This window comes from Rhineura floridana, chromosome 5 (assembly GCF_030035675.1).
Source record: "Rhineura floridana isolate rRhiFlo1 chromosome 5, rRhiFlo1.hap2, whole genome shotgun sequence".
In the NCBI taxonomy this organism is placed as follows: domain Eukaryota; kingdom Metazoa; phylum Chordata; class Lepidosauria; order Squamata; family Rhineuridae; genus Rhineura; species Rhineura floridana.
Genome location: NC_084484.1, coordinates 74,976,950 through 75,049,038, shown reverse-complemented (window position 1 = coordinate 75,049,038; position 72,089 = coordinate 74,976,950). Strand labels below are relative to the sequence as shown.

General features: G+C 40.3%; 2 protein-coding genes across 9 annotated transcripts; one reads left to right on the top strand and one right to left on the bottom strand.

The window, feature by feature from the left end:
- Positions 1–14,764: 14,764 nt before the first annotated feature.
- MOSPD2 (motile sperm domain containing 2) lies at positions 14,765–50,846 on the bottom strand. 4 transcript variants are annotated; one of them, XM_061627165.1, is made up of 16 exons: positions 50,803–50,846; positions 49,380–49,443; positions 47,124–47,279; positions 46,328–46,414; positions 44,883–45,037; positions 44,051–44,111; positions 41,363–41,401; positions 40,965–41,089; positions 30,909–31,079; positions 28,605–28,717; positions 25,632–25,728; positions 24,512–24,608; positions 20,377–20,506; positions 19,158–19,260; positions 17,968–18,110; positions 14,765–15,212 (listed from the first exon to the last, which is right to left on the bottom strand). In XM_061627165.1, the coding sequence occupies exons 3-16, from the start codon at positions 47,272–47,274 to the stop codon at positions 15,059–15,061; spliced, it is 1,626 nt and encodes a 541-aa protein (XP_061483149.1). In that variant the 5' UTR covers positions 47,275–47,279; positions 49,380–49,443; positions 50,803–50,846; the 3' UTR covers positions 14,765–15,058. The 4 variants fall into 4 exon arrangements, with proteins under 4 accessions (XP_061483149.1, XP_061483146.1, XP_061483147.1 ...); XM_061627162.1 differs by having other exon boundaries at positions 50,339–50,807; XM_061627163.1 differs by having other exon boundaries at positions 49,380–49,440; positions 50,339–50,807.
- On the top strand, positions 50,378–67,833 carry FANCB (FA complementation group B). Of its 5 annotated transcripts, none has more exons than XM_061627160.1 (9): positions 50,378–50,468; positions 53,397–54,429; positions 55,323–55,475; positions 57,116–57,208; positions 60,279–60,407; positions 63,386–63,543; positions 64,062–64,495; positions 65,631–65,868; positions 67,225–67,833. In XM_061627160.1, the coding sequence occupies exons 2-9, from the start codon at positions 53,506–53,508 to the stop codon at positions 67,619–67,621; spliced, it is 2,526 nt and encodes an 841-aa protein (XP_061483144.1). In that variant the 5' UTR covers positions 50,378–50,468; positions 53,397–53,505; the 3' UTR covers positions 67,622–67,833. The 5 variants fall into 5 exon arrangements, with proteins under 5 accessions (XP_061483144.1, XP_061483145.1, XP_061483142.1 ...); XM_061627161.1 differs by lacking the exon at positions 50,378–50,468 and adding an exon at positions 50,682–51,020 and having other exon boundaries at positions 67,247–67,381; XM_061627158.1 differs by lacking the exon at positions 50,378–50,468 and adding an exon at positions 50,684–50,984.
- Positions 67,834–72,089: the final 4,256 nt, after the last annotated feature.

The window sequence follows — 72,089 nt, the reverse complement described above, 5'->3', positions numbered from 1 at the left end:
GATGGACCCCTGGCTCTGCAGGCAGGGTCCAAGCTCTGCTAGCAGAAGCTCCTCACCCCAGTTCTGTGGCTGAGCCAGGAACCTGCCAGCTCAGCTGTAGGTCCACTGGGGAAGCCCAGCCCAGCGGAAGGACGGTTGGCGGAAGGCCCCAAAATCTGGGAGCGTATTGGAGGAGGGGGTCAAGGGGGAGGACTTATGCAACATCCAACTCCTGTTTGGAGCACTCCTGTGGGTCCTAATCCTGGCTAAAGTTATGCCGAGAAAAAGGTCAGTCTAAGAAAGTAATTATAATGGAAGTCAACAGGCAGTGCTTCCTCACCCATAGGAATATTCATGAGAGCTGGCTTTTGAGATAGTTGAGAATTGTAGATGTCAAAGTAAAATGGATCTTTCATGAATTCAAAAACAATTCTGTATTTTTCAAAGTCAGAAAAGTGTAAATAGGACCCAAGGATAAATCTGATTGTTAAGGGCAGAAGGTGGACACTTTTTTGAACTGATACATGTATACAATAATTTTATTTAAATTTTTATTTTAAAAACTAGGCAGTAGAGTAACAACTTACCACAGGCCAATAGCCATTTTGCCATATGTGGTGAGTGGTGATTGTGTTGGACACCAAGGCTTTAAACATTCACAGGAAAGGATATTTCAAAGGTTTGTCTGCAAAAGCAAAAAGAAAACGTAATCCTGCTCGATAAAAGCAGACTGTTCTGATTGGGTTAAGTCAAGAAACATGGGCAGCGTACACACATTTTAGTCTAGAATCAATGGAGCCTTCTGAGTACTTGATTTTTCTATGTAGTCAACACACAATCTAGATCTATTGCATATTTTTGCTCCTAAAAAGTGCTTCTTGAGAAACTGGTTTCATTCTGAAAATAAAAGCTCATTGCAGATTGATTCTGTATTACTCTGCAGTGTGTCCATTTGAAAACAGATGTAGGGAGTCCTGGCAATGTATACCTGCCCAATGATGTTGTTGGAAGACTTGTACCAAGATTGCAATCACCTCTTCTCAATTTATCTGAGACATGTGCAGGAAGGAAAAGCCATGGGTAACCTAATCAAGGGGAGAGTTTTCAAATTTTGTTCTCAAGTAACCATATCCAACCTTGTGGACAGCAAGATGTAGAATCAATCTAGACCGAAAGCAGCATGTTCAGGACGAGCATGATGAATTCTGGATTGAGAAAAACATTTATCTGCTACAAGCAGATTAGTGTATACACAGCCATAGGATCTGGCTACTGAGTATAGAGAGATGGGAAAAAATAATATGAGACATCAACCAATTTCTGTATGATAGAAAACAAGGCAATTTCACATATCTATTAAAGCTTTGCTTGATCTTTAGGTGACCATCTCTAAGATCTTGGTTTGATTTCCCACACGTTGCTGTCTTGGATATACTTTTGCAGCTGAACTGTTGGTAGTTAATTGGTAGTAAAATAAAAGATCCTCTGTGGCGCAGAGTGGTAAGCGGCAGTAATGCAGCCGAAAGCTCTGCTCATGGCCGGAGTTCGATTCCAACGGAAGGAGGAAGTCGAATCTCCAGTAAAAGGGGTCGAGGTCCACTCAGACTTCCATCCATCTGTGATCGGTAAAATGAATACCCGGCCTATGCTGGGGGGTAAAGAAAGGCCAGGGGAGGAACTGGCAATCCCACCCCATATATACGGTCTGCCCAGTAAATGTCACAAGACGTCACCCTAAGAGTCGGAAATGACTCGCACTATAAGTGCAGGGACACCTTTACCTTTAAAATAAAAGAACTGAGCATCACTGTTATTGTTGATATTGTTTTAGGCAGAAACTGTTCCAGAATAGTCTTCTTGAAAATAGGCATGGTAGGAAATAAATGAATAAATCTCTTATTTACATTTGAGTATACTTTTAGAGCATATAGTTAAGCAACATTCCAATGAATGTTTAAACTGCCTCCACTGGAAACGGTAGAGCTTGAGGGGAGATGCATATCTTAACGTGGTGAGGGGGTTTGAGAGTGCTGAAGAATCTGAGAGCAATGCCATCAGAAGTCTAGACCAAGAGGCTACTAGAGGAGTACCCAAGGTGAAATGGTCAAAGCTGAGACACCAGACTAAGATGCATCCAGACTCGGAGGAAGTCAATGGTAAACCACCTCTGAATACCTCTTACCACAAAAGCCCTATGAACAGAGTATCCAAAATGCAACATGAGATAGTTCTGGAAGATGAGACCCCCAGAGAATATGAGGCCCCCAGCTGGAAGATGAGAAATCACCAGGAACAGGTGGCATACCAATAGAGTTGCTACAAGATTGAAGTTGAGACTGAATCTGTCCACATTGTCAAAACTTTGTCAACAAATATGGAAATTAAAACAATGGTCCACAGAATGGAAGCATTCAATATACATCCCAATTCCAAAGAAAGGGGATCCCAAGGAATTCAGTAATTATCGAACTATTGCCTTAATATCCCATGCAAGTAAAGTAATGCTCAAGATTCTACAACAAAGGCTCTTACCATATATGGAGTGAGAAATGCCAGATGTCCAAGCTGGATTTAGAAAGGGAAGAGGCACCAGAGATCATATCGCAAACATACACTGGATAATGGAATGGAGCAAGGAATTTCAGAAGAAAATCACCCTGTGCTTTATAGATTACAGCAAAGCCTTTGACTGTGTAGATCATGAAAAACTATGGAATGCTTTAAAAGAAATGGGGGTGCCACAGCATCTGATTGTCCTGATGCGCAATCTGTACTCTGGACAAGAGGCTACTGTAAGGAATATGAAGAAACGGATTGGTTCCCCATCAGAAAGGGTGTGAGACAGGACTGTATTTTATCACCCTATTTCTTTAATCCATACGCAGAACATATATGGAAAGCAGGATTGGACCAAGATAAAGGAGGTGTGAAAATTGGAGGGAAAATATCAATAATTTAAGATATGCAGACAATACCATACTACTAGCAGAAACCAGTAATGATTTGAAACGAATGCTGATGAAAGTTAAAGAGGAAAGCACAAAAGCAGGACTACAGCTGAATGTCAAAAAGACTGAAGTAATGACAACAGAAGATTTATGCAACTTTGCAGTTGACAATGAGGACATTGAACATGTCAAGGATTATCAATACCTTGGCACAGTCATTAACCAAAATGGAGACAATAATAAAGAAATCAGAAGGCTAGGACTGGGGAGGGCAGCTGTGAGAGAATGAGAAAAGGTCCTCAAATGCAAAGATGTATCAGTGAACACCAAAGTCAGGATCATTCAGACCATGGCATTCCCAATCTCTATGTATGGATGTGAAAGTTGGACAGTGAAAAAAGCAGATAAGAGAAAAATCAACGCATTTGAAATGTGGTGTTGGAGGAGAGCTTTGCAGACCGCGAAGAAGACAAGTAATTGGGTGTTAGAAGAAATTAGAACTATCACTAGAAGCTAAAATGATGAAACTGAGGTTATCATACTTTGGACACATAATGAAAAGACGTGACTCACTAGAAAAGACAGCAATGCTGGGAAAAACAGAAGGGAATAGAAAAAGAGGAAGGCCAAACAAGAGATGGATTGATTCCATAAAGGAAGCAACAGACTTGAACTTACAAGATGTGAACAGGGTGGTTTATAATAGATGCTATCAGAGGTCGCTGATTCATAGGGTCGCCATAAGTCAAAATTGACTTGAAGGCACATAACAACAAAGATGCAAAAGGAGTGTTTGTAAAAGTGATGTTGTAGGTACTGAGTGAATTTGCTCCTAACCAGGTAAGATTAATCTGATTAACTAAATGTGGTTGAGATAATGACTGCTGCGGTTATTTCTGGTTGGTTTATATTTAGGATACATAGGATATATATTTAGGATATATTTAGCAACTGTAGAATCCACAACAGTTATTCATAGTATGCACCGACACCTGGCAGGCACTTAAGAAAACAGATGCAGTTAGCCATTTCAGGGAAAATGTGTGATGTCTGGAACCTTTGGCCTTCCAGACGTTGTTGGATTCCAGCACCCATTAGCCCAGCCAGCATGGCCAGTAGTCAAGAGACGATGGTACTTGTAGTCCAGCAACATCTGGAGGGCCACATGCACCCCCAGTGGTGAAGCATGATGTTACCATGTGCCAGTGATATCCTCCGTTTAAACATAACTGTTGTGGGTTCTACAGTTGCTCCTACGTCAGTCTCTACATGCATCAAGTGTTCCATCTACGTAGATTCCTCTGACATTTTTTAGCAACCACATGTGCTGACACTTCCTCCACTTGCCCCCAAAATGCTTTGGGCACAAAATACTTGGTTCACTTCTAGTGTATACTTATTTTGATAAATGTAAATACTTTGTTTGGAGTACTGGCTAAGGACTTTCCATCATATCTCTCAGTGTATTTTTTGTTTCCTGAATAAAGACACAACAGTGATTACACGACTATAAAAACAAAAGGTAATGCACTTTAGCGTACAAAAACCATTTGGAAGTTGACCTGCTTGCAGTTTTCCAATTTTAAAAAATTGCCAAAACAGTATTCTGTAATGCACTTTGCAAAACTACAGACAGTTCAATGTTATGCTTTTCAAGGAGATCCCACTATTTGTAAAACGGGCATGACAGAACTAAAGAGTAGGAGGTTCTATCTTCATGCCAGCTGCTTGGAAAACACCTGATTGCCATCTTCTCATTCTTTTGATATACATAGTTTGGCATATGGTTTTGGTTACAGCTAACTAGCACACAATGTCTAAATCTAGGTTGCGGAAACTGACTTTCCAGATGTTGGAATACAAATCGCATCATCACTGTCACCAGAACCACTGGAGTCCAAGAACAGAAGGGTCCATAGGTTTCCCATCCCTGCCATAAACAAATATTCAGATAAGCCTTTTAATAATAGAATGTGTTGCCAGTTCTTAGATTCCTGTTAAGTAAAGCTAGACCATCATGGTTCAACCTTTCCAGGACTATGCATACCCAAAGGAATGGCAACAACCTTTTGCCTAGCATTATTTTTTTGTTTTTTATTTTTAACAATATGTTTTTAACCCTTTTAAAATTGTTTTTAAAGCTTTTTTAAAAAAAGGTTTTAAAGTTGTTTTGTTTTAATGTATTTTAAAGTCTGTTTTTATGATGTTATGTGTTTTTTTTTGTGTTTTTAGTGCTGGGCTCCTGCTGGAAGGGCGGGATATAAATCAAATAATAAATAAATAAAATAAATGGCATTGCAGTTAAGAATTTAGTTTTTCCCATTTAAGCAATGTGTTGATCATGACATCCATTTCAAGAAGTACCAGTCACATAAACTTGTTATACAGGAAACACAGATGCACAGGAGGTGACAACTGTTTACGGTATTTGTGTTTGAACTCCATGATAGCTATCAGCCACTACTTCACCCCGTACCAGACTCTCCTAATGAATTAGTGTAAGCTTGTCATTTCCATTCATGAAGGCAATGTACTGCACAGAAAAGATGATTCCCCCCCCCCCCCCCAATCACCTTGTGCTTTCTTGTTTCACAGCCCCTCTGCGTGTTCTGGTAAGTTTTAAAAACTGATGGATTACATTTGTGGTAATTTCCTTTTTCTTGGAGCAATCTGTCAATTGCACCATGCTAGCAAGATGAATGAAGGTCCTTTCATTCTGTTTGAGCTCTCTTTCGGTGCTCCTGCCAGGGAAATGACACTCCAAATTTCTTGCCTTTTCCCTCAGGGTTTGTAGAACAGGTGTTTCAATTTTTCTTCAAGCTGTGACTTGGATTTTTTTTTTAAAAAAAAAGCAAATTATTGATGTTGCAGAGCCACAAGCAGGTTATTAATATATTAAACATTTTTCATTAGTATTCCTCATAATTAAGAAGGCTTTTATTTAGCCGCTTGAGTTTTGCATGGGAGGCTTTCCAAAGATTAGGCTAGTTGGAGATCATTTTAACACCTTCTTGGTGGCCATCTACCATCTGACTATATGAGGCCACATGGTAGCTGTTTTGTTAGATGGTGCAAGCAAAAGGCAGAAGATCACCAAGGGGGCAGGTGTCAAGGACTTGCATTTTGCATTTTCTATGGGATGATTTCTCCCAGAGCCTCAAGCCCAACATCTCCAAAAAAAAACGATTTCTGCTCTTTTGTCCATTTTGCCTCAAAAAGGCCAGAGACTACCGAGTCTCACCACCCTCATATAAAGTGATTTATTCGGAGGGCATCTCTCATCAGTCTGCCAACTGTGCATTGTATTCCTTCTTGGTATCTGCTCAACTGTGCTTAAGTTGTTAATGAGAGGGATAGTCTGCTGGCAGAAGTGTAGGATTGAGAGAGGTCTCTTTCAAATCCTCAGGTGAATGTGGCTCTGCATACTTTTTGGCACTGTAGGACACCATGTCCTGCACTGCCAACCATGTGCTCTAATTCTTTTGCCTTTTAGGCCCCTGAAGTCTGGAAGAAAAAGAGGAATTGGACAAAACACAGGCTATTTTCACTTTGCGAGGATGTCTGGAGCACTTATCGGTGTCCAAATGTTTAGAAACTGAAAATAAGGATTGTAACTTTGATACGCTTATATAAGTTGTGGGAAGACAGAGAATGAGAGGCTTTGAGAATCTGCCTCAAGGGGTAGGAAGCCTGGAGCACTCCATCGTTCACCAGCTTATTAAGTGTCTGAAATGGGATCTCCAGTAGAAAGGGTAGGCGAAGAGAATGAATATCTGAAGCCACAACCCTGTTGCTGTCTGGACATTATAAAATGGTCCTTCATACAAAATGACTGGCATGCAACTGAAGGTCTGAATACACACACATCTGCAAGGCCTTCACCGCAAGCTATATCTCCTGGAAGAGTCTGCCATGTATGACTCTCTAGTCAGAAGGATCCCCAATGGCGGTAAAGCAGTTAACATATATGGGCTTTGGCGGGAATATAACATTTTCCCTATGAGTCCGGCCATCACAACGGGATTTAGCTCCACCTATCGTGCGAAGGCAAGAATGTCTTTGAAGTCAAGACTGGGGCGTCAGGCCCCTCCCACTCTCCAGTTCATTCTTGCCTTCGTACGAACAAGATTGGAATTTCACATAGCATTTAGCTAAGTCTCGTATTTGTTTGTGTATTTGTCTTAAAGTCCTTTTTCTGTTTTGTGTTTAGCCTACTGAGGGTCCCCTCAGAGACCGCGGCTGCGGCTTTCTTCATCCTTTCCTCAGAGCTATTCAATTTATTTTATTTCCTTGACTGGGGGCTCCCTCTGAGACCGCGGCTGCGGCTCTCAAGCCCCCCCCCCGGCTCTGTTGTATCCGTAGCCGGGGGACTCCCTCAGTGACCGCGGCTGCGGTTCTCTTTTTTGATCGCCTTTGATCGCTTTTGACCCTCCCTCCTCCCCCTGATCTGTTGCCGCGGCTGCGGCTTATCCGATCTCAGCGGGAGCTTGCAGCTGCGGCTCCCGCCGTTACCCCTTTGCCTCAGATCGCCCTCGCTACGTGGCTTAAATCCCACTGCGAAGGGCTTTACAGACCGCGACGGCGGCTCTCTCTGCGGCGGCTGCCGTTTTTCCCCTACCTGTTTCCTTCCGGGGATTTTCTAGAGCCGCTACTGCGGTTTTCGGTGAGACCGTGCTGGGCAGCCCTTCCCCCAGTTCGCCTCCGACGGCCGCCATTGCTTCTTCCCTCTCCGCCATTTTTTCCCGCTCTTTTTTTCCGGGCGCCATTTTTTCCTTTTGATTTTGAATTTCCCGCCTTTTTTGTTCCCCTTATTATCGGATACCTCCCCTGCAGGCTATCTATAAGTACGTTTGTGTATATGTGCTGCTGACAAATTTACACGGCTGATTTACACACATTACTGTGGCTGTAATCATAGTGGCTGAATTATATTATCAAGGCTGGAGCTCCAATCCTAGTGGGCTGGATTGTATTATCAAGGCTGGAGCTTTAATCCTAGTGGCTGGATTACATTATCAAGGCTGGAGCTTTAATATCAGTGGCTGACTTGTATTAAATCTGATTTACATTGTATATCCTGCCCCCTCTGGGGCCGTGAACAAGCCAATAACCCAGCCTACAGCACTAATCTGAGTGTGCCAACTCTAAAACAGCCTATATTATATTAACGCTGATACCTCAGTGCATTATTCTGCCCCCTCTGTGGCAGTGCATTTCGCCATCTGCCAGTGTATCCTACCCCCTCCGTGGTAGTACGCTGTGCCAGTTCGGGTCTTTACATCCTGCCCCCTCCGTGGCAGTGTACTGCACCCAGGTTTATATAAGATGGCAGAACAGCCAGGCATGTCACCATCAACACACATGGTGCCAGATCAGCCAGACATGCCACAATCAGCCAAGCCACAACATCCTAACACGTCTAAGACCAGACATGCCAAAGCACTGGCTAAGACAAAACATCTTTCTAGCCATAGTAAACCAAAGCGCCCTTGTTATGTCTCTGTGCCAACCACCACCACAGCACAGACACACATAAGTGATATTTTCCATTCTCCTGCTACTGCCTCTGACGAGGAAGAGTTTGTGGGCTTTCCCGCTCACTGTTCGCCTAACGAACCTACCCTCTGGCTTACCGCCTCAGACATCTGTTCCAATAGTTCACCAGGCACATACATCTGCCACATCTGGTCTGCAGCTGTCTCCTGATTTCCTCTCCCAACTCCAAGCCATGCTGGCTTTTTTCACACGAATGCAGTCACTACCACAAGTTCCTGCCATACCCCCACTCAACATGGACCAACGTGCGTGCCATGAAGCTCATCCTTCCTGCTCACCAGATCCCTTTGATGTAGCCAGAAGCAGATGTACGGACGAAGCCTCGTATGCGGAGGAGTCAACTTTCACTGACCATGTTGAAGGAGACGACTGGAGCGACTATTCAGATCATGAGGAGGATACATCGTATCGCTTGTTCAATACCTCAGATTATCAACCGCTAGCACGTAGGGTACTTCATACCCTTGGTCTCCAGACTGCGCCTTCAACTTCGTCCGCCCCAGCTATCAAAGGAGCCAAGGTCCTCAAATCCCCTGCACCTACTGAACACTACATCCCGGTGCCGGACCCAATTGCCAAATTAGCCTCCGAAGAATGGGCCCACCCACTCAAAGCTCGATGCTTCAAGAACCTGGCTGACAGACTTTACGCCCTAGCCCCAGACTTTGCCACCAAGTTAGATGTCCCTGGCATAGATGAACCAATCGCTCGCCTCGTTTCACGATCTCTTTTGCCCAGGGAAGGGGAATCCCACCTAAAAGATACTACTGAGCGTCGAATAGACTTCGCCCTCCGCAAGAATCACGAGGCCACTGCCCTAGCCATGCATGCCTCCGCTTCAGCCTCCATCTTCTCCAGAGCATCTATGATGTGGATGGATGACCTTCTAGAGGATGCTAACCCTGATCCTGTCGCCTTCAAAAGAGCACTATTGAAATTACGTAAGACAGCAGCTTTTGTGGCCGATGCCACTTTGGATGCCACCCAATTAGGGGCACGAGCCATGACGACTCAAATAGTCGCTCGTCGCACCCTCTGGCTTCGCCACTGGCAAGCTGATTCGGCGGCCAGACTGAACCTGTCCAAGGCTCCCTACTCCGGATCTCTACTCTTCGGCGAGGAAGCTCTAAAGGCAGTTCTGGTTGATCCAAAAGATGCCCACAAACCGGTTCTGGCCACAGTCAAGAACATCGACCACAGGCCCTTCAGGCGATTTTCCTCCTTTCGTTCCAACCAGTCCTTTCGAGGAACGCGGCCAGGAGGACGAGGCCGCGACTTCAGACCCTATGACCCCAACGTATTCAGGGGCTCCTGGAACCGACGCTCCCAAGGCAGAGGTCAGTACCAAGGGCGCAGGGGCAACTCATCGTCCTCATATAAGGGAGGCCCCCGCCTACTCAAGTAGTATTAACGTCCTCCCCATAGGCGGCAGATTACTTAATTTTGGAGATCGATGGCTGCGCCTTACTACGGTCTCCTGGATCAGGGACCTTTTCACTCATGGCTATAACATAGAGTTCTGGGCAACCCCACCAGACAGATTCCATCCTTCTCCTTGCCCAAGGACACCAGCCAGGCACAACATCATGCAGACAGCTATACATCACCTCTTGGACATAGCGGCGATAGAGCCAGTTCCCACAACTGAGAGGTCAGAAGGGGTATACTCCCTCCTATTTGCTGTGCCAAAATGAGATTTATCTTGGAGGGCGGTATTGGACCTCAAGTTTGTCAACCGTTTTGTAACATATCGCAGGTTCAAAATGGAATCTCTCCATTCCATTACCGAGAGTCTGCATGAAGGAGACTTCCTGGCTTCTATCGACCTTAAGGAAGCATATCTCCATGTGCCTATTCGCATAGCCCACAGAAAGTTTCTTCGGTTTGCCTTTGGCCACCAACACTTTCAATATAGAGCGATGCCATTTGGCCTCTCCTCTGCTCCAAGAGTGTTTACCAAGGTGCTACTCATCCTAGTGGCTTACCTTCGGACCCAAGGGGTTCATATCTACCCATATTTGGATGATCTGCTAATACGGGCCAAGTCTGAAGAGCTGGCTCAACATCATTTAATGATCACCCTTAATGTTTTGCAGACCTACGGCTGGCTTGTCAACTTCGACAAGAGCCAGCTCCAACCAACCCAACGCCTACTACATCTTGGGGCAATGTTGGACACCTTGCAGGCAATGGTCTTCCTGGCTCCAGATCGCATCACTGCCATCACAAGCATTGCAAGGTCCCTGATGCAACAAACATCCGCAGACGCCATGCTTCTCGCCAGAGCGCTCGGGATGTTTATCTCCACAATCCACATTGTGCCCTGGGCTCGAGCCCACACTCGGCCCCTTCAGTGGACTCTGTTGCCTTTTCAAAAAGACATTGCCAGCTCCAAACATCGCAAAGTTCGTTTGAGCCCCGCACTGCGCCTCTCCTTCCGCTGGTGGACCAAGGTGCAACACCTCTCCAAGGGCACGTCGTTCAGAGAACCCCACAGAACCGTTGTAACCACAGATGCCAGCCTCATAGGTTGGGGAGCCCACTGCAACTCCCAGTACGTTCAGGGGGTTTGGTCCAACGCAGAGCAATCTCAAAGCATCAACTGGCTGGAACTAAAGGCTGTCCAATTAGCTCTATGTCATTTTCAGTCTCTGTCCCCTTTGCATCATGTGCTCATTCGAACAGACAACACGTGTGTAAAATCACATTTGAACAGACAGGGGGGCACCAGGTCTCGCCCTCTGCAGGACTTAGCCTCCCTCATCTTTGTCTGGGCAGAACAACATCTACAATCCCTGAAAGCAGAACACCTCAGAGGGATTTGGAATGTGACAGCAGACTGGCTCAGCAGACAACAGGTCTTTCCGGGAGAATGGAAACTTCACCCAGCCATTTTCCATCGTCTCCAGTGTTGGTTCGGTGCCCTCTCAGTCGACTTGTTTGCTTCCAGTCGCAATTGCCAGCTTCCCAGGTACTTTGCCCGTTACCTGGACTCAACAGCAGAAGCAGTGGATGCTCTAACAACACCGTGGCCAGACGGTCTATTGTACGCCTTTCCTCCCATACCATTGTTAGCCAAGACCTTGAGGAAGGCGCGAACCGAGAGGGCACAGCTGGATCTGATAGCACCATTTTGGCCACGCCGACCGTGGTTCTCAGATCTTCTGGCAATGTCAATGATGGATCTTTGGACACTTCCAGTAACGCCAGACCTCCTATCCCAGGGTCCACTACTGCACCAGGACCCTACTTGGCTCAATCTAACAGCGTGGCGTTTGAACGGAGACATTTGAGGTCAGCTGGACTGTCTGACGCTGTGATTGATATTATTTTGGCCTCGAGAAGACCATCTACCACTCGCATTTATCAACATACCTGGGCGGCTTTCTCCAAGTGGTGTCAGTCCCACCACCACGATCCATCCCAGGCCAATGTACATCAGGTGCTCCAATTTCTCCATAGTGGCTTTATGATGGGACTTCGACCCAACACTGTACGTCGCCATGCGTCTACTCTGTCATCCATTCTCTCAGTGTCCTCTCCTGGAGATCATATTTCCTCACATCCGTTCATCAAACATTTTTTGAAGGGAGTCTCCCTACACTCTCCGGCTGTTGTCCATCGGTTCCCCTCATGGAGTTTGCCGAAAGTTCTGCAGGCTTTGCAACGCCCTCCATTTGAACCAATCAGGACTGTGCCCCTACGTATACTGTCCTTCAAGGTCCTGTTTCTGATCGCAATCACATCTGCCAGGCGCGTTTCGGAGTTGGGCGCATTGTCTTCGGCTCGACACCTCTGCGTCTTCCATAAGGACTCTGTTGTGCTGAAGACTGATCCTTCCTTTCGTCCCAAGGTTGATTCAGTTTTTCATTGCAACCAGGACATTGTGTTGCCTTCCTTTTGCCCGAATCCTACCCATCGTCTCGAAAAGGCTTGGCATTCGTTAGATGTCCGGAGGGCTCTCAAGACCTACTTGTCCAGGACCCAACAGATTCGACGGAGTCTCTGTTTGTATCCTTTCATCCAAGGTCTATGGGGCACAAGGTTTCCAATCCTACTTTATCCCGTTGGTTAAGGGCATGTATTACTTTAGCATATGAGTCTCTGAACATGTCAGTTCCAGCTAGTATAACGGCTCATTCTACCAGGTCAGCGGCCACTTCGGCTGCTTTTGCCACTAATGCTCCTGTTGCTGATATTTGTAGGGCTGCAGTCTGGTCTACCCCTCACTCGTTTATAAGGCATTATAAAATTGATCGCTATGCCTCTGCTGACGCATCTTTTGGCAGACGAGTGTTGCAACAGGTTCTTAATGAGGATTAACACGTGGGTGGTCCCTCCCTGTATGGGCTGCTGTGGTACATCCCGTTGTGATGGCCGGACTCATAGGGAAAATGGACCATTGGTCTCACCTGAAGGGTGATTTTCCTATGAGGACGGACATCACGACCCTCCCAGTTGGAAGATGACTATATATTTTCTAATATGTTATATATTACTGTTATGCTATTATGTTTACATTTAAAAGTGAAGTCAAGACTTCTAGTTCTGTTATACCGCTATGTTGGAGTCATGTTACTATGCATGGTACTATTGTGTTATTTTCCTGCTGCCAGGCCTGTTGGCCTTGTTCTTGTATTTTTAGATATCTCTCCTCAGACTCGCTGCGAATGAACTGGAGAGTGGGAGGGGCCTGACGCCCCTAGTCTTGACTTCAAAGACATTCTTGCCTTCGCACGATAGGTGGAGCTAAATCCCGTTGTGATGTCCGTCCTCATAGGAAAATCACCCTTCAGGTGAGACCAATGGTCCATTTGCTCCTGGTAAGGACTCTGCTGCCAACCAACACTGTGCTGTCTCGGGTAGAAACCTAAAGTGCTGGTAGTTGTAGTTCAAGAATTGGGTTTAGCCACTCTAATATGACTCATTTCATGTGTGTTTTCTGCAGCTCCAGACCTCTTCTCATTCAGCGCATGCCACGGAGCAAAGGGGGAGGGGAGAGGCAAGACCCCCCCCCCCAAAAAAACCCCTAAGAAGGTGAAAAGGAGATGGAAACAACTAAGGAGGTAGAAGGTTTAGGAAACAGTAAAAACAAAAAAGCTGATAAAAGCAGTTTCTAGGCAAGGAAGGGAAGAATATAAGTCACAGGAGCTGGATAATCTGTACTAGGGGTGTGCCTCAATTTTGCTGGACCTCAAATAATGAGGCAAATTGGGGTGATTCAGGTCATCATCTCACATTCTTGAGTTGGATCATGGCATTAACAAGGCTTCTGCAGGCAGCCAGGGACTCCCCTAAGCTTGAGTCACTCTGTGACTTCAGGTTTTCCAAAAAGTTAAATGAATAACCTCTCCTCCTTTTCTTTTCTGAGAAACGAAACCCAGAGCTTGAGGGGAAGGGGTGGAGAGGTGGGAGAATCATTCGTTTTGACAGACAGGCGTAGTTTTTTATCACAGTGAATTATTTTCTAAGGCCTTTCTAGTCACAGTGATTGGGGGGTGTGTGGCAGGGGAAAAATGTTGAAGTAAAGAGTTGGTCTTCATATGGGTTGTCATTTTCCTCTGGCTTTTGGCTACAAGAGCAGGGCAGAGTTAAATTGTTGCTTCTCTGTTATTCTTTTTCCTAATAATTAAAAAACAGCATTTTTCCCCCATGGAGGGTACTTGCAGGAAAGGGGGGCAGTGAGAAAGAGCTGACTTTTCCAGAGTTTTAAAAATATATATAACAAAGATGAAACTGCCTAGAACAATAACCTTTGGACCTATTCACAGAATCATAGAATTGTAAAGTTAGCCTATAAGGCCATCAAGTCCAACCTGCTGCACAATGCAGGAATCCAAATTAAAGCATATCTGACAGGTAGCTGTCCAGCTGCCTCTTGAATGCCTTTGTCTGACCTTTGGCTGGTGTCATAACCAGGGAGCAGTTCCCTTACGCCTCCTGTTCTCAAACCTATGAAAGGGAACATGATTTCTGTTTTCCCACCCCAAAATTGTAAAGTCTGCCTTTCTGGGAGAACCAGTTCACATACCTTTCTGAAATTTGCCATGCATTGTCCTCTCAGATGGGTCAACCCTGTACACAATTCTTGCAAGAAAACCAACTTTAATGGTTTCCCTATAATAGATCTGTTTGAAATTTGGCAGACTTAAACCATTCTGGAATGGCTCCATTGCCTGCAGATTTCATCCACTTCTGTGAAAAAGGAAAACTTATTTTTGGATTATGGAGGGTTACACAGAACTTCAAATTTAATATATTTTGATCTGAATAACAAATAGAATAGGAATGACAGAGCAGATCTGAGCCACTGGGTTGCTTCCAACCACTACAGATAGAAGGTAAATCTTGTGGTCGCTGTACATCCCTAAGTCTACACAAAACTCATAATGTCATTTTATGTCAGGTGTAGGGCAGGTCAGCCTGGCTTGGGAAACAGCCTCATAGGCCTGTGAGCTAGAGGTTTCTCACCACTAATATAGTGTAGACACTTTCCTCTCGTTTTTGCCAGATATTGACTGGTGCACTTCTGAGGTAAGGCACAATACTGATGCTGGAAAATTTGTTTGTGTTTTTCAAAAGACCCACAGGTACAAGTATGTTGAGTACACGCTAACACTTTGTAATATTCCTTCCCGTGGGCCATGCCAAGGACAAAAAAAAAACACAATCCCTATTTTTGATACTGCCACAGGTTGTGTTTTTGGATTCAAGGTGAAGTCTAAGAACCTGAAAGGCAAAAAAGAAGTTAGAACTCAAGTACAGAGATTCCAGTGTTATGCATATTTGCTCAGAAGGAAATTCTAATTTCATCTATACTTACGCTAGCTTCTGTTACCTGTACAGAAATAGCCAAGATGGGCTCCCTGCAGCCCTCTAATTCTATAAAAAGCAGGGAAGATGGCATGTGTTCAGTGTAGGAATCTGGCATACACAAACTAGTCTTTTGTGTGCTGGAGCTTAAATCTGATCATTCAAATTCTACTGAAGTCAGGACTTACTAAATAACTTGCAGGAGGACTTTCCTTATGCTACAGATGTGGCTACCATGAAGACAGTCTTTTAATGAAAAACAGTATCTAGGTAGAACAGAAGGGCAATGAAATATTTCATTATAAGTATAAGCACCTCTAAAGATCACCCAAGAAAAGTATATTATCCTTGAAAAACATGTCCAAATTGTGGTTATTTAAGAACTGCAATGAACACTATAGGTTTTCTTATTTATTTCACAAATGCAGTTATTAATTTATAACATATTAAAATAGAAGCATCTTATCAATTTTACATAGAAAATATGAATACAGTAATAAAATACTGAAAATATTTGAAGCACCAGAACATTAAGAGCATTTAATGGCATATATTTATTAATATATATTGATAATTCAACAGAGTGCAATTTAATCTAGTAAAACTCACTGAATTGTTTTTAGAAAATGCTTAAGAAAACCGAGACAAGAATTATTCTATATTTTGTACTTACAGATGGCTAGCTAAGAAACTAGAACTTTAGAAGAAATTAACTGAAAGCAACACATCTGATATGGGAGACAAATTATTCAAACAGCTTTGGCTTGTTTGTGAAAATGTGAAGTGACTTGTTTAAAAAAGATAAGCTGACTGGAATCCAGAACAACTGAGAACCCTGTGATTAACTGACTCCCATTCACAGTGCTCAAAACTTTTGGCTAGTGTTTCAATAAAATGAACAAGCTGAAAGAGACACACATGTCCCTAGGCTCTGGGACTTAGAAGCTGACACTAGGTAAGATGGCAGCAAACTAATATGTTTAAAACTGGGTCTAGCTAAATACACCTTTAATTTGAACCTTAGCATGAACACAGCCAAATTCTACACGTTAAGGTCATAGTCAAGCAGATAAGCATGCTTAACCAATAGCTTCAAACTTGCTTAACTTTGTGGGCAATGTGGTTGAATTTTGCAGCAGTCAATCCCAATTAAAAATAAAATAAAGAACCCAGAAGAGTGAGCAGCACTACCAAGGTGAGGCACACTGCAGTGGAAGAAGTAGCTTGTGATAGAAGTTACGTGCTCAATGATGAGTGCTTAGTGCCACTGCTGAAATTTGGGAACATCATTGCAGATACTAAACTTTAGCTCTTCAGGGACTTTTCTCCTCACAGACTACAACAAAAAGTGCCTGTGTGCACATAGAACTTCTCACTCATACACAGAAGGAAATAAGCTCCTGCATATGCTATGCTATGCAGTGGAACATAACCAATGTGTGCCCACTTACTAGTTTAGACAGTCTTTGATTTTACGCTTCTGATTATTCTACAGCAAGAAGAGGCACAGAAAACTGATCTTAGCTGCAAATACTTGTTACAACTTGACTGATTTACAAAAGATTCAGTGTTGACAAAAAAAACCTGACCAGGCTCCTGTTTTTAATTTTCATACAGTAGTTATCTCTAAGGAATGTTTTTATTCATCTTTTAAACTGCTGCTAAAGTACTTTCAAGAAGTGATAGATACCATTCTCATTGTAATTCCTCTGTATACCCACCTTTCTTCCACATCGCACATGATTTACAACACATACTTCAAAAAATTACACTAACAGTAATTATTCCAAACTTGATTATGAATCATGATTTATGATCTATTTGTTGCCTTAAAAGTGCAGAAGAATGCCTTCTATAACATCACACTAGTGGGAAATAACAGTAATATTTTAATGGAATAATATGGTTGCACTCCTAAACTAGCTACTGTAGTTCTATAGAACAAAGCACACTGAAGACTGGAAGGTGTGCTCCTGCACAACTATTCTTTTTTAAAGATCATGGTGTACAGTAATGAACTATGACAGTCTTCCAAAAACAAGCTTTTGTATCAGTTCTCTTTGGAACCATGGCAGGCATTTCTGGGCAACATGGCTGCAAGGTAGTGAATACAAAATAGTATAGTGTTAAATAATATAGTAGTAATTCTGAAAAATGTGAACAAGAACAAAGACCACCATCCGTAGGATGCAGTTCTTCAATTTCAAACTGCATGATCACATCTTTCATTTTCTGCTATGTACACCCATATACTTTATACAACAGCACAGATGAGACTCTCCTATATTATCATCAACTCTGCACTTTCATTTCAAAGGAAATACATGTTATGTACAAAATTAATTTTGATACATCTTGTATACTTCTGCATAACAGAAAGTAAAAATATGCGAATTCATAAACATCCTTTGCTCTGTAACAGTTATTAGATTGTCCAATGAAAATGACTCCTTAATATCCCATTTCTGCTTGTACTGTAATAAATATCAACAAAGTCACTCTACTTGTTGATTAAAGACATAGGTCACAACCTTGTGATTTATAACTTCTGGGCACCCCCATATAGATCTCCTTTTTGGCAGTTTCATATACTGTTTAATAGTACTGGTTGTTTGCTTTTTCCAAAACAATTATATAGAGGTGGAATGTTGTACAAAGCATTGCTATTTACCTCCTTGGAGCATACAGCAGGTAGAAACAAAAGGCAGTACTGGCAACTAATAGCAACATGAACAAAAGAGTCAATTGCTGGAACCAGACACAGCGATCAATCTGTTCTCGAAGTCTTTTATTAGCTTGCAATAATTGTGTTAGCTGGAAAAAGGAAAAGAGTAAATGGCATTAAAAAAACTTGGTGTATTTTTCTTACATATATTTTAACAGCAGTTAGCTGCAAATTTGCTGATGTTCTACTGTATAACTAAGGCATAAATATTTGAAAATATGATATGTGCTACCCATAATCTTAGTACATTCAACATCTGCTAAGTCTGAAAAGCCCATAGTACTTTCTTATCACTTTTATAAATCAAGAAAAGGGTGGATCCTAGACATATGTATTTCAAGGGTCATCCAGATGTCTTCAGCACATGATGAAAACTGTATAGTGAAGGTGGTAGACACATCTCTGTAGGTAGGGAGTCCTACAACTTAGGGACTGCCACAGAATGCCCTCTCTTGGGCTATCACCACCCTGAGTTTCTGAGGGTGGTGGAGCTACCAAGGGGGCCACTTCTGCTGATCAACACCTGAGAAAACTGATAGGGAGGGAAGAGGTCTTTCAGATATTTGAGACATAAGTTGTTTAGGGCTTTAAACACGAATATGAACACCCCGAACTGAGTCTCAAAACCAACTGGCAAAACAAGAATTATTTGAGATCTAAATGGAACCCCAGCCAGTAATCTGGCTGCTGCATTCTGGACCAGTTGAAGTTTTGAGTCATGTTCAAGAGTAGCCCCATGTACAGAACATTGCAATAATCTAGTCTGGAAGTTATCTGAGCATGCAGTACAGTGGCCAAATGTCATGACAATTGATCATGACATTGATACCTGATCCTCCATGAATTTGTCTAACCCCCTTTAAAAGTTATCGAACTTGGTGACCACCATCACACTGTGTGGTGGTGGCCAATTCCATAGTTTAACTGTACTCCATAAAGAAATACTTCCTGTTTTTCTGTCCTGAATCTCTCACTGTTCCCTTTTGTACAGCAGCTCCTCCCATTACAGCAACTGCCACTCTGGAGGGGGTCTCCAACCTTCAGGTCTGGCTTTTCAAGGACACTAATGGCTGCAGGAAGAAGGCCTGAAACCCCCCAGTGCATTGCACATTCCTAATAAAATGCACAAGTATTACCTGTAAGTGTAAATCCTCATTCGTCTTTGCAGGAATATTAAATGCATTTTCATTTATTGTTAAAGTAGAAGGTTTGCTGCTTTCTATAACATGACATCTTAACCTGGGACAAATAAAAACAGTAGGGCAGCAATATATAGTACAATTATGAGAGGTCATGCTTATTCCTTTTCTAAATATCTTCTGTTCCATGGCTTCCATTACCTGCTGGCATTTGCAGCCTTTATTTCTGCTTCCTCTTCCCAGCACAGTGACTAGGCAAGAGAAGATCATCATCAGTTATAGCCTGAACAGGCTGTTGAGGAATCATCTATCCCAAGGGCAAGATTACCTACACAAAATATGGGCGATACTGGCTTGGTAAGCTTGCATGAGCACTGACTAGTTATAGACAGTAGTTCACTAGGGGAGATTTGAAAGGGGATGATGAGAACACTATTATCTGAGCACTTAAAAGGTTCTCATCATCTGCTGTGGATGGGTGTTAGATCAAGAGGGAAAGGTAAATGGCTTGGAAGAGCAATAGATGATTCTATCTACCCATGTCTTATTCCAGAGCCAAGGCTTTGGTGGATTTTTGGGAGTACTAATGCCTGCCATGCATGTGCACTTGGCTACACAATCTGTAGTATTTTTCTCTCTTGTGTTTGATACCTGCTCTGTACTGTAGAAAGGAGAAATTTGGGTTGGGTTAGTATTGGCAACTTCTTTCTACTGTTTGCCTAAGCACTATCTTGACTTTTTCATATCTTAAATCATTTTTACATATATCTATCCAGGTCATCAGAAAGTGTAAGAACCAGCTCGGCTATACTATACATACATGCCAACACTTAAAATTTCACCACTTATAATAAACACCACCACTTAAAATTTCAGAGTTATATCTGTGCAACTCCTAAGGAAGGAACCCACAAGTCTCATGCTTTTAAACTAGGTGTAGGGAACCTTTGGCCCTCTAGATGTTGCTGAACTATAATTCCCATAATCCCTAGCAGTCATCCATGCTTACTGGGGCTGATGGGAGTTGCAGTTCAGTAACATCTGAAGGGCCAGAGGTTCCCCACACCAACTTCAAAGCTTTATTTTCTATCATGCCTATCAAGTGTGCATCTGTTTCAAATTTCACCCTCTTCTGCTAAGATACAAACTGATATGGAACATTTACTTTAGGTTGCATAGTCAGCTCAAGATAGCCACAAAAACACAAAATGTTTACCTATGTTCCATCACTTTGCTTCTGGGAACCTCCTTCCAAAACTGAGCCAGTTCTTGTGTTCCTGCTCCAGAGTATTGCTCCATTTCTGCTGCCATAATCAAAAAACGGTCTTGCAGAGAAGCTGCACAACCTGCTCAATCAACAGAAAGTGGTTAATAACATGACAATTTTACTTCTTTTGGATTCAAGCAATATTTACAAGTTAATACTATGGGGAAAAGAGTTAAAAGTTCAACAGATTACACAAGCAGCTCGTTTGCTACAACAGATATACAGTAAGTAGTAGCATGAAAAAAACTTGCCAATTTATAAAAGAGTTGCAAAAGAGTGGGAAGAGAAAAAATTAGGGATCCTGTTTCATCATATTATTTATCCAGTTAAAAGATCTAGGAGAATGTATGAAACTGGCTCCTGTTGATAGTCTTGGTCAGGGAATTTTAATCTCCCATTGCTCAGGATGGACAGTAGTAAGTTGCAGGAAGTGCTGGATGGGTTAAGGTGGTTCCTTGTTTTGAAATCATGTGGTTATTTTAACCAATCCATAACAGGGGCAGCCACCTTTTTAAGCACTATATATTTAAATCTCCGCATCTTTGATCTAATATCTTTTTAAATGAAAAACTTCACACCATGATAAAGCTTTAAGGGTTGCAATAAATAATAGGGATGTGCACTAGATGTGGATAAATCCTGAATCCAGAACTGAAGCAGGATGCATTGAACAAATTCAGAGCTGAAGTGGGATCTCTACAGAGAACGCTGAACCATAGCAGGGACCTCTGAAGTGCTTTGAAGACTTGGAATTTTTTAAAACGTAGCAGAGTGTATCTGCAAAAACAGAAACATTTCTCCCTAAGCTTGCCATATAATAAAAACACCAGATTTTTTTGGGGGGAGGGGGAGAGGTGTCCTTGCAAGAAAAACATTGTAGCTAGCCTTCTGAAATGTTGCTGGATTTAACCCTTCAAATAGTGCTTCAAAAAAAATCCTATTAGGTTATAATTTGACAGGCTTTATACACTAAGGAAAAGCTAGTATGACTTCAGATTCCATGTGATTCTTTCAAAAAGAAAATCATGGTTTTTTTGTTTCGTAATAGTGAATGGGGTGGGGAAAATGAGTAAATCCCAAAACCTTAATTGTTGCCCTTGCAGGAAAATCAGTGCAGTTAAATATGCCCAGCACAAAAACAAAACAACCACTCTGGACCTATTTGTCTGTAATTTTATCTGTAATTGGCAGGTTTTATCCACTTAGCAAATTTCATCCACTTTGGCCAAAAGGAAAATAAAATCATAGCTGTTTCTCTCTTTTCCCATAATAATAAATGGGGAAAGCAGGAAGTGTCATTTGTCTAAAGTGGAAAATGAGTCAAACTAGACAACCTCTGAAGAGCTTTGGTCTGAAGTGGGATGTTTTCTGAAACCTGGAATCGGGGTTCAAACCACATCCTGTGGTCAGTGCACATCCCAATAACAAACCCTGATGGGCATAAGCTATCCTAAGATCATTCTAGGTTAATGAAAACCCTCAGAATGAATTATGGCGGATTCATAGAACACATCAATGATTTGGGATTAATTTATTTTATAGTATGCCTGTCACACAGTTGTCATAAAATAAATTATATTTAAAATATAGTTGCTGTAATATTTTAAAAGCAAGTGGTATACACTTTTCTCTTGTTCACACACACTGTTGAAAGAATACGTTTCACTTATCCATCCATTACTAAACATGCAGCCCAATTTCAGAATAAATAAAAAATGACAATGATTACATAGCATCCGCCACATCTTGATTTCTTAAATTTTCTAGAGGTAATTATGATTTTTATTTTTTTAACATTTAAAAAGATTCAAACTAAGTATGCATATAAAATTTTCATATTAAGGTCAGCCAAAGCACTCTCCTTTTGGTTCAAGAAAATGAAAAGCTAATGGACTGCCTTCAAGTTGATTCTGACTTATGGCGACCCTATGAACAGGATTTTCATGGTAAGCAGTATTCAGAGGTGGTTTACCATTGCCTTCCTCTGAGGCTGAGAGGCAGTGACTGGCCCAGGGTCATAATCCATTCCTACTTTGGCTTAGTCTTCTCCCAAAAAGGGTCTATGACCTTCCCGAGAAACATGAAGTAGAAGGGGCAGGATTAGACCTTGAGATTGATAGACAAATGGTCAAGGAATACCTAATCACTTTGAATGAGTTCAAATCGGCAGGGCCCGATAAACTGCATCCTAGAGTATTGAAGGAACTGGCTGAAGAACTCTCAGAACCGCTGTCTATTATCTTTACAAAATCGTGGAGGACTGGTGAAGTGCTGGTGGAGAGCTAATGTTGTCCCTATCTTCAGAAAGGGCAAAAAGGAGGAACCAGGGACCTACAGACCAGTCAGCCTAACATCAATCCCTGGAAAAACTCTGGAGCAGATTATAAAGTAGTCAATCTGTAAGCACCTTGAAAACAATGGCAGTGATTACTAGGAGCCAACATGGATTAATGAAGAATAAATTCTGCCAAACTAATCTTATCTCATTTTTTGATTGGGTAACCTCTCTTGTAGACTGTGGGAATGCTGTCGACATAATATATCTCGACTTCAGCAAAGCTTTTCACAAAGTGCCCCATGATATTCTTCTTAGCAAGCTAGCTAAATGTGGGCTGGATGGAACAACTATCAGGTGGATCCACAGTTGGCTCCAGAATCGTACTCAGAGAGTGCTTATCAATGGTTCTTTCTCAAACTGGGCAGAAGTAACAAGTGGGGTACCACAGGGCTCGGTCCTGGGCCCTGTGCTCTTCAACATTTTTATTAACAATTTGGATGAGGAGGTACAGAGCATGCTTATCAAATTTGCAGATGATACAAAATTGGGGGGGGCACAGCTAATACCATGGAAGACAGAAACAAAATTCAAAGGGACCTTGATAGGCTGGAGCATTGGGCTGAAAAAAACAGAATGAAATTCAACAGGGATAAATGTAAAGTTCTACCAAATGCACAGTTATAAGATGGGGGATACTTGGCTCAGCAATACGACATGTGAGAAGGATCTTGGAATTGTTGTTGATCACAAGCTGAATATGAGCCAACACCGCGATGTGGCTGCAAAAGAAGCAAATGCTATATTAGGCTGCATTAACAGAAGTATAGTTTCCAAATCGCGTGAAGTATTAGTTTCCCTCTATTCAGCACTGGTTAGGCCTCATCTTGAATACTGCGTCCAGTTCTGGTCTCTGCACTTCAAGAAGGATGGAGACAAACCAGAACAGGTTCAGAGGAGGGCAACAAGGATGCTCAGGGGACTGGAAACAAAGTCCTATGAGGAGAGACTTAAAGAACTGGGCATGATTAGCCTGGAGAAGAAAAGATTGAGGGGAGATATGATAGCACTCTTCAAGTACATGAAAGGTCGTCACCCACAGGACATGGAATAATGGGCTCAAGTTGCAGGAAGCCAGATTTCGACTGGACATCAGGAAAAACTTCCTAACTAGAGCCATACGACAATGGAACCAATTACCTAGAGAGGTAGTGGGCTCTCCGACACTGGAGGCATTCAAGAGGCAGCTGGACAGCCATCTGTCAGGAATGCTTTGATTTGGATTCCTGCATTGAGCAGGGGGTTGGACTTGATGCCCCTTCCAACTCTACTATTCTATGATTCTGTGATCCATATTAAATCTTAAGGTGCATCTGTAAGCATGCTACTCATTGGAACTCTTTTTACAGACGCCAAATAAAGCTGTGATGACAAGAAAAAATTGGGTACAACTGGCCATTTAAATAGCACACCACTTGAAATCCAAGCCTCTTTAACAGCATTTTTACTTGGAAATCCAAAGATAACATTTTAGAGAATTTGGTTCAACCATATTTTGGCCTTTGGAATTCCACCTGAGAAAGATTGGAAACAGCCTCAGCCCATCACCATGGGGAATGACAAAATGCTTAACTGGGAGATTCCGACTAGACAGATGATTAAAGGCAGTGATATAATGTATGAACAGGTATTTGGTAACAGTACTTACTTCCTAGTAAACATACCTAGAATTCCAGCATTATTGGTGGTAATGTACATTACAGAATTTGTTTATTTCATCCATCCACATCTATTTGAGTTTTTACTTACCTCCATGAAGAGATACTATTATGTCTAGCGATGTGCCTGGTTCACAACTGCTGTTACTTGGTTTCACTCTGTATTTGTCAGGTGCTGTTGTTCTCACCTAAAAATGGTGAAACTATATTAAAAGCTACCAGTTTTCCCATTTAAAAAGGCAGCCAGCTAGATGACTCTCAAGCTTACAAGCAGAACAAAAAGTTATCTATTCCCTATTTGTGTCCAGAATGCGGTACTTGGGATATTTGGCTTCTGAGCTAAATTATCAATTTAGCTCTATCAAAAGAGCAAAATTAAATCTTCAGGGGTGGATTACACAGAAGAGGGAGGTATGGAGAAGTACTAAAGTCTTTAAGGGGAAAACACCTAAAAATAGCTAAGTGAGGAGTAAGCATCCTCAATGGGTGTGAAATGCTGGTACGTGTTACCAAATTCTTCCAAGCTACAGAAGAAGTGGATTAGACAATGGAAGACCAACCCAAATTGTGTTTGCATTTTTACAAATTTGTAGGGCAGTACAGTATCTCAGAGAGGAGGTCGTCTCCTGCTCCCCTGATGTATTCACTATAGCTGCCCAATTTCCTTGCTTTTTGAACTTTGGTAGAAATATCTGTTGGCTATAGGCACACTCTTAAACCACAAGGGGTTTTGCCTATTAGTGAATTCTTCTTAAATTCTTAAAGCAAGTATCATAATGAATTATGTAAGTTAAGTCAAACAAAACAAATTACTCTTCTTTTGTTCTCAGTGTACAGTGCTGCCAAATCTTAATTAGGTGACCTCCAGTTCTAATATAATGAGGGAGACAAATCTCTCACCACTCACTCTTTCCATATAATTATTAGTTTTAACACTGTTTATCATGTTCTTCCTTAGCTTATTTTCTTCCTAAGTTTCACAGCTATTATCTGAGGTTTCACTGCAATATTGAAGCGAGATAAACATTTTAGGTCCAGTTATCTAGTTGTGATAGTTAAAAAATGGATCTTTAGGACCATTTTATCTACTCTGGGTTTGACAGTAAGTTTCTTCAGCTTAGCATAAAAAAACATGCATATCTTCCAAACACAATTTAATGAAGTATTATTGTTATTATTCAGCCAAGCTAATTACTAGACAAAGTATTTACCTTAAATGCCACTGTATTTTTGGTCACATTTGTTAGAACGATCAAGCATTTCTTCTCTCCGGTTTCTTTGGACCCAAAATGCAGTTCTTCTGCTGGACTAATGAAAAATCAAATAGTTTACAGTATTTGTATTTCAGGTTTGCAAACTTCCGTTATTTTGTGAAAAATCAAGTCCATGCTTATTTATAACACTATCCGTCATTATCAGGCTCTAATCTAATCCCTCAAAAGTATACTGTTATGGGTGAAGGCTTTTAACAGTCCTTACAGTTAGATTTTAACTTAACAAGCACTTCATACTTCTGTTTTTTCCCATCATATCAAGCATTCATTTTGGGTTCTAAGTTTTCAAAAAAATATTTTTGGAAAAATACACATGTATTTAAACTAAATATCATGGAATATCAACTAGCCAAGGGCAAAACAAATGTCTAATCTTTTTGGGTAAGTAGAAAATATATGCAGTTACCTTACATGAAATCACATCACTAGTCCATCTAGCCCAGTACTGTCTACTCTGAATGGCAGCAGCTCTCCAAACTCTTTCGCAGCCCTACTATCTGAGATAATTTTTAAATGGAAGATGATGGAGATTGAATCTGGCTCTTGGGTATGAAAATCACATGCTGGAACACTTGAGCCTGGGAACCTCCCCATAGTTTTGTATCATTTCAACATTTAAGACAAAATGAAAGGGTTTTGCGCACATTGAGGCAAAGTCTGCACTTTCTATTTTATTATGTAGCAGAAATATTAGTACTTTGCACACTTATCTCAGTACCTGGGACCCAAAGAACTACCTTGCATGCACCTAAGTGCTTGGGCATGTAAAATATTTCTTTTTCTCCTTTAAGAGATAGATTCCCATACTGTAACACAAACTACTTCCTATGATACCCTCAGTTTTAGAAGAGGTTTGACACATAGCATAGAGGATTGCTGTTTGAGAAACACAAGCACAAACTAGTCAGGTGGTGCTTTGGATCCCAGCCAATAGGTATTACAATAGTGAATTATACACCAACATATCTATATTACAACACTCAGAATGCAATATGAATTTTAAAAATGTGGGGATATATTTTGTCCAAATTATGACACGTTAGATCTGGAGGGGAAATGCTAGGACAGTAGCTCTTTATTAGAATCTCTACTCCATCTCCCCCTGCCCCTAAATACCCTATGAATTATGCAGACACATAGGCCAGTCTTGCACGTCCACAAGTTCCTAGCCTGTTGGGGGTTGGCTGAGAAGGGGTGAAAAACTGAACTTTTATATTGGCAGTTTGCCTGGTTTCAGAGTCCTTCCTCTGCCAGCCCCTCACTTACCTGCAAGGAATTTCATGCATTCACTCACCTGTATGGAATTCCTGGTTGCCTACAGCTACTACGTCAAAGTGACATATGCACATCATGCAAAACCTAACAGAAATACACATTTCCTTTTTTGAAGACAAGTGGAAGTGATGAAACTCACAGCCATTCATCATTTCACATGAAGAATGTTTCTTTGGTGGAATGTTCTTAATGCACATTAGAAGTTTGTGCTGGAATAGACCTAGCCTCTAAAAATTATCTTCAACTACATGCTAAAGCCCCGTGTGGCACTGACTTCAGGTGTAAGTTACATTACAATAAGTCAAAGCTACAGATTGCATTGCTTCCCCAAAATCTAGACTGATACCAAATTTGTATAAACAAAAACTTTAATTCAGATTTCCAGTGCAACAATCACATTTTCAAATGCTTTCAAATTCTTACTACACATCGAATGTTTTGTACGCATTTTATCTAACAGTATATAAAAAATTTAACAAAGAAAAATTAAGCATCATCTACACTTTAACAATAAATGTTACAGCTCATTTGCAGATTATTCAGTACTATACAAATTAACAATGTAATAATTAAACCAGAGTTTCTAAATCTCATTTTCCCCTACTTCTAAGATACAATATTTTACTCCCACAGTAGAACCGTATACATTACTTTCAGGTACTGACTACTTCGTAAGAACCACTACTATAAGGGATGGAGAAAGGCAACCTTGATATACATGTATAAAGGGCAACACAAGTGATGCCCAGCAGCCAGGATGAGGGGAAACAGAGATTAGTATTTGCCTCCCAACAGCCAAGACACTCATTGAGCTTTTATTTAGAGCTCAATGTTACCTCGTTAATCTTTGTATTAACAAAGTAAGGTAGACAATGTGATTCCATATTATAAAGAGCGGCTGAGGCAGTGGGCTGGTTCACATGAAACATTAAACCATGGTTTAGCACTACATGGACAAGCCTGAACAGAAAATATTAGGCTTGCATGGTCCCTCCTCCCCTTCTCATGGTTTGAAGTTGGCTTGTTTAATTTTGCCTATAACTATCCAGTTTGAAGGACTTCTTAACTTTGAGTTAATTTTCTTATCTGCTACACATCAGCTCCATCAGCACCTGGAAGTCAACAAGCTTGCCTTCGGGGGGGATAGGGAAATAAGCTTTCTCCTCCTGTTGCCCAGGACAAATGGAAATGATCAGGCAAGAGGGAGGCACTTGCTGCATCTAGCCTCTTACCTAGCTGTATGCTTCTGCACATAGCTACTCAGTCAGAATAAGTCATACAATTTTGAAGCAGTGAGGGATGTTTTAAATACCAGCAGAGTGTATACACATATGGGGGGGGGAGGAGGAGAAGAGAGATGTCTATCAAAGATGGGGAAAGACAAACAAACCTTGGTAATAAAGTACCTGTTTACAATATAGCCTTCTGAACTCTTATCACCAATAGTACCTTGTGATATAATCAATGACGCCAAGAAACATCACAAGTTTCAGAGGACCTCAGAATCATACAAAGTCAAGTAATTCTTAAAATGTGAAGTATATTTCCCCTCAAGTTCCAGTAATTTTCAGGACATGGAGCAGTGCTATTACAATAAGGAAAGACCTACAATTTTAATGTTATTATTACTAATACCTGATGTGTAATAAAGGTCCTTTGAAAGTGGTAAGTGCTTTCTTTGCATTTTTTGTTTTGGAATCTTGTTTTTCATACTCTTCTGATTTTGGAGGTTGTTCTGTAAAATTTGCCTAAGCAAACAGAAACAAGAAACACAATCTATATACACTCAGGAATCAATTATATTTCACCATCAAGTAGAATGGCATTGCATATTACAGACTCTGCATCATTAACTGAATGAACATACCACTTCACAATTAAAGATACTGAAACAAAGTATTTTGGTTTGATAGAATGTAAATATTATACTTACTGAAGGTATTTCACTATTAAAATCAACGTTTGGTTTCTCATAGTGAGAGAACACTTTTAAAATTCATATGCCTTGCCATGTCCTATCTTTTGATATATTTTTTTTCACCTACTCCATTTCAGCATATTCCATATTCCTCAGAAATCCTAATGTTGCCATTTTAAACAATGCAAATTAAGTAACTTTGTGTAGATGTGTATGAGTCAGCATCTTGAGAATGTGGGTGGTTATTTTAAGCAACATGCTGAGTTACCTATCCTGAGCCTTCATAATAGAGCTAGATATTAATTGGCTGTTCTGACTGCAAGACTGAACATTCTTGGCAAAAACCATTACCACCAACCCCTTTTTATAGCTGCCTTTTGCTATTATTAGCTTCCTTTTAATCTTGGCAGAAGTAGATGCTATGAGACACACAGTGCTACTGCTACTCAATATCCCTCCTTCCTCTTTCACACAACAATGCTACACCTCCTGACATGTCGTGCTGTACAGCTCCCAGTCCTTCCTCCACATTTCAGGTGGAGATAGCTAAAGTGACAGTGATGCCATAGAAGTCAATATAAGCAAAGACACAACATAACAGGAGGGGAAGTTCCATGTTTTTAAGGCTAACTACACCATCAGTCATTGCATACATTTAAACAATATATTCAACAGAAAATGGAATGTTGATGGGGGTGCATAAAATGTCTGTGAACAGACTTGCTGCACATCTCCCATGGGACCTTTGCAGCAGAAGTTGGACCACCCAGAGCGGGCTGTCCCTCTGCAGTGTTGTCTACAAAACTAGTGTTGTTTCCCCTCCAACCTTTTATTAATGTGACAAGTAGTTATTAATATATATGAGAATAAAAGGGTTGCACAATGATAGGGCCTGATCCTGGTGACCCAGGTGTCTGAGGCAGGTTTCAATTTTGTCCCAGAGTATAGCCAGTTTACTCTGATTATGGGAACTGAGAAAGCCCGTATGTACATAGGCCCACTCTGGGTCACGTCCCAGATATGGTCTGAAGACACAGGCCTTGGCGTCCATGACAGAATAAAGGGGTATAACAATGTAAGAACATAAATAACTGTTGGAGCATGACAGAATATACTGTATGCCTCTAAAGTTAACAACATTATGCAAGAAATTATAGTGCACAAAATAAATGTGTTGAGTGGAAAGGAACATTTACCACGGAGAGAACCTATAAGTAGGTATATTTAACTCTTCATGGTAACCCATAAACAGTATGATTTTTTTTAAAAAATGTGTGTAGATGCTGCCACTTACTGCGGTACAGTGCATATAAGTGTGTGACTTTCAACAAGCACTCATGTAAATATGACTGCCAAGTCACTGAGACAAAAGAGAGCAACACAGTAGTACTGTCACATACACACCTTCTTTGAGTGCCAAACCTAGGGAATTAATGAGAATCTGTGTCAGCAATTAAGCTATGAGACTTTTGGGAGAATTAAGGCTAAAAGTAACGAGATTGGAGCAACTCCAACACAGATAGGGCCAAAGCTACTCTAGTTCAGACATGAACTCTGTATGTCCTGTCCAGATTCAGACAAGCTCATGAGAAAAAAGGCCAAGGAACTTGGTATCACCTAAATAATTTCTGGAGAGTTCTAAAAATGTGAGTATGCCCCATAAAAGAACTCTTAATTTTCATATAAGGGGAAGGAAGCAAAACAGAAAGACAGTGAAATGCCACCTCTGGGCAAAAGTCTCCTGGTATCCCAGAAGAACTTAGGACCCCCTTCAGATAGCATTCCTGGATAACTGGTGCAAATGCTATCAGCTAAGCAATATGCTCACATATACAGAATATGAGGATCAGTAAAGATCAATTTCTGGGCCTGGATCCTTCATTCTGACAGCAAGACATAACCAATGAATTACTCTTTAGACTTTATTCAGTGTACTGATTAACAGTAAATGCTTGGAAGACTGCGGTCAAATTGCAGTTTATATAACATTCTTTTCTATGTATCCTTCAGTTCAGGGATACCTTTTTTGAATTAGGTGCTTGTTCTTCATTAGAATCTAGACTCTCTTTGTTTTCCATGTCTATTTCTTCTTTGGTTTCGGTTTCATCCTCACTAGTAATGGGCCCATTTTCACATAATGGAGTTTGAAAATCATCATCAACCAATGGAGGGTAACTATACTTGAAGGTATCCTATAATACAAAGAAGTTAGTATATTATGGAGGGCGTAGTGGAAGACAAACAAAATCACCAACTACCTAACAACGCATAAACAAGAACCATCCTTTCCCTCTTTTGACCCACAAAACAGACTGGAGTTTTATTTGTACATTCTAAACAGTGGAAAATATCAAGAACTGTATTGCTACATTTAGCTTTGGAAGATTACATACGACTTACCAAATCATTCACAAATATATAGTGTATCACTGGATCTACAGCCTGGCTTAGAATGCCCATTTAATCCGCATTAATTTAGCCATTTTCTGTTATTCCACAAATTTAAATAATGAGTGAGAAATGGTGTTTAGATTGTGTTTCTGACATTTTTTACACAGTACACCTAACAAATTACAGTTAATTACATTTAATGGAACTAAAATATTTAGCTGCAATCCCAAGCAGGAATATAACAGGCGTAATAGGATGTATGACTGAAACTTGGTGGGATGACTCCCATGACTGGAATACAGCAACTGAAGGATATAACTTGTTCAAAAAGAACAGAAGGAATAGAAAGAGAGGCAGAGTCACACTATAAGTTAAAAATATCCCTGTACGGAAATACAGGAGGATGAGCTTGGTAGTCTCACTCAGAGTATCTGGATTGTAAAAAATGGGGCAAAGAATAAAAGGAACATGGTGATTGGAGTCTACTACCGACCACCCAATCAAGGAGAAGAGAAAGATGAAACTTTTGAAAAGCAAATTGCCATTGTTTCAAAGAGGCATGATGTAGTAGTAATGGGGGACTTCAATTGCCCCGTTATCTGTTGGGAGACAAATTCTGCCAAACATGACCTCTCCAAGACATTCCTGACTTGTGATGCTGATAACTTTCTTCTACAGAAAAGTGGAGGAAGGAACTAGAGGGTCAGCAATTCTTGCCTTGATTCTAACCAACAGAGATGTCTTAGTGGTTGAAGTGGCAGTTATGGGAACTCTGGGGGAAAGTGACCAAGTTATACTTGAGTTCTTGATTTTAAAGGAAGCAACAGCTGAAAGTAGCCATACGTGTATCCTGGACTTCAGGAAAGCCCGTTTTAATAAACTCACAACAATGATAAGCAAAATTCCATGGCAAACGACTCTAATGAGTAAAGGAGTCCAACATGGGTGAGAGTTTCCAAAAAGGAAATACTAAAGGCACAATTGCAAACAATTCCAACAAGGAAAAAAGGTGGAAGACAGCAAAAGAAGCCAATATGGCTTCACATAAAGCTTAGAAATGACCTGAAAACACATACAGGAAGTGGAAGGAAAGCCAGGCCACAAAGGAAGACGGTAGCACAGAAGTGCAGGGATGGTGTCAGGAAGGCTAAAGCTGAGAATGACCTAAAGTTAGCAAGGGATGCTAAAAACAACAAAAAAAGCTTTCTTCAGGTACATCCATAGTGTAAGAGAAAAGAAATGGTGGTAGAGCTACTCAATGAGGATGGCAAAATGATAACAGATGACAAAGGAAAGGCAGAAGTGCTCAATTCCTACTTTGGCTCAGTCTTCTCCCAAAAGAGGATCTATGACCCTCCTGGCAAACATGAAGTACAAGTTGAAGGGGCAGGATTTGGAGCTTGAGATCGATAGACAAATGGTTGGGACTTCCCAGGAGGATCCCTACGCCTGTGCAGCCTCTGAGACGAGCTCCGTCTTGGATGAAACTTATCCAGTTTAAATTCAGTCAGAAGGCTCTTTTCTGACTGGGGATAATTTCTTCCGGATAAGGAAGAAACGTGAGATTTCCCACACAGCTTTGTTTTGATTGTTGGAGTCTGGAATTCGTCAGAATTGTCTGTCTTCCAGCAGCTCAGACAGAGCGAGGATTTTTATGCTAGCTCAGCTGGATAAGTGATCCGGGTTTTTTTACGGATTAACAGGCAAACATCCTCCTGTCTACATTCATCATTTTCTTATCTATACAGCTAAAGAGATTTGTCAAAGTAATAGCAATTGAGATAACCTAGGTGAGGTAAGACTTTCCTTTTTTTATTCACGGAACTAAGGGGGAAGAAAATATAAATAGCTTATCTTTTTTTTTATTGCAAAAAGCTGATATGGAAAATAGCATTTTAAAGATTACAACGGATGGGAGATTTCTGATTGGAAGAGATAAGAAATCTTTTTGATTTATAAGACTTTTGTGTAATATATGGCTGGGACTATTTTTCCTGATCTACTTTTTTTTTTGACGAATCTGCTCATTCTCTCTGCTACTAGTTATTTGGACGCTGTGAACTAAAGCCGTTCTTACACTTCTGGGCAGATAAGAGATAAGGGCTGTCTAGCGTGTGACGTTAGTTGGTTGGAAAGATTAACTCCTTAGTAACTGGTTAAAGAAATAAGCTGCTCTTTGTTTGGGACATTGATAATTGAAGGAGTTTTGTTCCTTTGGCTTTAAGAATGACAATTAAGAAGATCACGGATGTACAAGAAGGGACTTTATCTCTAGACATGTTTCAGAAAATAATGAATGGGATTAACTCAATAAAACAAGAACTGAGAAATAATAGACAAGCGTGGAGAATTGAATTTCACGAAATGAGACAGGAGCTGAAAGAAACTCAGGATTCTATGAGAAAGGAGAATAAAGATAGATCTGGAAAACAAAAAAAGGATGAAAGAGAAATTAAAGGCAAGGTTCAAACTATGGAGATTGGCTTAATTATGGACATGAAAAAAGATTTGGATTTCCTGGCTGTGATGGATCCTGGAGACAAATATTACAGTTTGGAATTCAGTGCTGTCCCTGAAGGAATTGAAGAGATTGGAGATAAAGATATTATCGGTTCAAAAAAATTCCTGGACTGGAAGGATTTGATGGAACTTGAAATGGAGAAAGTTAACAGAATTAATCCCTGTTTTGTGTCAATGGAAAAATCTTCAAGAGATGTACTAGTGTATCATGTGGAAAAGAGGAACAGAGATGCGGCTTTGCAACAATACTTCAGTGATACGTTTGGATTTGATGGCAAGAAAATATCTGTGATGGAGGAAATTCCTATCAGACTTTTATTATATGACTATGACAGCAAGATTTTTGGGTGCGTAAAGATGGAAGATGGACCCAATATGGATAATGACAGAAGAGCGATTTGAAATTACTGGACTTAGTAGATTTGATGAGTTGGATTAATTGATATGTTTATTTATTAAAAAAAATTGATTGATATATATCTCAAGGATTGGAAACTTCTCTTTGACTTTTTGTGGAAGATTAAAATGATAGGATGTTAATGAGATTTGAAACTAACTAAGATAACCGCTGGAGGAAGGTGATTTTATAATCTATTAAGAGATAGGTTTGTTATACATTATAGATTTATAGCTGAATTATAGCGATTTGAAATTACTGGACTTAGTAGATTTGATGAGTTGGATTAACTGGCATGTTTATTTAGAAAAAAAAATGATTGACATATATCTCAAGGATTGGAAACTTCTCTTTGACTTTTTGTGGAAGATTAAAATGATATGATGTTAATGAGATTTGAAACCAACTAAGATAACCGCTGAAGGAAGGTGATTTTATAATCTATTAAGAGATAGGTTTGATATATATTATAGATTTATAGCTGAACTATGACAAATCGGAAGTCAATATTCTTTCTTTTTTATATATATATATATATTCTTTTTGTATTGTACTAGTTATTGATTTGTGTTGTTTTCTTTTTGTATTGTTTTGGTTTTGAAAATTGGAATAAAAATTAATTGCAAAAAAAAAAAAGAGATCGATAGACAAATGGTCAAGGAATACCTAATCACTTTGAACAGGTTCAAACCTCCAGGGTCCGATAAACTGCATCCTAGAGTTGAAGAACTCTCGGAACCACTGTCTATTATATTGTGAAATCATAGATGGGTAAAGTGCCAGATGACTGGTGTTGTCTCTATCCTCAAAAAGGGCAAAAAGGAGAAACCTGGGAACTATAGACCAGTCAGCCTGATATCAATCCCTGGGAAAATCCTGGAGATTATAAAGCAGTCAGTCTGTAAGCACCTTGAAAATAATGCTGTGATGACTAGAAGCCACCATGGATTTGTCAAGAACAAATCCTGCTAGACTAACCTTAACTCATTTTTTGACTGGATAATCTCCCAGGGAGACTGTGAGAATGCTGTGGACACAATCTAGCTCATCTTCAGCAAAGTTTGACAAAGTGCCCCATGATATTCTGATTAGCAAGCTAGCTAAATGTGGGCTGGATGGAACAACAGGTGGATCCGCATTTGGCTACAGAATCATATTCAAAGATTGGTTATCAATGGTTTCTTCTCAAAGTGGGGAGAGGTAATGAGTGGGCACCGCAGGGCTCAGTGCTGGGCCCAGTGCTTTTCAACATTTTTATTAATGACTTGGATGAGGAGGTGCAGGGAATGCTTATCAAATTGCAGATGATACAAAACTGAGAGGAACAGCTAATACCCAAACACAAACAAACAGGACACAAACAAAATTCAAAGTGATCTTGACAGGCTGAAGCATTGGACTGAAAACAATGAAATTTAACAAAGATAAGTATAAAATTCTACACCTAGGAAAAAGAAACCAAGTGCACAGGTGTAAGATGGAGGATACTTGGCTCAGCAACACTACATGCGATAAGGATTTTGGAATTGTTGAGCCAACAGTGCAATGTGGTTGCAAAAAAGGCAAATGATATTTTAGGCTACATTAACATAGGTAGAGCTTCCAAATTGTGTGAAGTACTAATTCCGCTTTATTTGGCACTGGTTAGGCCTCATCCTGAGTACTGCGTTCAGTTCTGGACACCAAACTTTAAGAAGGATGCAGACAAACTGGAACAGTTTCAAAGGAGAGCAACAAAAATGATCAAGGGACTGGAAACAAAGCCCTATGAGGAGGGTCTGAAAGAAATGGGCATATTTAGCCTTGAGTAGAGAAGAATGAAGGGAGATATGATACCACCCTTCAATTACCTGAAAGGTGGCCACACAGAAGAGGGGCAGGATCTCTTTTTGATCACCCCAGAGTTCAGGACACGGAATAATGGGTTCAAGTTATAGAAAGCCAGATTTCGGCTGAACATCAGAAAAAACTTCCTAACTGCTACAGTGATATGCCAATTACCTTGAAGCACCTGGACAGCCTGTCGGGTATGCCTTAAGTTGGATTCCTGCAGTAAGCAGAGGGTTGGGCTCAATGGCCCTGTAGGCCCCTTCCAACTCTACGATTCAATGATTCTATGTGCCCTCAGAACACTGCATGACAGTTTCTACTGCTAAATAATAAGTAATTTTTAATGTAAAAAGAGGCTTCTCTATGGAAGCAGAATGTGCTGCATAAAAAACAGAGAAGCAAAATTCTGGCTACGTATGGAATTATCTCCAGTGTAAATAATTGTCTTCTCTGGCTTGAAGTCTGGCAAAATATTCAGACGCAAATATGAACTAATGATTAAAAGTTCTCAGTAAAAGTGGATACTGGAAAAAATTAAAATGATATGTTGGCATAAAAGCCCATTATTGATAAACAGAATAAGGGATACAGCTCAATTTGTTGGCAATTTCAAAAGAGCAACAAGAGTTGTCTTTTTGCACCAAAAAAATGGGGTGGATCTAAGAATCCCAATGGAAAAGATTTTTGGATATTCAGTTAGATTTTTATTTTAGCATTATTATTTATTAAATGTATATCCTGCCCTTCCTTCTGAAGGAACCCAGATAAATATCACTGCTCTTTCTTTTAACATATACTCTGGATACAATACAACACGATTAAAATAATGAGATCATTATGTTAAATACTAGAGCTTCTGCACAAAACCAAGTTTAAAGCATGATTTGCAAATATGTGGAAGTGCAGCTATGCACAAATCAACAAATGTTATCAAGGTTCATCAAAATTGGCAGGAATGGAATAGCATTATTAGAAACTGGATACCGCTCACCACTTTAAACAAATGTATATGCAATATTTACTTTGAGATGTTATTGTTTTCTGAGTTAATTGTACAGTTTGTCAACACCATTATTCACGAGTTAGATCCCGAGAGCTATTCCCTCTTTATTTTCACTTTCATCTTCATGCTTTCCAGCAATGCTTGCCTTTTAGGAAACGTACTTCCCCCGAAAACCAAATAAAAAGAAACAGTTCACATTTCTCCCAGTTTGGCTTTTTTCTTTGTTTTACACACCTCCCTTCCGTTCAGAAGGTAGCCGCTAGGGTTGCCAGGTCTCCGGATTTCAACCGGAGACTCAAGTTTTTGGGGGTTCTTGTGATGTTCCTGTATTAGTGTAAATAGGGTAAGTGCTGTTTGTATAGGAGATACATGGTAAGTAGAATGAAAGAGGAAGGGGGAGTGAATGGGCAGTAGAATGCTGGACGATTGGCTGAATGTTTAAAATGGCTGACAGTATAAAAGGAAGAATGACAGGTAAATCTGGGTGGACGGGGGTGGTGAATGTTAGTGGGTTGTTTTGGTGGGTTTTGAGAGGAGATTGTGCGGAGAGTTGGTGGATGTGAGGAGAGGGTGGAGTTCGGATTAATACTAAGACCAGTACCTCAGGAATAGATGTAACCATATGCTTAAGTGCCTTTTAAAGAAATCTTGTTATCTTTGTTATGCAATAAATACTTTTGGTTTACCAAAGGCCTGATCCTTGGCTGGGGTTTCACAGACCAGAAGGGAGGGTAAGGTAAATACCAAGGCTGAAGGATAACAAATGGTGGCAGCGGGGAAGGGAAGAATAACACCACAAGCAGTCTGAGTAAATCAAAAGGATTGGGACAGCTTAAGCATGTAGTCACAGAGGTAACCTAATTGAGGGAGACTCAGGCCGAGTCTCTGGGACTACTGGTTATAGGACGTGACTGGTGGTGCTGCCTAGCAGGGGGATCTGTTGAGATCTGTGCTAGAGCGGGGAGAGAAACCATAAAAAAGGACAGTCCGGACTGGTGGAGTCCCTGGTGGTGCCTAGTGACAGGCAGTAGCCACGAGCAGGTAGGAACCTGACAGGGAGAGCCAGGGAAGGGCATCACAGTTCTCTCTGGGTAAGTCGCCTTAATCTCCAGACTCTTAAAATTTCATTTTAAAAAAAGTTCCCAGGTGGTCTGGTTAAAAAAACACACCAAAGTGTCACCCCCCCCCAAAAAAACCTTCTGTTAGTACTGGCTGCTCTAATCCCTGCCCTTTCGTCAACAAGTGAAGTCAAGGTTGTGATTGACAAGAGTTGTTGACCCCGAGGCAATACCTAAACCCTATTTCAAGTTTTTAGTTTCCTTTTCCTGCTGGTCTCACATCACGAATTCAGTAAGCATGCTTCCGAGTAAACATGCATAGGATTGCACTACAACAGAAGATCACAGAAGGATCTTGGTAGGCATAAAAGTGTACAAAGGGTTTTTTTAATTATTTGGAAGAATGGCATACATTTTATCTTTCAAATAATTTTTGAACAGAACTTTTAAAAAGTGTACATGCTGCAGTGTTATACTTTTCTAATTAAGGGGTGAAACCAGTTTAAATTTTGACTCTGCTGAAGAGGGCAGTTTATTTGTCTTTTTGAAAACCTTCCCAATATGAAGCTTTTCTGGGAGTAAAGCTGCAATGATAATTCCACATACCTGGGAGCTAACCCATTTAATTCAGTGGGACTTACTTTTGAGTAGACATGATAAGGATTGTGCTGAAAATCAATGGGACTTTGAGTGAATATAGAAAAGAATTGTGTTGTAAATCTTTCTCTCCCCTTTTGATCCTTTTTTGTTTAAAGCAGTTAGGCAGGACTTACTTTGGTGTCACTGCTTTTAATTGGCAGAAAACTAATGCTTATTTTTTAAAAAAATATTCTGCAATGGCCAACTGGTTTTGACAATAAACTATTATATGGGGCGTATGTATTTTTACATCTCCAGTGTGTGTGTAGATGGAATATTTCCAATATCCTGTGAGGTAGGGTTGGAAACCAAGGCAGCTCACAAAAAAAGAAATAAAGCCATTTAAAATCCAATAACCATAAAAAGAAGTACAAAACAGTTGCAAAACAGCTTAAAGTGGCATGATTCTGAATTTCGGATTGGGTGAGTGAAGTTCTTTATCACTGAATTGCAGGCCTGTGCATGCTTCCTTGTAAGCCCCATTGAATACATTGGAAATTGCTTCTGAGTAAACATGCATAGGATTGCACTATAAATATCTTTACAGGCTGTGTAAATAAACATCTTTGACATTCATGCATATACAAATATTTCTACATACTGTGTTTTGATATGTATTTGATTTCACACTATGGTTATAATTTATTATTTCTTCTACATTTTAAGTGTGCTCTTTTTCCTTGGGGTGGTCATGGTCCCCCTCTGTTGTTTTCACCCAGAGGGGTAGATTAAGCTGAGAGATGGAGCGTAGCCCATGGTCACCCAGTAAAATTTATAGGTTATTTCCATTTTAAAATTTAATTAAAATGATTGTTTATGAAGTAATGCAGATCCACATAATACATTTAAAGCACATCCAACTCGCATTTAAAGTGCATGACTTTCCTCAAAAAATCCTGGGAAGTGTAGTTTCCCCCTCACATTTACAGTTTCCACCACCCTTAACGAACTACAATTCCCAGAATTCTGTGGTGGGATTCACGTGCTTCAAATGTATCCTGAATGTGCTTTAAATGCATGGTGTGAATCTGCCCTAGTATATTGTGCATTCATCAGTGAATTGAAATGAACAATTTTAAAAGACACTTTGAAGGGCTGTAGCTCAGTGGCAGGGCACATGTTTTGCACACAAAGGTCCAAAGTCAATCTCTAGAAGAGACTATTGCCTGGAATCATGGAGAACCAGTGCTAGTCCATTGAGCTAGATGGTTTCTCGGTATGAAACAGGAACGAGACCCAAGGGACACAGTGACTCCAAAATTTACTTATGAATTTTATTTACATTTATATACCGCTTTATTGTAAAAAACCTCAAAGCGGTTTATAGAAGGAATTAAAACAACACAATAGTAAAACCAACAATGAGTTAAAAATGGAATAGCTTCTACATGCCTGGGTAGGCTTGCCTAAACAAAAATGTTTTTAGCAGGTGCCAAAAAAAGTACGATGAAGACGCCTGCCTAATGTAAACAGGCAGGGAGTTCCAAAGCGTAGGTACTGCCACACTAAAGGAACAATTTCTTACAAGAGCATAACAAGTACTATTTGGAACCTGTAACATGGAAAGCACACCTTGAATGTCATGGGGACGTGCCATAGTGATGTCATGGGGATACCTAACCAAAACTAAAAAAATCCTGGCAGCCATTTAGCCAAAGTCACAGAAATCCCCATGCAGCACAACCTGACCCAGGGGCTGCAGTTAGTGCAGAATGCTGCAGCACAATTGCTGACATGAATGAGACTCTATCAGCACATAATACCTCTGTTCTGAAATCTGCACTGGTTGCCAATTTGCTACCAGGCTACGAGTTGTGGGCTTCTCTGGCCCAGAAGCCAACCGCTTCCTCCCCTTCTCTAGAACTGTACTTCTACTACTCTGGAAGAGGTGGTTTGATGATTGTGAGGATTGCAGAACCTAAATTAGAATTTAAATAATTATATGCTGGCTTTCAACTTTACAATCCTCAAAGAGGCTCACAAGTACAAGATCAATAAAAAGCATGAATGTAATCACACACAGAAAATGGTTGAAAAACTATAAAAACAGCTAAAATCAAAAACCAGTACCAAAAACAAAACAGAAGATCACAAATTAATCATTAAAAGCAAATGAGCAAATGTATTATCACTGTTACTTAGTTTCAAATAACTCCATACATTCTATATAGTTTTCCTTTAGCATAACAGAAATATGATTATCAACTACACTAATAGTTCTGTGCACCAATATACTTACAGTCCCACCCATATGGGGTGGCAGATATTCAGCACTGATATACTCCTGGACTTCATTCTTATTGGTCACCTTCAGCAAATTCACTGCTTCTGGACCCAGCCAACTTTTCACAAGTTTAAAAGCAGCTGGGTAAAAGAAGATAGATTGAAAAGAGTTTTACTGTTTTCACAGACCATAATGTAAAATTTATTTCAGATTAGCCCCATTAGATACTGTAGGACTGATCTAGAATAATTTGGCTGAGACCTGTGATCATAATTTTATCAAATATTGGACATAAAATTTATATTATGTTCAGAAATCTATTATTTTAGGTGATACTTGATTACTAGGATCAAACAGGTAAGGGAATTTTATATATTACAGTTTGTATATTGTAAGTTAAAATTGTAACTTACCGTTCATTATCCAGGGCAATTCAAAGATCACAATTTTTGCTGTAAAAACAATAGAATACTTTTTTTGTTCCCATAAGCTTACTGAATGATTTAAATGACTACTGTACTAAACACTCATTTCAGGCAACATTTCTTGATTTACAGAAAGGACATATTTTTATCTGATTTTGGGGTGCTAATGTAGCAGTTAAACATGTACTGACACAGAAGTAGTGATAGACAGTGGAAACTAAAATGAAAGACCAAAAATGACATATACTGGACGCAACCAAAGAAAGCCACACATTTAAGAGCTTTAAAATCCTCTGCCAGGATTTTAAATCATGATTTGAAGTGAAGGCTATAAGAGAGAGTAGGGATGGGATCGGCTTTTTTAATTCCAGTTCAATTGCATTCCATCAAACTGGCAGGCTGTTCAATTTGTGTTTGTTTCTTTTCCTCTATGTTCTACTCCTACTGGCCTGATTTTTTTCAAAAAGGGAAGTGGCTTTCTCTCGGCTAGTGCTGCCCACACAACTCAACCCCCCGTCTTCACTTCCTCCTTGCAAATAGTACTGGACCCTCCTCCCCCCAGAAATAGAAGAAAGTGAGAGACCACCTAATCAGTTTCACTGCTACGCTAGCAAAGCAAAGAGCAGGCTTCTCAGTTTCACATTTAGAGAGGCAGAGTTTGAGAGCAAAGGGGTGTTGAAGTGGTGGCGGTCTTGCTCCCTTCCCCACCTCTTTCGAAGGCTAAGCAAACTCTCCTGGGTTCTTGCTGCTGGTCCTGTTGTCACTGCCACTGCTTCTGCAAATTCTCCCACCACAGCCGCTGCAGCAGCAGCACAGAGCTGCCAGGAGCTTTTCTTGCCTTGGCTGAGTGGCTGTGCAGGAGAATTTACAAGAGCAGCAGCTGGACTGTGGCAGCAAGGCAGCGGTGAGAACCCAGGAAAGTCTGCTTGGCCTTTGAAAGAGGCGAGGAAGGGAGCAAGATACTGTGAGAGGGGCAGGACAGCCAGTGCATCTCTGCTTTGCAACTTCCCTCCTTGCCCCAGCAGAGAAGCCCCCTTATCACTCTCCCCTTACCTCCTCCCATACCCTTACATTTCATTTGAGAGTAGAGAAGCACCAGATCCACTCCGACAACCAACCCAAACACACACCATCCCCACCACCTGTATCCTCCCGACACTGCACCTTCTCTCTCCCCGCCTTGCTTGGGAACAGGGTGAAAATGCTTTGCTGGATCCTCATAGATATAATTATACTGGATGAAGATTTTTAAAAAACAAAATCCAGAAAAACCAGTGTTCATGATTTGTATGCCACAGAAAGCGAATATACAAACTATTGGGAATCCGATATTAAATTCCAATGGAGCTGAATGCTTCTCCATCTCTAGGAGAGAAATAGGATTACAGGTCCTCTCCACTGGCTGTACAGTAGGGCCCCGCTTACCGGCGCTTCGCTTTCCGGCGTTCCGCTAATGCAGCGGCTTTCAATTCCCCACTTTAAAGCCAGTTTTGAGCTTTTGCAGCATTTTGCAATGTCTATTTTCTGAGGCCACAGCTTAGATTTTTTTGTGAGAATCACCTTCGTTATTAGTAAAATAATTCAAAATTAATAATCAATACATAAGTAATCATATATTATACAGAGGGACATATACTGTAAACCGCCCAGAGAGCTTCGGTTATGGGGCGGTATATAAGTACAATCAATCAATCAATCAATCAATATAATATAAAGTTATGAACAAAATGCATACCCCATTCCCACTTTGAGAAATAAACCAACCCAAAAGCTAATAAAAACATTAAAAATAAAATGAAGTAGTCAAAACTTTTAAAGTCTACATTGAAAGCAGAATCCTATTTGTGTCTACTCCCAGGTAATTGGGTATAGGATTGCAGTGGAAGATTTATAAATCAACAAAAAAACTTTCACATGCCCATAGGAGTGTGTTACCTGCCCATTCCCTCCCCCCACTGGCTGCAATACCCTATATTCCACTGCACTTCCAGGAGTGGCTTTTCAGGGAGATAAAACAACCTATACCGAGAAGGGGGACTGGAAAAGCTCCAGTGCACACAGTTCACAGGGCAGTATTCTTTGGACCCTTGTACAATTTAGCTAGCACATACAGGTATATTTTAAAAAATATTTATGTAGGATAGAACCCCTGGAAAGACTCATAGAGCCAGCTGGATTCCAGAACTATTTGTGGAACTATTACCCTGATGACTGTAAGAGCTGGTCTGCGAATGGTCTTGTTAATTAACTGAATATCAGATTGACTAAAGTAATTGCACGGTGAAGCCTCCCAATTGACACAAACTCTTCAAAGACTATGCTGTGAACATGGCAGCTGTGAAGAATTATTTCTGCTTCTGTAAAAAAAAGTACCATCCAGCATATATAGAGATCAATCCATTTTATGCTTATTGTGATAAGCTTGTGATCCATTTTGCAGACAAAATATTTATGAAGGGCAAGGATGAACAGCATAAAAGTTGCAGCCAATTCAGCAGCTACTCATTTATAATGCTTCTATAAATTCTGCACACTGCTATCACTTGTCTCCAAATTTCCCTTTTCAGGAATCAACTTTTTCCATGTCTGGCAGCTCCCACCTTATTCTAAAAAAAATCTTTTTCCCATTTATTTTCTGCATCTATGATATAATACGTACAGTACTATCATACTCACTGAGGTAATTAGGATAATAAACTTTAAAGCAGGTGACGATGTATCGGACAAAGTCCAAGTCCTAAAATAAAGACATATTACCAATTAACAAAAATTAAATCCTACTAATAAATATATTTTACAAAACCTCAAAGGAAGTTGTGTCTAACAGTTCGAGCACTCAACTCCCCCAAATCACTTTTAAAGTTATAGAAAGTTTAAGTAGTAGTTCAGGATAGTGTTTGGATAAAGGAAGAGCTGAACAGGAAGTGCTTCAAACTTTTCATACAAGAACGCATGTCACCTTCCTTGAAAATATACAAAGATGATTCTGAAGTAACACTATAAAATATATGCAGACTGGAATACAGCAATATATGCAGATCAGTTCATAGGGTTGACAAAGACCTCTGAGAGAGTGTATCATCTGCAGTGAGGCAACAAACACCTGCATGTGGTATGAGAAGGCACCTAGCACTCTTAACAAGGCTTATATGAAAATCATCAAGGGCTGGGTTTTTTTTAAGGGTTATAGCACTGAGATGGTTATGAGAACAGGCCCTAAATACTATGAATTTCAATGGAACCTTGTTGCAAAACAGAATGTATGATTACATCACTTTCTACTGCTAATTATGTAAGCAGTACTTTCAAGGTGGTTTTTTTTTTTTTTATTAAACAGGTGTTTTGGCTGCAATTCATGAACAAGTCAATCCAGAAAACTTAGATTGATGCCAAAGGGCAAAGAATTAATTTAAAATCTAATTAGTTTCATAAAAGCTGTTTGATATTTCCAGTTTTAAAGTTTTTTTTAAGATACATCAAAATGAAAAATAATAAAAAGCATACTTACTATGTTACTTAGTCCAGTTTCAGCCATGTCAAACACCATTGTCAAAGGCTTCCCATGTTCTCTTCTAGCATAGCGCTCTAACCAAAAGGCTACTAGCTTCTTCTTTTCAAATTGAGTTTTAGGATCTTTTGTATGAAGCTTCGCCCTGAACCAAACTTAATGGGGGAGTGGAGGTGGAAGAAGCACAAATGTGTGTGTGTTAGTCTAACAGTTACTTATGGCACAATTCAAACCCTGGACACTACTTGGTGTGGCTTAACAAAGCAATGAAACCTTCGCCACATCCACAGGCCAGTGTGGAAGATGGGAGGAGCAGGCAAATTGCATTCAGACCAAGATCATGCCCAATGCCATCACATGCTCCAATAGAATGCCCTGTTTCAGAGTCTTCCCATTTGCTGGCAGGAGTAATTGGTGGGTGGAAGGAGGAGCTCTCTACTGTACAGTGACGCAGGCCAGCTGGACTGAGCAAAGGGCTGAGCACAATCCAACTCACCCCCCCCGCATGTTTGGATTACACCTTTATTCTTGAACTTTCTATTTACTATGGAAAGGAGATGCTCCCATTTTCTAAGATACACATTTCCCTTTATTATATATTATTTATAAGATTATTTTTTCATGTCATTGAATTCTAAAACTTTGAAAGATATAAAATGACAGAAGAAAAACAGTACATAGAAAAATGTGAAACTTTTAATAAAGTTACACCCCTCTCCCCCATGCTCTGAAGTATCAATACAAGGCTTCACATACTGCTGAGGTAGAAGCAAATATTCATGTTGAGCGAGTCCTTTACTATCCATTTATATATGGTTAAACCAAATACTAATTTCCTAATGAAACAAATATCATGTACATAAAACCATATACATGTCTAGTCAGAAGTCCTATGGAGCTGAATGGGGCTCACTCCCAAGAAAGTAGGTGTACAGTTTGGACTGCACCAGAGATAGCCTTCCTAAGCAACATGTTAAAAAACCTGAAACCATCAGACACGAGTTTTATTCAGAAGGTGGAAGAATCAGTAATCACTGTACTAGATCACAGCAAAATCTCAAGAAACTATACGGAAAAACAGAAAAGGCTGTACTAGATCACAGCAAAATCTCAAGAAACTATACTGAAAAACAACACACCACAAGCACTTTCAAGCTTAATAGGATAAGCATACTTCCCATTTCATACAGTACTGAAGATAGGCCACATAAACTAGTTAACTATGTCTTTATACCTTGCATCTCTGCATTAGATAAATTATTCAACAATCTCCCTATTAGATGGTCATATACATCTCAGTATTGTTGTATTACTTCTCAAATATAGATGCCAGTAATCTGTTACTCTCTGTATTACCATAAGGTTTACTTCTATTCAACTCTGAAAGCATGATTACCTTTGGATTACTGAGATACATGAGCAAGTACATGAAATGGCAGACTTACACATTTTATAGCCTTCCTTATCATAACCATGTAGGTAAACGATACCAGTATCAAACATCCACTTTGGAAGTGAAGATTCACTCAAGTCTACAGAAAAGCAACATTATTATTATAAGCATATATACAGATACTATAATAAAACCATAAAGGAAAATATATGGGGGAAGAGTGAGGGGTTCCCTCTGGAAAAGTGGGGGAAGTCATTTATTTAAACTGCAACGCAACATTTAGATACAGAATTGTTTTGATTATCCTGTGAAAGAGAACTGCAGGGTTCTAAACAAGTTATTGGACCTTGGAAAGGAGTTAAAGGTAATATTTAATGTAAAATGTTCTTAGGTAACCAAGCATAATACATATTTGGTTTCTTGAGCATTGAATGAAGACAACAGCACCTGGTTACTGAATGAGGCCTTAACTGTCCAGACACAATTACCAAAATAATCTCATCAGGCATTGAAAAACAACTGAAATATCAGGAATTATTTTCAGGTAAAGAATTTTAATCTGTGGAATAGAGAGAGTCTACAATATTTATGGCAGTACTTTGCCTATACAGTTGGTTTTGTGCTCATGCATAATTTGTATACATATAAATCCATCTCTAGCCCTGCTTTAATGCTATTAACTTGCAGCATTTTCTCAGTTTAAAATGCAATTTCTTTATTCAAAGGCAGCACTTTTGTTTTTACAATATTAACAACTCAATCCAGAAGTATAGGGATGTAACTATAAAGTAGGAGTGCACATGGAACTAGTAGCAACTATTTTTAAAATTATATATCAAGCATCCTACCATGAACTGCATATTCTTTCCTCCACTGAAAGCTTTCATCAATCATCTTTAATGTATCATCCATAACATCATGATGCCATATTAGGAAATTATCAATCCAAGTATCATCTTGCTGCAGTCTCTCCACATCTCTGGGATCATATTTATCCATTTTTACTGAACAATAAAATAAGAACAGTATTAAAAATGTGACCAGACTTAAAAACCAAGATATAAAATAAGATTCCTAACAGTCTAAGCAGGAATACTAGTTTGATGAGAACATGCTGGAACAATGAAGAACCGTTGCTCCTACTTTATGTACATTTATTATAAAGTATTTACAAAACTGTTTTGAATGCCAAAATAAAGATCACACACACAAAAACCTGAATTATGCTAAGGCATTATATTTTTAATTATGTTACTATGTTTACCCTGTCTTTTGATAACAAAGTAACTATTGTTATTATAAACCACCCAGAGAGCTTCGGCTATGGGGTGGTATACAAGTTTAATAAATAAATAAATAAATGACAAACAAAGGAACTATGATCTAGTAAATGTTTGACAAACCATCGAAATGATGGACATGGCGGCTATCAGGAGAGCTGTAGTATGGAGCATGGTCCCAGTGACCAAGCCAAACTAGGAAAAGTCACGGAACTTTGCATTTGGTCCAGCAAAAACTCTTCCAGGAAAGGAGACGTCCTTGAAATGTTGTAGGATCATATAATTAGTTAGTGGCTTTTTAAAAAACACTAGCTCACAATCAGAAAATGGAATAATCGTGAGGGGGGGGATGAGGAATATTTTCCCCTGACTAACACATCTTTTGGTTTCATTCTCCCAACACACTGAGCAGGTCATGTGATTACAGAAGTCCGCACAACCTTGTAAATCTATATTTGCCTCATTGCCTGTGGTTAAGACTTTTTTAGGAGTTTAAGGAGGAAAGTTTGGCATTAATTGTATGTACACTTGGTTGGAAAGGCAATGGGACTTACTTCATAACTGGCCAATCTTATCAGAATTTATTCTGAAGCTGGTAGTTTTTAGTTAGGACACAAATTGCTAAGTATGCTGCTGAATGTCAAGGCTGATTCAAGCAGCAACAATAATGCATCAATAGGGAAGATCACTGTAATGAATGTATCAAATTAAGTGTATGGAATAAGAGGACAGCTAAACAGTTTAGCACTAAATACCTGGCAACCAGCCTCCACTTATAAATCAGTTTCACGGATTGCTCACCTAACTAATAGAAGCAAGTAAATATCAGCAGACACCTAAGAGTATATAGCCTTTTTCTTACTAATATCTGTTTGATCATTTATTTTTACCTTCCCTGCACAGACAACCCACACTGAAGTTTGCTTTTACCTATCACATCAGAGCAATATACCCTGCCTTTTGACAAGACATGAAAGAAACATAAAGTGTCAGACAAGCCATAAAAATGTTGGTAAGTCAATCTACCAAAATGGAGAGGGCAGCTATCAGATCTGTAGTATAGAGCACAGCCACAAAGACAAAGTTAAACCGGGAAAAGTCATGATGAAAAGACAAGACTGCTCATAAGGAAGCAGTGAAATGAAACAAGCAGGACACAAAAAAGTGCTTGCTACTACATAATACATGGATACAAATCCAACCAGTTGCACCCCTAATTCATATCCTGTTGTGACACTATTTCAACTCTGAACCCTGATGGAAACGGAATACCTCAAGCAGTAGTTAGTTAGGGATCATCAGGCCCAGAGTGAGGTCTGAATGCACATGACAAACCAACCTTTCCAAGACTAAGTTGGCCTGGATCTGGTTAATGCCCGGATAGAAGAATTGTCTGGGAATTCCATGTATGCTACCTTGAACACCACTGGGGTGTGAAATGAAATAAATAATGACACCTATGGGAGAAAAACCCCTCCTTTAACAGAAGCATCAACATCTGGTTTACAATTCTCAACCCAACAATCTTAAGTGAAAGACATTCAGAGAATAATCAAAACATGAGGATAAACAGTAACAAAAAGAGGTTATATAAAATTGTTGCATTTCACTCAATTAATTTTTCTGCTCCTTGATGTCCAAAGATTCCAGGTACAAAGAGTCAAATTTCTTTTAACACACACAACATACGTGGTCTGCATTGAAAATCTGTACAATGGACTTAGAGCCATACATCCTCTAGATCTATATATATATCTGCTATCTTGGGGATGCTGCAGCACTGAACAAATATAGTATATAAAAATGCTTATTTACTGTACCAACCTGGTATACATTCTGCCTCAAAACGCCTTCTGGTTTCGCTTATTAATGCAGACCTGGTGTCCTGCTGAAAAAGGAAAAGAACACAGGCCAATCACCACAAGATACCATTTCACAAACTTCTCCTACCCATCAGATGACAGACTAGGGGCTTCTAATTAAGTTGTAATGGAAAATCTACTATATACAATGACAAGTACCACCAGGGGATTTCACCAATAACTAGGGAAAGTCATCTTTCATTCCATTTGTGTTAACCTTATTTCCAGTGTCAGAAGGTCTGTGAAAAAGACGTCAACAGACTGCAAAACATTAAAAGTCAAAACATCAAAGTCCAACGTGAAAATAACTGGGAATGTTGTGCAAATGTTGTGCAACTGTGGAGTTCAGACACATTTGTCATTTTCTAAAATTGCAAAGGCCTTTAATTAAGGAGACTGTCACAAAGAGCCTTTCCTATGGATTTCTAACCAGGCCCTAGCACAATGTCGAAATTAAGCCCTCTCAATAGAAAATGCTTAAGAACCACTGCTAAAAAGTTAGGAACCCCCAATAAGGGTATCCACTTTCTCTAAGTAGGGACATCCGTGGCACAACACGGTTAACGTTTTAAACCATATGGGGCGGGGGAGGGTAGAGAGTGAGACTGCTTTGTTTGAGAGGGTTGGATTAAAATGATCTTTCTGCGACTTTCTCGCCGCTCTATAGGGATTATCTTATTACACCCTCAAATCACCTCAACCCATTTCTCCCCACATTGGGTACTGTCACCTTAACTTTACCAACTAGTAGCAAAACAGCGTTTTGGGGGTTGACACTCCCGGGGGGCACCCTCCCGCGATTTTGCCCCCATACAAGCCACCCCGGATTTTCGTCCCAGCCTGGCAACTGATACGAAAACGAATCAAGAACCCTCCCCCATTTCCCTGGCTGACCGCTCTTACTGACGCGTAACTACTCACATCCGCCATGGTCCTGCCCGCACCAGACTTAGCAACAGCAGCAACCGAGCAAGGAAAACGAATGAGAGAACAACAGCGAGAGTGGAAGGCAGGGGTGAAAGAAAAAGACGAGCGCGTGACACAAGTTGAGGTAAGACCTGACACCAACCAACGGCGCGCGCGCGCATCACACTCCGCACCAGCCTCACAACTATCAAACCCCGCCCTTTCCTTCAGCATCTGCCAACCAGCTTGTCCCAAAAAAAAGTTAGGCAGCGCGCGCGCACATACCAACAAATCACAACCCCCACCTCTCTCTCTCTCTCTCTCTCTCTCTCTCTCTCTCTCTCTCTCTCTCTCTCTCTCTCTCTCTCTCACTCACTCTCACTCTCTCTCTCTCTCTCTCTCTCTCTCTCTCTCAGCCACGCGCATTTTCCTCCTGAGTGATTCCGTCCTATCCCTGCTACCACAATAGAGACGCAAACCTTCGCGTCTCCTCCTGAAGTCCCACCCGTTTGTTTTCAACGCCCAATGGCACTCGACTAATCACATCATCCAGCCCCCGCGCCTACACGCTAACTGCGTCTCTCCGTTCCCACAATGCTTTGTTTGGCGGGATGGTCAGAGCTTGAATGCGCGGCTACTGTCATCGGGTACAGTAGATGAAGTATGTGCCCGCCTGGCGGAGGGAAGGGCAGTTGTGGTAAGGGGTTTAGTTGCTACTGGCAGAGGGGAGGAATTGAAAGGACCTCCTTTCATTTTGTGTTGAGACTAATCTGATCCTCCTCCCGTCTCCTGTTCATTCAGGAATAAGTGCCACTGAATTCAGTGAGACTTACTTCCAAGTAAGTCTGCTTAAGGTTGCTTTTTAGCATTAGTACAAATAAGATCTAGGAAAGAGATCTCCCTTCTTCTTATACCAGCATGTGTGTGCGTGGGCTGGAGGTGGTTTACAAAACTTTGGTTGAGAAATGGTGGCATGGTATATCAAGAGATACATGTGGTACTGTAATGGACTGAGGCTGCAATCCTGACCCCATTTACCTGGGAGTAAGTCTTATTGAATTTAGTGGGACTTACTTCTGAGTAGATGGTTAGGATTGCAGCCTCAGTTATTGTATTAGTTTCATGTGGATTGCATATCTGAAGTAGCACTCAGCCCTGGAACCTTTTTTCAAGTTAGAGTTTAACCCAAATTTATGTAATAGAGAATATAAGTACCTGTAAGTATGTGTAGCATTTCTTTCCCACACCTTCAGATAACCACAGTTACATAGGCATGTGCTTTTGGAATCAACACTTCCCTTTAAAAAAAAAATACTCAAGCACTCTGGTTCTTCTACCTCAGTGCTGCTGGGTTGACTGAAAGGCTCTTGCACTTTTTGTAGTTGTTTAGAAGAATAGGAGGTGCACCTTCTCCCTTGATAACACAGCCAGCTGTACCTTTCAAAATGTCCATTTCCACACAGTGATTAAAATTACAGACTTGTCTTCCTTTGTTTCTGGTCACCTTGGAGCCTATCCCTTGTGTTCCAGAGCAGAGCAGCACTCTGTGATATTCCTTTGAGGCTGTAATTCTCATTTACCTTGGTGTAATTCATATTGAACTTTGTGGGGCTTACTGAGTAGACATGTATAGGCTCTTACTGTAAGCCCCTTATCTCTGAAGTTTGAATTATCTGAAAAATGCTGTTTACTTTAGCCTAGAAGTTAGGGATCTTTATCATAGTTATACTTGCATTCCAAAGTATGAAATTCCTTCTGGCGTGTTGGTTGAAGTGACCCAACTTCTGGGAGAAGTCTGATCATGCCAGGGGTTGTCATTGTTCCTGATGTTAAATGTGGGATATACTAGACTTCAGAGTCTAATCCTGACAGAATTGGTCTAATTGTAACTCAGTTTATAATTTCCCCCTGCTGTTCCAGTATTTGCACCTGTGACTATTGCCTGGATCAGTACCAGGACTGCACTTGGTGAATCTTACTTCTTAAACATGCAGAGGATTTGGCAGCTAAAGAAAGTGCCCCTTTGCTTTAACTCACCTTTTAGTGTGAACAGTACATAGGTTAAAGCAGGCGAGGAACCATTTTTCAGACCAAGGGCCCCATTGCCTCATTGGCAGCTTTCCAGGAGCCACATCAATGGCTGCTAGCCATAGTGGCTACACACTAACTCCACTGTTGGAGGCATTATGTCAGTTGTTGGGAATTGCAGGTGGGGAGAATGCTGTTGTCCTCAGGATATACTTGTGGGCTTTCCATGGACATTTGGTTGGCCCGTATGAGAACAGAGTGTTGGACTAGACGGGCCATTGGCCTGATCCAGTAGCAGGGCTGTGGAGTCGGTACACCAAACCTTCAACTCCGACTCCTCTCTTTTTCTACTGCCCGACTCCGACTCCACCCAAAATTGCTTCTTGTCAATCAAAATTTATTTGGAAGTCGGAGTCGGTACATTTCTCCGACTCCTCCCAAAATTGCTTCCGACTCCACCCAAAATTGCTCCTGACTCCGACTCCACAGCCCTGTCCATTAGGCTCTTATTAGCTTGTTGTGCCAGTGGTGGGTGAGTTCAGAAGCAAATGTGGGAGGTGCAGTGGGTATAATTCTTACCTTTATACAGTTGAGTACATTCCAGGCACACAAAAGTCAGAGCTTCATATACAGACATGTGCGTGCACACACACTTGCATCTTTCCATCAAAGTAAGCAAGGGGCATTATTACAATTCAAGGACACATTCAAACCAGGCAAAAGCACTCAATGAGAGTGTACAGCAGGGCTGGTTAAGGTGTGGCCTGGGGAGTTTCAAGAGCTGAATAATTCTGCTTGGAGGGCTGCATTTGGCCCCTGGGCCTGAGGTTCCACACCCTTTGGTTAAAGGCTGCAGTCCTAAGAAGAGTACAATTATCAGGAAGTGCCCTATTTACTTTTGGGTTGGGCTGAAAGAGTTTTGTTAAACTGAATTATTAGTTTGCGTGAGTAGGACTCCTTCATAGATCCAGGCTGATCCTTATTTAGTGAACTTAAAACGATCTGTATTCTGTTGCGGTATTGCCAAACATTTTTTATTTTTCAGATTGGAAGAAATGCTGTTCAGATCAAGAAGAACATTTACCAGAAGAATCATCCGAATGGAAATAAGGGAACTAACTGCTCTTCTTGAGATGGCATTTATTTAAGGAAATATGTTAACAGATCACCAAGAGAGGTTGTTGTCATACAATGGGGAACTCCTTATTTTCCAGCTGTCAAAAGGAAAATCCTCACAGGGCAGCGATACCAAATTAACCCAATTACATGTCAGAAGAATGACTTTTGACAGTTGTACTAAACTGTTTACTGAGACATCTACTGGATCATTTAGCAAGTGTGAAGAAGGTGTTGAAATGATCCATTGCAGCTGTGCATCTGACTTCAGGACAGGCATTCTTCACCCCTGTATTCTATTGAAAAAGAAGAAAAAGAAGAACACTAAATATTTTTTACTGTTGCTTCATAACTTCAATAAATTTGAGCTGGTTCTGCATTTTAAATTGGATTATGAACTGAAAGAACCCATAAAGTTGGTTGCTGGCCCAACAGTTTTATGGAGCCATGCAAAAAAACTATTTCATATTTCTCCCCAAACCTGCACTGTATTATGTGCCCCTGTTCAGTTTTGTTCCATCAAATGGGCGGGTGAGATTGAGGGTGAGGGTGTTGTTGTTTTGGGAATAAGAGCTGCTTGTTTGCCAGAGGGAGGCAATGAGCAAAGTGTTGCCAAATCAGATGCATTCATCTGGGGTAACGAGTGTTTTGTCTATGCACTAGAGAAACAGCAAGTGCTAACAAATGCCAGTTTTCTGCCTCATGCATATGGCAGTGTGGTATCTTGTGTGCATGTTTGCAAAGTTGAAGTAGTAAGAAGCAAGTTTAGGACGTCAGTTGTTGTAGTCACATGCAAAAGCCAGTTGATCTTCTTCCAAGATGGTTTGCCTAAAGATGTTCACCAGCTTCCCTATGAGAATCCTTGTTCCATACTAGTAGCTGCTGTGGAAGGAAGCAGCCAGTTGTTGGTGGTAACATTTGCTTCAGGAGATGTGTGTGCTATATGGAAACATAATTTGCAGGTATCGAAGTGCTATTGTAAAACTATTTTGTTCTTAACATTGAGAAGGTTCTGTCTTCTTTCATTCTGTAATACATGAGTACATAAGCACCCTAACCCAAAGCTCTGTGGAAACTCTGATGCATGTACATTTTTCTACTTCAGCTTTAGGCATAGTTCCAACAACCTGATGTTTCTAGCCTGGGAAGGGGTTGTCTCCATGGATGCTTCATATGCATATTGGAGTTCTAGTGCATGGAGGGATCTCTTGTGTATAATAGAGGCAGTGTTCAACTTCTAATGTGAGAGGTACTGGGGCTCAAGCAAGCCTAGATTTCATTCTGTTTCCTTTGGAAGTCCTTTTAAACCTGAGTTTATCATTGCTGGTGGCAGTTGGAGCTCTCTGTACAGACTTGGAGGCACTTGTAAAATAACTCATAACTTGTTTCAGGGCTGAGCTCTGCCACTGAAAATAGGCGCCCAGGCTAAGTCCGGGTTATCCGTGTTCCCAAGTCCTGAACAAAGGTACAAAACAAGATACTTGTGTATTTGATGGACATATGTGCATCAGAAATAATTTTACATGAATGAAAAAAAGTTTTAAGTCTACATAGTTCAGATTACAAAATGGTTGTGCTTCATCTCCTAAGGATGGATTCACAAAACCTTTTTTCACTCTTGAAAGTTTTTGAAGAATGAAATTGCATGAAATTTGCATTGTGACTGCAGATAAAACTACTCCAAAGTTGGTACAATGTGGTTTTGTTGCTGTTGCTGTACTATATATAAAAATTTTGCTTACATGCAAATCATCTCAATCAACACAGAAAATGTCACTTATGAATCACGCTGTATTATGAATGTGTATTTATACTTTTTTAAAAAAACAAAAATATTTCCTATGTTATGTTGCAGGTGGCATCTTCCTGGAAAAATGTGACATCTGTTCTGGTAGATGATTTTGCTGGCATTGGAACTGAACAAATCTTAGTTCTTCTAAAGACTGACTCTGTTTCAGAAAGTTTAAATACATTCCAAATAACAGATTTTGGAAACATTAATTATGCGGTAAGATTTACTAAATGAGTGTAAAAAATTTTGGGAAAGGTTTAATAAAAGAGACATTTGGCAAAGAGTGTATTTCATCTTTAATCAATGCAGTTCTTTGCTCAGTCCAGTGTGGTGTGTGGCATCTAATAGCTAGATGCTTAGTGCATTCCTTGATTCAAATTGGCAGAGTTTGGGATCAGATATGCCAAGCCCTTGCAAAATCAAATGCCTTTCCCTCAGTGAACCTTCAGCTTGCACATGCTGCCCTTTCCTTCTTTGGCATAGCCATTAGGAGGACCTTGGAAGCTTCCTTTTTAGATTCACTGCATATTGCAGAGTCATCTAAATTCAAGTAAACTGGTTAATCTTAACTATATTTTGTTCAACAAGTCAACTTCAAACAATAGTTTGAATAGTTAGCTTATATCAACTAAGTATAGTTAAAATTAATCACAATTTAGGCCTCAGTCAATAGACTAAATGTGCTTAAACTAAAACTAAAAATCAAACGCTTCTGATCTTGCGGCTACAGAAGAGGAGAGAAGGGAAGTGCTTGAGCCTGAGGCTTGCTGCAACTTGGTCTTGTAATGCTAAACGAAGGGTGGGGAACCTCTAGAGATGTAAAATTTCTGGAAATTTTGAAGCCATGGAAAAAACTTTTTTTTTTTTCAGAAAAAATAGAAATTTTCAGAAAAATTGAAAAAATGCAATATTAGCACTTTTACAGATTGAAAGTCACTTTGTTACTTCAGGAACATAAAATGTAATTGTGTACAAGTTGGTATGGCATAAAATTATCACATTTGGTATATTAAAGGTATATTTTATTTAAACAATTATTACAAATTGAATTTACTTTTTAAATTTTTTACTTTTTTTGGTAACAAATGGATCTACAATATCCTGAACTGTAAGGAACCTCTTTCGTTTTGCCAGTTTATGAGCAGCAGGCAAAAAACAATTTTAAAAAAAACAGAAGAAACCATCAACATTAATAACAAAGAAAATTGTCAAGCAGACATAACACATCCATTCTCATAAAAAGAACTGAGAAAAGGGGGGGACCAAGATTCATTGAAATATTTTATTCATCATGCTAAAATAAAACATTCCATAATCCATTTTTTCTTCATTTTTTCCAATTTTTCAGGAAAAAAATGGCTTTGGAAAAAAACAAAAAAAACTTTTCTGGTTTTTTTCTGGGCCTTCGTATCTCTAGGAACCTCCAACCCACAAGCCATATTTGGCCTGCCAGGCCTCCCCATTTCACCCACCAGGCTGCTTTCCCCACACCATACCCACCTGTCCCATATCTGACATATGTAATGTCAGGTGTGAGATAGAGAAGCAGCTGGATTGGCTGCTTGCGCAGCTGATCCCAGCAGAAAGCAGGATTGAATTCCTTGCACATCAGCTGATGGGTGGGTAGTTCAATCCTGCTTGTTTTGGGTGTGAGAAAGTTCCTCTGTGGGGAACTCAGTTAATTTAAAGAAATTAACCTCTTAAAAAGATGCCTTTGTGTTAGCTTATATAACTTTCAATTCTCCATAGAAGGTTTTTAATTGCATGTTTTGGTCCCTGTGATTTTCTTATGTCTCCCAGAGTCTTCTACAAATGTACATCACTTACTTTCAGGAATGTGTTTTTCCTGTCTTTAGAGTAACATCAGCTATGAAGATGACTCATATTCTGGAGAAGAGCTACAAAATAATCACTTTCTTACTATCAAAGGACTTGAAGCAAGATTGCAGGTTTGTGTCCAGTATCTGCCGCTTGATATGTCATGGCACCACAGGATATGTTTTACACTTCAAGAACTCTCAGGCATTACAATGTCTGTTTTGGATCACTCCACTTTGCAGATGTTTGTAAATGCAGAACAAGGCAGTATTCTCTGTTGTAATTACAGTTCATTATAAATTAATACAGTTGTCTTACAGGAATCTTTACTACAGTAGGGCCCCACTCATACATCGGGTTATGTGCCAGACCCCTGCCGAAAAGCGAAACCCGCCAAAAAGCAGAACTCCGTCAATAAAATGGTGCCCGACTCCCCAAAAAAGCCGTAAAAGCGGAACAAGCAGCACATGAGTAAGGCCTTACTCTAATTGAAGCTGCCGTATTAGCAGAACGCCAAAAAGCAGGGCCCTACTGTATTACTGTAGTTTTAGTGTCTAAAATCCTTGCTGTCTTCCATGGTGCTTACTCTTGGGTAAAAGGTGCATGGGATTACAGCCTTAGTCTCTTCAGGTTTAAATTACTGATGTCCATGACATGGTATTTCATTAGGAAATGTTTGGAAACTTGAAAAGAAAAGGTTGTTGTATTGTTTTTATCTTCACAAACCCAAACAGGCATTAAGCTAAGCCAGGGATGAAGAGCCTCTGGGCTAATTGTGGCTCTTCAGAGTGTCCCATTTGGCTCCCAAGGCCACTTTCCCCAAACCCCACCCACCTGCCCATAAGCTAATGTCACTGGTGATGTCAGCTGATGGGTGGTACCTTCCTGGAAAGCTCACCCTGCACTCGTCCCTTCAATCATCTAAAAGTGTGGGGTGGGCTTTCCAAAAAGCTGAGTCTGCTGGCTTTTCTTGTGCATGCTGCGAGAGCATGCAGACCTAGTTTTTTCTTCATTGCTGTTTGGCAATTGCTCTGTTGTGTAGCGATGAAACAGATGCTTGTTTTGCAGAGGTCTTTGAAGCAGTCTTCCCCCCCTTTAAATATCACTATGGAGAAACTGATTGGTTCTCAATTCGGAAAGGGTGTGAGACAGGGGTGTATTTTATCACCAGAACATATTGTACGGAAGGCAGGATTGGACCAAGATGAAGGAGGTGTGAAAATTGGAGGGAGAAATATCAATAATTTAAGATATGCAGACGATACCATATTACTAGCAGAAATTAGTAATGATTTGAAACAAATGCTGATGGAAGTTAAAGAGGAAAGCACAAAAGCAGGACTACAGCTGAACGTCAAAAAGACAAAAGTAATGACAACAGAAGATTTATGTAACTTTAAAGTTGACAACGAGGACATTGAACTTGTCAACAATTATCAATACCTTGAGGGCCCAGTCATGAACCAAATTGGAGACCAGGCTAGGACTGGGGAGGGCAGCTATGAGAGAACTAGAAAAGGTCCTCAAATGCAAAGATGTATCACTGAACACCAAAGTCAGGATCATTCAGACCATGGTATTCCTGATCTCTATGTATGGATGTGAAAGTTGGACAGTGAAAAAGGCAGATAAGAGAAAAAGCAACTCATTTGAAATGTGGTGTTGGAGGAGAGCTTTGCGGATACCATGGACTGCAAAAAAGACCAATAATTGAGTGTTAGAACAAATTAAACCAGAACTATCACTAAAATCTACAGTGATGAAACTGTGGTTATCATACTTTGGACACATAATGTGAAGACAGGATTCACTAGAAAAGAGAATGCTGGGAAAAACAGAAGGGAGTAGAAAAAGAGGAAGGCCAAACAAGAGATGGACTGATTCTATAAAGGAAGCCACAGACCTGAATTTACAAGATCTGAATAGGGTGGTTTATAACAGATGCTCTTGGAGGTCGCTGATTCATAGGGCCGCTATATGTCATAATTGACTTGAAGGCATATCACAACAAATGCTCAGACATGAGTACAGGGACTGTCTTAAAGCATTTTGCAGCACTCTTTGAAGCAGTCTCTCCCACCCCTTTAAAGATCACTGCAGTGCTGCAGAACAAGTGTCTATTTCTTCACCAGTGAGGAATGGCGCAGTTCCTGTCCAAGACAATGTCTGTATACATCAGCTATCGGCTCTGACAGGGACTGCTCTGCTTGCTTTTGTTGCGTGTACAGCAAAAGTAAGCAGACCCATGTTGTTCTTTTGAAAGCCCGCCTTATGCTGATCCCTTTTGGAGGCTTCCTTTCAAGCTCTGATTGCTTTCAACCAAATTGGAGATTGAAAGAATTAGCATGGGGCAGGCTTTGCAAGTGCAAGGGATTTTGACAGGTGGGTGGGACAACCCACCTGCCAATCATGATGTCATGTGATTGACATGTGGATTGCCCCACCCATCTATCAGAATTGGTCTGCGGGGAACTAAAAAGGTTACCCGCTCCTGAGCTGAGCAATAAGTACTAGGAGTTGACTGGTCTTACCAATGAATAACTTTCTTGATTACTCCAGAGCCACCCTTTTCCACACTGGCTATAAGTCCTTGGTATACTTTAAAGTCTAAACTGCTTAACTTGATAAAAAGCTTTTCTTATTGTATATGTCTTGTTGGTGACTTGATGTAAAAAAAAGAAAAAGCTTTTTGGCTGTCAACACTGGGTGCGACATGTAACCGTAGCTGCTATTCTTTTGTTAGTTCTTGTTTGTTCTGAAAGGCCCTTGATGGAACATGACCAGCAGTCAGGTATGGTAGGAGATACAGCCCAGTGATACCTGGAGGACCATAAATTTTCTACACCTGCCCTAGATCTTCCTAAGCAGTTTAGATATCCATGGGGTATGTGCAAAGAGCAAAAGGATACTTACACAAGGAGAATATGAAAAAAAGGCAACTGCTGCAACAAACCAATGTCCAAGGTTCATATAAACTCTTATATGGGTCATCAATTGGTTTGAAGTGCTTTCACTTAAGTAAACTGGTAGAGATTTTTATCTGCATGATAAGTTTAGTCTATTGTAATAACAACAAACGAGAACTTCCAGTTTCTAAGTTTAAGGAATCAATAATTTTTTTAACAATGAAAGCAGTTGCATAACAAAAACGTCTCACAATGCTGTCATCATGAACTCTGACTTCTCTTTTATATTGCATAGGCTGTCTTTGGTTCCGTTCGAGAGTTACAACAGCATTTAAAACTTAAAGAAAAGGTTCTGATGGAAAGTTGTGCAGCATTAATTGACCTTGTTCAAGATCGAAAATGTAGTCTTCCAAGTGCAGAGAAGGTAAAATACATAAATATTTTTTATAAAGGGACATGTGTATTTTAAAAGATAGAGGTTTTATTTCCATCTTTGTTGTTGTTAGTAGGTATAGCCACAGGTCTCCAATACTTTGCATATCCCTCATTGGCAGTTGTAACGATATAATAAATGTTTCCTTATATTTTGGCTCAATGTTTTTCACTAAAGGAAGCAAAAAAATAGCAATGGGACCAGTCTTAAGAGTCATGCCAGAAATAGTTAATTTTTTAAGGAAATACCGTATATTCCGGCGTATAAGACGACTGGGCGTATAAGACGACCCCCAACTTTTCCAGTTAAAATATAGAGTTTGGGATATACTCGCCGTATAAGACTACCCCTGCTTATGACATGCAGGTACTTAGCAGGAAAACTGTCACTTATAAACTTATAAATATTAATATTTGGATTGTCCAGTTGTTTTGTTTTTGTGCCTAGGAATTACCACCAAAAACTGGGGAAAGATGTGAGAAATCTTTTTTTTAAAAGCAACATTAAATGCCTAGACTCTAGTTTCCAACACTATGGAGTATTTATTGATTGATTAAGAGAATTTATATCCTGCCCTTTTGCTGTTAAAAACAGAGCTCAGCACAGCTTACAAATATAGTAAAAACAATAAAAATACACAATCAGAGAAAAACAAGCCAAAATGTTAGGAAAAGGAGTCTTTCACACCACATGCTCAGTTCTAAATACTGTTGCAGCAAGTTTTACAAGTTCCTCCAGTATTCCAGTGGTGCAGGCACTCAGACATTCAAAGTACTGTATGTTTCTTAGGTTTTATAAAAGCAGAGCTTTGCTTAACTCAAAATTTCTTCTCCCTTTGATAACCACATCTACACAGGTTCCACCTCCATACTCAAAATGAAACTGAGCCTGGAAGTGTACAACAACCCCACACATACCTTGCTAATTCGATTATCAATGCCATGATGTCTGTCTTATCGACTACTCTCCTGCTCCCCCCCCACACACACACACACCGGGCATCATGGAAGACCCAGTCCTGGGCTCAGAAAGAAAATAAATATCTGGTCCTCTTCAAAGTATTGATAAGCCTCTTGTTTTAATTGAAATAATAATTATAAATTCTTGCTCTTATCACTAATGGGAGTTAATTATCTTGCATATGCTGCTGTTGCTTCTATGGCTGTAACAGAGTGAGGTTAAAGATAAGTGAAATGCAAATAGGAAAAAAAAATACAGAAGGCAGTAACACTTTCCTAAATGTAATACCATACCAACCACAACAAGATTCCTATAAGGCAAAAAACTAAGCATCTCACAACCAGTCAGGATTCCTAACCAAAAACCAAAAATATGATAAATGAAGAAATATTTATATAAGCATAACTATCAAATATATTTATTATTTACACAAACTGTAAAGCTATTTATAGTGCAATCCTAAATTGATTTATTCAGAAGCAAGTCCCAGCGTATTCAATGGGGCTTACTCAAACAGGGACAGAAATGCAACCTCAAGTGATAAGCAACTTCATTCACACAACCCAAAATTCCGAATCATGCCACTTTACACTGTTTTGCAACTGTTTATACTTGTTTTTATCGTTATTGGATTTTAAATGGCTTTATTTCTTGTTGTGAGCTGCCTTGGTTTCCAACCCTACCTCACAGGGGTGTTGGAAAGACTCCATACACACACGCACACACTGCAGATGTATAAATACATACAGTCCATATAATAGTTTATTGTCAAACCAATTGGTCATTGCAGAAAAATCAGTATTAGTTTTTTAAAAATCAGTATTAGTTTCCTACAGAATAAAAACTGCAATACCTAAGTAAGCCCTGCCTACTTGCTTTAAAATAGGACTGGGGGGGGGGCAGAAAGAGAACACAAACACAATTCTTTTTTACATTCACTCCAAAGTCCCATTGATTTTCAGCACATTCATAATCATGTCTACTCAAAAGTAATTCCTACTGAATTCAATAGGATTTACTCTGGACATATGGGATTAGCACTGTTTTTACCCCCAAAAGCAACTATTGGGAAGGTTTTCAAAACACTGCCCAGGATCTGACTCCTACACACAACAGGGGGAAAAACTGAAATGTATATACCTACCCAATTTATGAGATTTTCAGATAAACAGGAGGGGAAACCACCATTTTCTGGCCTCGCAATGAAGTTTTGCAGACGCTGCCACCAAACGAACACTTCACTGATTGGCTGAAATCCTGAATGGGCGGGGTTAAAGCTACGAAGTGCTATACAGTAGTTTAAAAAAAGATTTAACCGGGGGGGGTGCCTGATGTTTTTATATATATCTCGAGAACCGCACCACCTAGAAACTTAATTTTTTTTTAAAATGAAAGCTGAAAATCTGGGCCACCTAAGGGGCTAGCCGGGCGCCGGGTGGCATGCTTAGAATCCAGGTAAAACCCGGCTATCCGGGCAATATGGCAACCCTAATAAGACGACAACAGGCGTATAAGACGACCCCTGACTTTGGAGAAGATTTTCCAGGGTTAAAAAGTCGTCTTATACGCCGGAATATACGGTACATGTCCAGAATTTTGTTGCTATAGGACATGACAGTTACAGAAAAGTTCCTACACTATGCATATATGTTCAGTTCATAGGATTATAGTCACCATTTCTTTTCCATAGTTTATACGGATTAATATCTGGTCATCAGTTTAGTGCAATTATCTCTCAAATTAGAAGAAAGGGACAATTCAAAAGGTGTGCAGTATTTGAAGTGATCAGGTAGATGAATACCTTTAACAGTGGGTTGAAAAAATGTGTATCCTTTACATATTATTTTTGTAAATGTGGAGTTTACCATAGTAATTATGGTTCCTCCTAGTACTTATCTTTTAGATGAAAACGTAAATAAGGATGATGTTTTCCTGTTTCCGGGATTGTTTGAATTGTGACACAGTCTGCTTTGGGCATATGTATAACTATATGTATCTTTTCTTGTAAGGAAGGTCTTGTTTCTCTCTGGGATGAAACAGAAAAAATGTCTGATAATTGTACCTCAACTCCATCTATAGACAAAGAACAATATGTAGAGGAGGTTTGGTACCGTGTTGTGGAGGACAACTTAGTAGTTGGAGTAAAACTAATGGAAACATTTGACATGTAAGTTAACTGTTTTTAATCATGTATTTTAAAACTGTTGTAACCCACTCTGGGACTTTTGGGTGAAGGAGAGATGATTTATTTATTTAAAATATTTCTATCCTGCCCTTCTACCCTATAATAGGACACTCAGAGCGGCTTACAAAAATAAAATCAAACACGTACATAATTATTTATTTATTAAATAATAATAAAATTGTAAACAATAAAATCACAAAAACATTAAAATAAATTAATTTATTATTATTCATAGTAATATACATTTGCTATCACTATCATTGATAGTGATTATAAAATCGAGAAGTAGATAAGTTAAAAATTGCTCAAAAAGAAAATGTAAAATCATGAATTTGAGATATATAATATATATCTTATATGATAAAATTGTAAAGTACATTTTAATATGTTTTTGGTACATTAATATGAAGAAATTGTAAATCACAAATATGAGATAGTACATGGCCAATTCTTAATTTTTTTAAAAAAAGTCTCAATTTTTCTATTTTTTAAAAAAACAGGCTGTTCAATGATGTCAGTTTATCTTTGATAATGGATCAGAAATGCCCTTCTGTTTTTCCAACTAAGTGCCAGTGTCATGTAGTTACACTGAAGAAAGCTGCGCTGGCAGAACCTGCATCACATTGGCAACTGGAACCACTGCCTAAAAGGATCAAGTTAGATTGCCATAATGGAAAGGAATGTCATGGAGGACCTTCTCAGGTGAAGGCAGATACAAAAAAAGTCTTTACTGCAGTTGCCCACCTGCCCCCTTTCTTAGCATTGCATCAAGTAGGTTGCATAGTATTGTTACATGCAAAGAAGAAAAACCGCAAAGATGAAAATCCAAATAAAAGCAAAAAAATTACATTATCATGTGGGAATATTTTATTAAGTCTGATTGAGATTTCTACTGGAAAATATTCAACAAGTGTGAAAGATTATAAATATACAGGTAAATTGAAACATGATGCAAGAAGTGATATCTTCATGTACAGCTTTACTTTTTGTATAGGGATTACAGGAATACCCCGCTATACGGACCTTCATTTTACGGACACTCGCGAGTACAGACATACTTATAGTAGCACCATTCCCCTGTTTACCTACTTCGCTTCACGAGAACGGACGCTTAACCTTTGGTTGTGGCCTGTTCTTTCGGTGTGGGGTGGAAAGAGACGCGACCGCAAATCAGCTGGGAGGCACGATTGCGATCAGCTGAGAGGTGCTGCAGTGCAGCAGCAGAGGCTTTAGCATGGGGCTTTGAGGCTCCGCGTGAAGGAAAGGTGGCACAGTGGCGGTGCAAGTGAAAAAAGGTAGTGCTTTAAGTACATTTTCGGTTTACGTACTTGCTCTGCACCCATTGCGTACGTTAATGCGGGGTATTCCTGTAGTAGCTAGTTACTGTGCTTTTCAAAGTATTAAAAGCTAGAACTATTATTTTAGCTCATCAGCTGTTGTATATGAAACGTTGACTGTAGTGTGTAGCCCGATCAGGAATTGAATCTTGTCTGCCTAGTTTTTTTGCCTGTTCCATCCCAAAGAGCTAATAGGTAACAATAGTTTTCTGCTGAGCAAAACCCTGCTTAAAAACAAAACAAATGAAATATTTAACAATTCTCCCCATTACATCTTGAACAATGTCTCTTCTCTCTCTGGCTCCATCCCCCACCACAAGATCCGGAAGAAGGTTTTTAGAATGTGTTTTATGGGAAGACTACTTCAAAATTCTGAAGCAGCTACCAGAACAACTGTTATTCTTGGTTGATTGCAGGGCTGATGCAGGGTGTGCGAGGGGATGTCACTGAACAAGCAATGTTGCAACACAAATCTGCCACAAAGTTGCACACTTGTTTTAAATTACTTGCTCAGAGAGCCCAAGAGTTAAGGACAGGGCAGCAAAAATAACCACATATGTTTTCCTGTCAAAAAATAAACTAGACTCAGGGGATGCAATTTCTATTATCTCAGATTCTAACTAGGATTTTCCTGAATTGAAGGATGTAAAATGAAGAGAAAGAGATGAAGGGATGCTTTAAATACACTGCACTTTTTTAAATCTCATGAATGATTTTCTTTTCCTGCTGTAGGCTCTATAAATGATCTTGTTGCACTTTGTGCAGTATCACTCAAACTGTCATTTCAAATAACCTCCTTTGACTGCACGTTGATTTCTATAAACACATGGCTACAGGAACAAATGGAGTGTGCACCAATCAAGGAATATCCTGATTTTTTGGTCTGTTGTAAATCTGGAAATCTGAGTGGCACTCTCTTGCAGTGGAATCTCATAACACCATTCAAAGGAACTTTAACGGTATTTTGCAGGTAATAGCAGTTGAAAGGCTGGAAATACTTTGTCCACCTCTTATTTGAGTACTGAAGTACTGTAAGTTTTGCCTAGGTATGGCAGCTATTTACATTGCTAGCACAGTAATCTAAGACCATTTTTGAATAAATGTATATGTCAGCTAGATAAGCAGGTAATTGCTTTGTCTCTTGTAAACATTTAAATGATCTGCAACTATAGTGGCTTAATGCAGCTGCTAACAATGAAGGTAATATAAATAAAGGTAATATAAACTTGAAACAAGGCACACTGAGGAATTTTCAGAACCACCATTGCTATCTCTCTTTTAAAACATACCATATTCCACTTTCAATTGGGTAGTCAAGCAAGCCAGATGAAAAGCAATGGACATAATCATAGGAAATCAGTGGGACATAATACACATAACTTCCTTTGAATTTTGCCCAATTAGAGGCTATTTTGTACAGGACAGATTTTCATGGTGAGCATGGTTGGTAAATACTCTTTTTTTAATATGTATTACTTCGATTTATATGCCGCATTTTAATATAAATGTGCCCAAACCGGCTCACAACAAAAGTACAAATCAATACATCATTGCAACACAAAAATCACTTAAAGAATTGAAAAGCAAGAATTTTGTTTCCTTAATTCACACAGGACTGCATTGCCTTGCTGAGTGAACTCAGCTCACTGAACATTGTCAAAGAACCTCCTTTTCTCCCTCAAAGGCAACCAATACAAAGCATATTGGTCTCTGCTACTGTTGTTAATGTTGCTAATTACATTTATATCCCGTCCTTCCTCCCAGAAGGAGCCCAGGGCAGCAAGTAAATGACAAAACACTAAAAACATATTAAAAACGAAACGTCTTTAAAAACATAAAAGTAAAACGGGATATTTTGATTTTGAGTACAATATTTAAACTGGTTGTTTAGGGTAAAAGCCAGGACGTGGTAATCTTTGCTTCCTTCTCTCTCCCCCCCCCCCACTTGTTGGACTCCAACTTCCATCAGCCCCAGACAGCATGGCCAATAGTCAGGGATGATAAGAGTTGCAGTCTGCCAATGTCTGGAAGGCCACAGGTTCTTCTTCCCTGCTCCAGACCTTAACTGCAACTTAATGCCTCTTCCTCAGGCAAGCTTACATTAAGTGTAATTTGCTGCTGAGGTCTCTTCAGCATTACTTGCTTTTGCCCTTCCTCATATCTGGTATGTGTCCAAAAGAGAAATTTCTTGTTTTAGCTGTCTGTGAAAGCATACATATTTTGTATTATGTACTGAATAATTTTTGGGTTTATAAGGGAAACATTTCTGCGTGAATGAATTTTAATACACAGCTATAACTAACCATATTATAAATCTATTTTACAGACATCAAACTATTTTATTTCAGTGTCTTCATAACCTCATTGGATCATTGCCACCAACCTGTAAGATAAAGCCACTAAGGTTAGGAAGCAAGAAGGTACCTGTTGAACAGCTTGCACTAGCTTTAGAAAAGGAAATGGTCACTCTCCGGCACTCTTGCTCTGCAGCTCTATGCCAAACTGAAAACCATTTATCTCTGAATTATGAGGGAAGCAAAGAAACAAACAGTGCATCTGCAGTGGAACACTTCAGAGAAGAGTTTAAGAAGGAGCAGAAGCAATGCATGCTGGGTATGAACCGAACAGTCAGTGGTGCCTCATACAGAGTACTTATTTTAAATTTATTTGAATCACAGCTGAATTCTGACACAGTTGCAAGGCAATGCTCTTCACTCTTCTAACTCCATATTGAATTACTTCTTAACTAAAGTTATAATGTGGTGCACTCCACCTTTAATTCCTTATGGTGAAAATAACGTTTCCATTAGTGCTTTCATTCCTGTTCAGCAACTGACCAATTGTAAAGAAATTGTTCTGCAAAACCTCAAAAGGCTGTAGCAAAATGACTGGCTGAGCAAAGGTATGATTATCAATAAACTACCGTTTGTCAGTATTCTGTTTTACTATACTTCAAATAAGTCATTTTTTGGAAGAACTGAACCTTGTTGGTTGCCCATATGCAAATGACAGGAACTTTTATCTGCTTCACCTTGAGCAACAAGCCTATTTTAATCAGTGTCTGGCCTGCCAGCCACCTGTGGTGTTATATGAATGATAGGACATTCATTTGAAGTATTGACTCATAAATGTATGGGATAGTGTGGCTCCTGATTTTCTGTTTAAAAAGCAGAATGAAAGCCTCAAAGATGGAGGAATGTAGAACATAAGCAGCCATGCTACCTCTAGGTAGTGGGAGGCTCTCAGCCAAGAAGCTTCTTCCCCACCATCACCCACTCAATCTCCTTTGCACCCAATTCCATCTGGGAGGCAATGGACTGAAACAGGGAGCAGTGAGTAGAGGAGAAGCAGCTGGGCCTCTGATTGTCAGTTGTGATCATGACCTATGATTTGACAATGTTAAGAGAGTTCACAGTGTCTGCACAGGATGCATGTTTAGATATGTGTGCGTCCACGAACATTTATGTTCAAAGGATGTTGGAATGTGAGTACACATACAAAAACACATAAATCCAACATTTTAAAACTGAAACATTTGCCTCTTATTTTAAAAAGCTAATTATCAAAAAATGGGACTAAGTTTGTAGATACATAAATAAATATGACTTGTCCAATTTATGATAAAGGTTTGTGAATAATTAGAAAATAGCTCATGTTATATAAAACCAGGCCACGCTGAAATGAAATGTTACAGTTCAGGAACCACTTACACGATAACACAACTTTGTATTTATTAAATTTACATCCTGCCCTTCTTTCCAGAGGAGCCTAGGGCTTGAACTGATATTTATCCAACTGCCTTCACTTGAACAAATCTCATCTTTTCTGCTTTTCCGAAAAAAGCAATTCTACTGCCCTGCTTAAAATTACTGACCTTGGCAATTTCTCTTGAGAACATCAGTGTTCATATATGGCTCTTGGGGATGTTTCTCAGAGTGCCTTCTGAGGAGAAAAATACATAATCCCATATCTTCCCCCCACACACACCATATTTGAAGGGGATCTTACTACTCTGTCTGTCCAGATAATTTGTCCACAACAAGGTCACCACTCCCCCACCAAACAGATCTCTGCCCTCCCATTCTGTTGAAAAAAAACATCCAGGAAAAAAACCCTCGCACATCTGTGAAAACATCAAATCAGAACATGGGTAAATATTGGGACAATTTGTATTTATGATATAAATCTTTAGTTTCATATAATATATTACAAAATATAGTATATCTTTTATATTACAAAAAAAGTAATAACCTCTCAAGTGCCAAAGTACCCCTCCCCCGCTAGCACGTAATGCTACACGTCAACATCTTCCAGATTTAATTTTAGCTTGTTCACCCACATCTAGCCCATTACAGCTTGGAGCCCCGGAACCAGCACCTGCACTGCATCCTTGGGATCTGACGTGACGGATATGTAGAGCTGGGTGTCATTAGCATACTGCTGGCAGCCCAAACCACATCCTCAGATGACTGCTCCCAACAGTTTCATGTAGATGTTAAATAGCATGGGGGACAAAATGGAGCCTTGGCCCTCCAAAGGCCAAGCAGTCAAACTACATTCCCCCAGCACCACTTTTTGGACATGACCCTCGAGGTAGGACCAGAACCAGTCAAAGATAAGCGCCTCCTGGCCCTGGTCCTCTAAGACAGTCCAGAAGGATACCATGGACAATAGTATCAAAAGCTGTTGTGAGATCCAGCAGAAGCAATAGCGATGCACCCCTCCGTCCAGTTCCTGGCGTAGGCTGTCCACCAATGCAACCAAAGTATTATTATTATTATTTGATTTATATCTCACCTGTCCTCCCAGCAGGAGCCCAGTAGTTTCAATGCTGTGACCTGGGCAAAAACCAGACTGACATGGGATAAGATAATCCGTTTCATCCAACGGCCACTGTGCATTCAATAAGTTTGCTCAAGAAGGGGCAGTAGTTAAGTTGCAGTGTATCCAAGGATGTTTTTTTCAGTAGTGGACATGCCACTGCCTTCTTTAATGACACCAGTAACCACCCCTCTCGCAAAGACACATTTATGATATTGTTAATCCATTCCCTCAACCCATTCTCAGCAGATCTTACTAGCCACAAAGGACATGGATCCTGAGCACATTTGGTAGCCTGAACATTGGATGGGATGTTGTCCACATTCTCAGGTTGTACAAGCTGAAAAGAATCCATAACAGGACAATCCAGTTCCTGAGGCAACTCACTAGGTACTGTCATGACTCTCAAGTCAAGATTGAACCAGCGGGCAACCAAGGGCTCCAACCCTTCCCCTCCTCCCCAGGCTTTTGATGTAGAAGGTCTCTTGCTACTCAGAAAAGTTCCATCAGCAGGTTCCCCACAGAAACAAGGTAGCACAGAAAAATCTCTTCACTGCCATCACCACCACAGAGTAGGCTCTAAAATGAGCTCTAGCCTGTGTCTGGTCATATTCGTTGTGAGTCTTCCTCCAGGATTGCTCTAATAATCCCCCGAGCTGCTTCATTGCTCATAGCTGTATGGTATACCAGGAAACAGAATGAGCTTGGCAGTTCCAGAGAGGGCCTTGGGAATGATCTTATCAACTGCCTGAGCAGCTTCTCTATCCCAGAGGGCTACTGAGAGCATTGACAGAATCAATGGAACTAGCCACTGAAACTCCCCTAAGGCCCTCAGAAATCCATCTGGATTCATCAGCCTTTGGGGGCAGGCCATTCTAATTGGTCCTCTGCCCCTGTGAAGGGTACAGAGCAGTATAATTGGAACCCTATCAAAGAGTGATCTGACCATGGCAAGGGAGTCATGGTGATCTCCCCCACTCCCAGATCACATAACTCCTGACCAGCAATCACCAAGTCTAGAGTGTGCCCTGTCATGTGTGTCAGGCAACATATTAATTGTGACAGACACATGGTTGCCATGAAATTCCGAGCCAGTCCTGAGATGGGGGCCTCAGCATATACATTGAAATCTCCCAGCACAATAAGCTTAAGGGAACTTAGGCAACCTCTGAGACTACCTCCACCAGCTCAGGGGGAGAGACTGTGGTACAGTGGGGTGGCCAGAATACCAACAGAATCTCTGTCCTGTCTATGGCACCCAACTTCAGGTGCAAACACTCAAAAGACTGAAATCTTAAAGGAGCTTCTAGATATGTCCAGTGTCTTATGATAAATCACCATCACTGCCCCTCCATCCAGGCGAACCTGCTGGAGGTAGCAGTAGCCTGGTGGACAGAGTTGGGTAAGGTGCATACTTCCATGCTTTTCCCACCAGGTCTCCAACACTGGAGGCCTTTAAGAGGCAGCTGGACAGCCACATGTTGGATATGCTTTAATTTGGATTCCTGCATTGACCAGGAGGTTGGACTCAATGGCCTTATAGGCCCCTTCCAACTCTATGATTCTATGTCAAATCAGCTTGCTCAGCCAGGACCAAGTCATGGATGGCCAATGTCTCACCTGTTACTGACCTGGCATTCAACAGTAGGACTTTCAGCCTCGAGGGACAGTAGCTAGACCTATCTCAGTCTGTTGTGTTGGTCAGTGGGCTGGACAGACTGATGGTCACTAAATGACCAGGTGTACACCCCCTGAAATGGCCTTCCCTGCTGCCTCTGCCATAGCTTCTCCAACCCACCACACAACCCATGCTGGCCCCTGGTACCGCTCCTCTCCTAAACACATTTCACTCTGGCGGCTATAATCCAAGCACAATAGGGGTGGTGGTAAAAAAAGTCTAAAAACACGACCAAGCTATTAAACAGAAGCTGACGTAATTCATACTATTAAAATAACTTATAAAAAGCGTACTAAGCTTAAAAAGGTAAGCTGGGAAAGAGAGAACCAAAAGACAAAAAAGAAAGCCCTGTGGTCTTGAGCTGCAGGATAAGAGTCCCTGTGGCCTTACCTCAAGCAAGCTGGGGCCTGATGTAGCTGGCCAAGGTGTGGGGCAGCCAGGAAGCTTTGTCAAGTCCAGATAGTATCCAGCCCAATCAGGCAGGCAGGTGGCTTCTCTTACCCAGTCACTTCAGTATGCTTATTTCAAGCCTAATTTCAATTTGGGGAGGGAAAGGGAGCCTATAGGCACCAGAGAAGGTCACTGTGGGCACTTGTGTGCCCATGGATGGCATGTTGGCGCCCCCTGATCTAACTACTGCACCACGCTAACTCTCACAGCTAGACTTTCAATTCAGAAACTGAGGAAGGCAG

Bases quoted from the DNA above. Each gene is read 5' to 3' on its own strand.
- MOSPD2 (XM_061627162.1), bottom strand. From the start codon at position 50,557: ATGCTGAAGGAAAGGGCGGGGTTTGATAGTTGTGAGGCTGGTGCGGAG. The intron at 31,080-40,964 runs GTAAGTATATTG...TTTGTATTATAG, and splicing joins CACCCCATATGGGTGGGACT to GATACCTTCAAGTATAGTTA. The intron at 25,729-28,604 runs GTATTAGTAATA...ATTTTTCATTAG, and splicing joins GGACCTTTATTACACATCAG to TCCAGCAGAAGAACTGCATT.
- FANCB (XM_061627160.1), top strand. From the start codon at position 53,506: ATGTTAACAGATCACCAAGAGAGGTTGTTGTCATACAATGGGGAACTC. The intron at 55,476-57,115 runs GTAAGATTTACT...TCCTGTCTTTAG, and splicing joins TTGGAAACATTAATTATGCG to AGTAACATCAGCTATGAAGA. The intron at 63,544-64,061 runs GTAAGTTAACTG...TTAAAAAAACAG, and splicing joins CTAATGGAAACATTTGACAT to GCTGTTCAATGATGTCAGTT.